This window comes from Martes martes (assembly GCF_963455335.1).
Source record: "Martes martes genome assembly, chromosome: 3".
NCBI lineage: Eukaryota > Metazoa > Chordata > Mammalia > Carnivora > Mustelidae > Martes > Martes martes.
In genome coordinates, this window is record NC_137890.1 from 22,482,825 (window position 1) to 22,554,913 (window position 72,089).

A 72,089-nucleotide genomic window follows, 5' to 3' on the forward strand; every position below is an offset into this window, starting at 1 on the left:
ATTGATATTTTTGTTAGATAGTTCATTGATGATGTTATATATACCTAGGTGGATTCTGATAAAAGGTCAGTGTTTGCCGATTGCTACATTTGTCCTATGAATGAAGACCTCCTGATTCACTGTAGTCTCTTCCCACATTGACTCCAGCATTGCCACTCCTTTGTTCAAGTGGACATTGATGAACATTTTTCAGACAGAGGCTTTGAATGTACAATCGGCTTATTATCTCATTCTACTTATAAGTCTAACATATGAAGAACTACAGGGTAGACTACTGGGGAAAAGTGTGGAGAGAGAAGCTTTTCAACCTGAATCTTCCTTTATTCTCATGTCCAGTTAGAAAATGCCACAAACTGTAACTGCATAAGTTATCTCAGTTAAGATTTTCAGAAGAACCACCCAACTTAGACAAGCCCCAAATTCTGACTCATAGCATCAGGACCGCATTATTAAGTAGTTATTATATTACTAATACTGTGCTAGATGTGCCTTAGGAAACATAAGGCTACATCCTCTGTGAAATACCAAATAACTGTAAGATAACTGTGATTTAAACAAAAATTAAAAACAAAGAACTTACACACACACACACACACACACACGCTAAAGGACTCTGACAACACCAAATGCTACTGAGAATGTGGAGCAACTGAAAGTCTCATTCATTGCTGGTAGAAATGCAAATGGTATAGTGACTTTTGAAGACAGTTTTGCAGTTTCTTACAAAACTAAACATAATCTTATCCCATGACTCAGCAATCACACTCTTTGAGCACTTACCTAATGGAGTTGAAAATTTATGTCTATACAAAACCCTGCATATCAATGTTTATATCATTTTTATTTATAATTGTCAAAACTCAAAACCAACCAAGTTTTCTCTCAGTAGGCAAATGGATAAGTAAACTACTGTATAACTAGACAAGAGAATATTACTAAGCACTAAAAATAAATGAGCTATGGAGCTATGAGTAGATAGGATAGTATATGAATATAAATTACTAAGTAGAAGAAGGCAAAATGAAAAGGCTCCACACAGCAGTCCAACTTTGTCATTCTGTAAAAGTAAAACTACTGAGGCAATAAAAAGATCAGTAGTTGCCAGGGATTAGGAGGAATTAGGGATGAATAGTTGGAGCACAGATTTTTAAGACAGTACATTTATCTGTGTGCGATTATACTGATGGGCATATGTCATTACACATTTGTCAAAACCTACAGAAAGCACAACACCAAAAGTGAACAAGAATGTAGACTGAGGACTTTGGGTAATAATGATATGTCAACCTAGAGTCATCAATTGTAACAAATGTACTACTCTGTTGAGGAATGTTAATAATGGGGGAGGCTATGCACATGTTAGGACACTGGACCCATGATAACTCTCTGTTCTTTCTACTCATTTTACCATGAAATTAAAACCATTTTAAAATATAGCCTATCAATAAGTTTTTTAAAGTTAGAAAAGAGGATTCGACTTGGACTCCTGGGAATATGTAATAGCTCCACATTTCTTGATTTCTCCTCTAGGAATAACTTAAACCCTGAACATTATATATAAAACGAACATGACAAATCTGGAAGACCAGCTAACCATCTCCAGACTCATGCAACAGCACTGCAGCAGGTATCCATTTTGTTTTTCTTTTTGTTTTTTTGTCTCATATATCCAAGACCTGTAGCTGAGGTAGCAAGCAAGAAACACCAACTACATGTGAAGGACCTCTTGGTTTTATTTCCTATAGTGGCATGTGAATCTACAAGTATGTCCAATAAAAAATTTAATTACAGGAAGGAGGACTCAGGAATGAATCTTAGAGTTTTAGTAGTCAATTGAAAAGGAAGAAATTAAGCTAGGAAAAAAAAAAAAGTGAAGACATCTATAAAGTAACTAAGGAAAATAAAATGTGTTTTCAGAAAGAGGGAGTGAATTACATCAAATGCTTTTGTGTTTTCAATTAACATGAAAGCAGAAATTTTAAGACTTTGGTAATAGGAAAATCTTTTGTTGGAGCGCTTGGGTGGCTCAGTGGGTTAAAGCCTCTGCCTTTGGCTCAGGTCATGATCCTGGAGTCCTGGGATCGAGCCCCACATCAGGCTCTCTGCTCAGCAGGGAGCCTGCTTCCCCTTCTCTCTCTCTGCCTGCCTCTACCTACTTGTGATCTCTATCTGTCAAATAAATAAATAAAATCTTTAAAAAAAAAAAGAAAATCTTTTGTTACATTCACAAAAATAATTTTGGCAAAGTGATAGAGACAGAATCCTGATTTTCATTCACAAGCAGATAAAGGTAGAAAATAAACACAATGATGCATGGTGACTTAGTTGAGAACACTTGCTATAAATAAAAGTCAGGAGAACTAAGAACATAATTAGAGAAGCATACAGGTCAAGGCCTATTAGATAGATGATGGATAAATAAGAGAGAGAAAGAGAGTTTTTAACTGATTATATTCCCCTTAAAATTCAAATGTACAAGCCCTAACCCCCAATATGATGATATTTATAGGTGAGGACTTTGGGAGACAACTAGATTTAGGTGAGGTCATGAGGATGATACTCCCAAGATGGTAAGACTTAATATCTTCATAAGATAAAGAGAGATAAGAACTCTCTCTCTCTCCACCATATGAGGACACGGAAAAGAGGTGGTCATCTGCAAGCCAAAAAGAGGGTCTTCACGAGTATCTGCTAGCACCTTGATCTTGGATTTGTAAGCCTCCAAAATGGTAAGAAAATACAGAGAAACTTATTTTCTTGTTTAACCTACCCAATCTATGGTATTTGTTGAAGCAGCCTAACATCCACAGTTAAACATCCCAAATTCATAAAATACTGGCAAATTCAAAATAGTAACAAAATCTATTTATATTCCAAATACACATTTATTATAAGCAACAACAGAGTATAAGTAGTTATATAATAAATTGCACAAAAGCATATCAAAAATCAAGTCCAATATCGTATTTCTCAAGTGGGAAACAAAGTCCAATACAAGACAAAAATATTTAACTGTAATGTTAAGTTTAGAAGACAACCTAATGGACCCTCTTATCAACTGTACAGAGAGAAAAAATGTATTCCTCAGACTCCTGTTCATTAACCTACTTTTGTTATTTGTAAACTTTAACTTTCTTTTTATATTATCTCTGATTATAAATTCAGGGGCTACCATTTTAATGCTACTTAGTTTTAAAATGTATCAGTTTCAGCATAAGAAAAATATGTGATTTTTAGAGAATATAGTTACTAACACTGACAACTGCATCTTGGTAGGAAAATATGATGTGAACTAAATAAAACTGATCAGATAAACTACAAATAATTACTTTTATTTCTGGGCCAAAGGTTTATAACAACTCAGTGCATTAAGAAAAAAAAAAAACTGTTGATAATTTAATATGTGATGAGATGCCAGTTACATAGACATTTAAAAGGAAGGAGCAGCACAAATAGGGCTTAGTCTTCTAAATATTTATGACATCATTTATTGCTTTTCTATAAATAGAGTACTTAATCTTTCACTATGCTTGTAATAAATAAAATGATTTTCTTGTATATAGATGTTATAACTTGACCCATGTACTTTAAACCACAGATCCACACTGAGCTAACAACTTGCTTAAAATTTATGGGGTAGGTAAGACAGGCTTATTCAGGTATCATTTACAAAGAGTGAATCGACCCTTCACAGTGCAGAATTCTGTTTTGAAAAATGTATGTAACCACATAACCATCACCAATATAAAGATATAGAACAGTTCCATCCTTCTCCAAAGTTCCTTCTGCAGGGAAGAAAAGTCTGGGGATAAAGGAGGAATGCTCAGTATTTCTTACAGTGGTAACCACTCTCTCCTGCAAGCCTCACCACCTAGGGAATCATTCTCTGAATTTCTTCTGTGCCCACAATATTGTTTATAAGTACCTAGTGGCAATTCTGGGTGAGGAGACTGTCAAGATGTTTTAACTTCACTTGTGTCTGTGGTTCCAGAGTTTCTATGTTAGCTCACACTCTGCCATTAGCAATTTGCTTAAGTTTACCTGAATTCCTCTCACCTTGCTCCTATGGTGCCCTATATCCCTTCTATGGTGCCCTGTATTCCTTCCCCTTGTGTTCTGCGACTCGATACAGGGCTCCAGTTCTGTATCTCCTTGGCGGCAGTAAATTTTCCCATAGAATTCAGACTACTTGGTTGCCATGTGATCCCAATTTGCTAATGGGTTAAAAACAGTTTTATCTAGTTTTTTTGTTTGGTCTTTTTTGTTTGTGGTTTTTGTTTGTTTGTTTGTTTCTGGTTTTGGTTTGGCTTTTTTTTTTTTTTTTTGGCTGTAATTATGGAACCAATGCTGTCTCCAAATACCTGCTAGGTGAAACACAACTCCCTTCTTGATTTGAATTTAATATACTATATCAATTCTCTGTGAGTTTTAAAGATTATGTATCTTCTTTAAGTAAGTTATAGAATTATCCTATTTTTTGTCTTTCAAACATAGTGTCTGAACATTTTATTAAATGAAAGCTATGTAGTATAACAGCAAATTCATCTACTGCTCATTTATCCTCAAATATACAATTATCCAAATACTACTGGATCACAACATATATGATAACCATAAAGGTAATGTAACCCAAAGTACCAATTTTAACTCAGAAATCTTCTTAGGTAGGCAGTGTAACAAGTGGTTAAGGACATAACCTTTGGTAGAAAGTAATGTTCCTCCCAAAGGCTCTCTTATTTTTCTAGATATGGTACCTTAAAATAGTTTGTTAAACTTTCTAAAGCAAAAAATGATATAATAAACATAAGTTAGAGTAGTGGAAGGATTGGATAAGGTGATCTATGTAAAATATTTTACATATAACCTATACATATAATTCTTACCATATATTTGTTACTATTTTCATTATCTTCTTCATCATCATAATCATCATGAGAGCAGTGATCTGTACCATATATAAAAATAATTGACATAATCATAAATGCTATCTGAAGAAAAACTAAAATGTTACCAGTTTTATTCTTTTTGGACAATGTGGACCATTTTTATCTGCCACTTTTCATAGAAGATATAACACATTTCAAGTCTACTGACTTACAATAAAAATAATACTAGTTATGTAAAATACTATATTATATACATTTTCCAAAATTATTCCAACCAGTTTTTAAAAATAATCGTATTGAATTCTCAAGATTCTTGATTCTCAAGAGAATCCTGTAAAGAAAGACAAAGACAGAAAGATTGATGGATGGAAGTAAGGAAAGAGAGTTAGGGAGGAAGAAATGAAAGGAAAGAGAAGGAAAGCGAAGGGAAAGAAAGGAAGAAGAGAAATGAGAAGAAAAGAGAAAAGAGGAAAGGAATGGAAAGGAAAGGAAAAAGGAGAAGGAGAAGGGAAAGAGAACAGAAAAGGAAAGGAAAAAAAGAAAAGAGGAGGAAAGGGAAGGGAAGGGAATGGAATGGAAGAGAGAAAGGAAAAAAAAAAAGAAAGATATTATGAGTGAAATAACAATGAATAACCAAGGCTAACTTAGTCTTATTTATGCTATAGACTTATGCTTATATTATGCTATAGACTGAATTATGTGCCCTCATCCCCAGCCCCAAATTCACCTAATTCCAAACACAATGACTATATTTAGAAATAGAGTCTGTGTTAAGGTGATAAAGGTTAAATGAAGTCATGGGGGAGCAGAGTTTTAACCAGAAAGGGCTGGTGCCCTGGTACCTTTATATTATAAAGAAGACAAGGCAACAACAGAGATCCCTCTCTTCATCATGTGAGGACACACTAAGAAGACAACCCATCAAGCCTGGAAGAGAGTTCTCATCAGAATCTGACCATAATGACATCTTGAATTTTAACTTCCAAGGTTTAAGAACGGTGGGAAATACATTTTTGTTGTTTAAGCCACCCAGTCTATGGCATTTGTAGGTATTTTGGAGAAAAAGCAAACATTTTATTATTTAACTTTCCTCTTCAGAAGATACCCCACCATCACTCTTTAATACAACTCACAGATATATAGCTATAAGTAGGATTATTTTGGCATTTTCACATACCTCCATTTAAAATGTTAACTCACGAGAGCTATATATGTATTAAAATTAGAATCTATAGGCTCACCTTTCTCTATCAATAATATACCTGAAATCACAATAGACATTAACACAATTACTTTAAAAAGGTGAAATTTCAATTAAATACATATCTATATAAAATATTAATTAACTGGGAGTATATTCAAAGATTATATTAGTGTAAAAAAAAGATACTGCAGTCAACCAGCATCAGTTAATTATTAATAAACTTATATTCATTTCTATATGTAACTAATAAACTCATATTTATTCCTATATGTAACTCATGAACTCCTTCATTCTACAAAAGTAATGTTAAAAATGATCACAGGAAGAAAATGTAACTTAACCAATTATCATAAATAATTTATACATTATACTTTCGTTAATCATTAAAATGTTCTCTGTTTTAGACATTTTCCCCAGAGCATGAAAACAAAGAGGACTTCCTAATTGGTGTTTAAATAATCAGAATATAAACGAAATGTTCATATTATTCCTTGAAAATTCTAATTAATTAGGTCCTGCCCTCTAAGGGATTATTCCTATAATACACAGGGGAAAAAGGCAAATAAAAATAAAATTATGAAAGTTCACTAAATGCAGGATAAATGAAGAGAATTCAATCATCCATTTAAAAATTACATTGGGATTCTAATTGAATCAAGGCTTAAACAACACTCTAGAGTCTAATCATGGTTAAAATTCTTTTAAGTTTTCTGTGGAGATATTCTGTAAGGGATTCTCTTATTATAATGTGCAAACAGGTTTCATCTGGAAATTACAATAGGAAGTTATTTATTTTGAAACCTATCATATAAAGAATAAAAATGTAAAAGTTCATTAAAATATACGATTTAATTATTTTGGTCAGGGGCACCTAGATGGAATAGTCAGTTGACTTCGTGACTCTTGGTTTTGGCTCAGGTCTGACCTCAGGGTTGTGAGATCAAGCCCCACGTGGAGCTCTCTGCTCAGGGCAGAGTTTGCTTAGGTTTCTCTTTCCCTCTCCTTCTGACCCTCCCCTCCACTCTCTAAACAAACAAACAAACAAACAAATACATTATTTTCAAAATTAATTATTTTGGTCAGTTAGCAAGTACAAATTGAAAAAATAATCCAATGCAATTTTATTTTTTTAAGTTTTTTGGTTTTTTTTTAAGATTTTATTTATTTATTTTCAGAGAGAGAGTACAAGCAGGGGGAGTGGCAGGGAGAGGGAAAAGCAGGCTCCTGCTGAGCAGAGAGCCCAGCCTGGGGCTTGATCCTAGGGTCCTAGGATCAAGACCTGAGCCAAAGGGAGATGCTTAACTGACTGAGCCTCCCAGGCATCTCTAAGGCAATTTTAATTACACATTTTTGCATGATTAGAAAAATCCAGTGAGAAGATCATATAACTATGATTGTTTTAAGAATTTTTTCCTCCAGCTCTTTTAGTTTGACTGTAATGATTATATTTACCTTGATAAACAAAACAAACAAAAAATAATAGCTGAAGTCAAGGACCTATTATGCATGAAGGAAGCAATGAATCAATGAAATGGAATGCCATTTTAAAAATCAAATTTCATTATTTTGCTCTCTAAGTGTAGCATCCCCAGGTAGAGGAAACATGATAAAAGATTACTGAGGGGGTGTCTGGATGACTCTATCTTTAAAAAAAAGATTATTGAGGGGCGCCTGGGTGGCTCAGTCGTTAAGCGTCTGCCTTCGGCTCAGGTCATGATCCCAGGGTCCTGGGATCGAGCCCCACATCCGGCTCACTGCTCCGCAGGAGCCTGCTTCTCCGTCTCCCACTCCCTCTGCTGTGTCTCTCTCTGTCAAATAAATAAAATAAAATCTTTAAAAAAATAAAAAATAAATAAAAAAAAGATTATTGAGATATGTTATGTATAAGTTTATATTTGACTGTGATTGTCGACATTAAACTGTAAAAGTGCCTTTCCTATTACTACAATAATACAGGTTAAAGATTTAATTCAAACTAAAATTATTAATAAGAAATCATGAGGAATATTAGAAAATAATTAGATGAATGAAAACCATAAAACCAATAAACCAAAACTTGTTAGATGAGGCAAAATCAGTGCTCAGAGGGAAATTTATAGCTGCAAATTCCAACTTTAAAGAAGGAGAAAGGGGGACACCTGTGGCTCAATCTGTTAAGAGTCTGACTAGCTCAGGTCATGATCTCAGGGTCCTGGGATCCAGCTGCATATGAGGCTCCCTGCTCAGTGGGGAGTCTGCTTCTCTTTCTTCCTCTACCCTCCCCTGGCTCACGCTCTCTCTCTCTTAAATAAATAAAATCCTTATTTTATTTATTTATTTTATTATTATATTCAGTTAGCCAGCATATAGTACCTCATATATTTTTTAAAGATTTTATTGATTTATTTATGACAGAGAGAGAGAGTGAGAGAGGGAGCACAAGCACAGGGGAGCTGGAGAGGGTCTAGGGGGGCTAGATCCCAGGACTGGGATCATGACCTGAGCCTAAGGCAGAGACTTAACCACTGAGCCACCCAGGGGCCACAAGTACATCATAAGTTTTGAAAGGTTTTAAATGAGTGATGAAGCTTTCTAGCTTAGGAAACTGGAAAAAGAGGAAGAACCTAAATCCAAAGCAAAACAGAAATTAATATAGTTAAAATAATCTGAATAGATGAAAAATCTGAGTAGTAATATTCTTAGAAATTAAATGAAATCTAGAATTGATTGCCTAATGGAAATCTTAGTTTGAATCTTACACTCATTAATATTCATTCTGTGACTCTAGGTTTCAGACGTAGGCAAAATTAAACTTACACACAGTGTTTCATGACTGACTTGTTAGAACATTCCCCGGTCTCCAACACAAAGTATCAGGAAGTATCATCCTTTGGTCACTGAATGCTGTCACCAAAACAGACCAGACACTGAGCTGGCAGATTCTAAACATTTAGAAATGTTATCTATTAGGAACTATGAAGTTCAAAATAAAAACTTCAATCAGTATGTAGTCAACATCCAAGACTAAACAATTTGATGGAGTTTCACTGAAGTCAGATCCTATATCTTTTGCCTATGAGGAGTTGAGAAGGTGATCCTAAATTACTAGCAATATATAATTAATATCTTCCTTAGTTGGTATTGAGAAGAAGAGCTTTGAATATGTAAAGCTCCACGTCTCAGTCAAAATTTTGACAGTAAAATATCCAATAACAGAAGATTTGAAAGGTTTAAAGATATGGAAGTTTTTAAAATAATAAAAAATATAATAAAACACAATAAATACATATAATATATAATAAAATTATATATCATATATAAGCATATATAATTATATATACTATAGTATATTATATATATTATAATCATATAGTATAGTATAATAAAAGTAAAAATAATATTTTTAGTTGAAAAGCACTTATTTTTTATATTTGATGTATTTATAATGTATAAATGAAATAGGTTTATTTGGAATAAAAACATTATGAGTAATTTGAAATTTGTAACAGAATAATTGATGTAGAATCATTTTAAGTTGAAATCTTACAGTGTTTATCATCAATACATTGAAATATTTGAAGAGACTAAATGTTTTCCTTACTTGTAAGATTATTTTATCAAATTTATTAGCAGTATTTAGTACCAGGAGGTTTTGTTATTTAAGTCAGAAACCTAAAATATTTAAAATGGAGTTGAGTTAATGAATGTATGTTTAAATGTTTTTAAGATATTTAATTAACTCCATATTTAAATGAGACTAAATATTTAAAGACCTTTTAAACATAATAATTAAATCATTTTAGGTTTATAAAATGGGAAATAATTTTGCAAATTTAAATTTGAAAGGAAACTTTAGTTTTCCACTGCCTTATGGTGTCTCTAGCTTAGGACAGGTAGAAACATCTTGTGCCATCCCCAAAAACATCATGATTTCCCTTTTTATTATAGCACTGAAAGTCACAGGATCACTCTTGCTCTGCTTACCACAAAAGGAGTTCAAGAGGCTGATGACCAAGTAAAATATTGACAAGTGTCAAATTCTTATTCTAGCCAATGGGATTTCAATTGTTTTTTCTCTAATTTGAGGAGTGCCTTCCCGTGCCCCCACCCCCGGTCCCACAGTGTTCCAAGATTCATTGTTTATGCACCACACCCAGTGCTCCACGCAATAGGAGCCCTCCTAAATACCCACCACCAGGCTCACCCATCTCCCCTCCAAAACCCTCAGTTTGTTTCTGAGTCCGCAGTCTCTCATGCTTCATCTCCCCTTCCGATTTACCCCAGTTCACTTTTAACTTTCCTTCTCCTAATGTCCTCCATGTTTTTCCTTATGCTCCACAAGTAAGTGAAACCATATGATTGAAGAGTGTTTTAAAAGTTTTGCCATTTGGGGTGCCTGGGTGGCTCAGTGGGTTAAGCCTCTGCCTTTGGCTCAGGTTATGATCTCAGGGTCCTGGAATCGAGCCCCACATGGGGCTCTCTGCTTGGCAGGGAGCCTGCTTCCCCCTCTCTCTCTGCTTGCCTCTTTGCCCACTTGTGATCTCCGTCTGTCAAATAAATAAATAAAATCATAAAAAGAAAAAAAAAAGTTTTGCGATATCACAGCACCTGAGTGGCTCAGTTGTTGAGCATCTGACTCTTGATTTGGGCTCAAGTAATCATTTCAGGAGGGTGGGACTGAGGTCCGCATCAGGTTCTGCATTCAGCACAGAATTTGCTTGGGATTCTCTCTTCCTTTCCCTCTGCCCATCCCATCATGCTCGCTCTCTCTCTCTGTCTCAAATAAGCAAATAAATAAAATCTCTAAAAAAATTTTTTTTGCCATATCTAGAAAACAGAATTCTTGATTAAGCCTAAAAAAATAATTAAATGCTGTGAAAAATGCCCTATCAAAATAGAAGAGAGAATCAAAATTAACAGCCTTTCAAATTCAGGATTCTGGCTCAAAAATTAACAAGAGCATGGTGCCCCTAAAGATAAAGGAGACATTATTCAACAAAGAGGCAAAACAAATCAAGCTGATAAAAGGATAACCAATTTTCAGGTCATTCCAAAATATGTCATTGATTTCAGCAAGGACAACTCTGGAAATTTTAGCACTTCAGAACCCTAATACAGGATTTTTTACAAAATCCATCAATGATCTTGTTGGAAACATACCAGGAGAGCTTAAGGGAATCAAATTTATCTTTAGTTGCTTGTATCTCTAAATCCAAATGATTCATTTTTTTTTTTCTAGTGCAGGTCTTAAAATTGAGCTTTTGATACTTAATGGGTCAAGCAAATCTATACCAAATAGATTTCCTTTTAACTTTCTTTTCCCTTCTGAATTTGCCAAGGATGTGGGTATTCTGAACAATAATACAACACTCAATTTTTAAAAACTATCTGCTTCTACACTCTGCTTCTGACCAAAAGTTTTTTAAAGCCATTTTCTCAATAAATATTCTCAGTTATAATATCCTGAGGTTTTGGACTTTGTCATCTTTTGACACCCTGATGTACTCAAGTAGCAACCCCCTCTCCTTTGAAATACCACCTCACAATTTTTAAAATTGTGATTATTCCTCCTATCAAAGTTAAGTCTGCATATTTTACTAAGAAATATGTAAAGACATACTGGTCTTCCAGACTGAAATCATTTATACTATTTCCATATTTATCAGAATAATGGAATAAAAGAAAATAGAAATGAGTTATTTCTAAACACCATTTGTCCAAAATAGGTGTCAAGGCAAATCATAAGTGGCTTTAAAAAACTGTCTTTACTCTATTAATTCTATAATGACTCCAAACAGAAATAAATCAATAAATCAATAAAGAAAAAATCCTAGAATATATATAAATTTATGATAGGAAGCAGCATCAGATTAATCTATCAAGCTAAACAGCAACACACGTTCCTTACGGCAATGTTTCATGCTATTGCAAAGTCCATATAACTTGTACCCTTGTGATTTAAGCCCCTCTGAATCAAGCTCTTATAACTCTGTTATAACTCAGTCTATAAACCATTCCCAGACACAACCAACAACCTCTACCATGAGCTATTCAAAGTAACTTTGTCCAGATTACAGAATAACATAAGTACCCTTCACCAGATCTGGATATTTCTCTTGAATGCTATTTTAAGTACACTACCAGTTTCTCACAGTAGAATGTCTAGACCTTAGAGTCTGAGAAAATCCATCATACTATGTAAAGTTACCTGAACCAATAGCAACTCAGAGGAGTAGTCTTTGTTTTTTCTAGTCAGAATGCCACCATATAAATATAAACGTGGTCAAAGAAACAGTGTGAGTTTGAAAACTTTGGACAAAACCACTATCAGAAGTCATTGTGAAGGGAGGTGACTCATTTTGGAGATGGTCCAGCTATTTTTTGGTCATTTGAAGGTGATCTTTAGTACTAGTGAGTGACTAAATGTTTTTCAACTACTTTTTAAATTCAAAAAAATATACAATAAAATCACTCCCCAAATTATATGGAGATGCAAACCAATTTTAAACTTAACACCTTTGCAACGGTGTAGGCAGAATGAACAAAAAAAGAAACAGATTAGAAATAAAATGATATACAAACAAATGGTAATTTTATAATTGCTTCTATTTAAGAATGTCTTGTAGACACTGGAAATGCTAGAATGAATTATTTTAATTAGATGAAATGATAAACTGCTGAATTATATATGCACATATACATATAAATACAAAAACATGAATACACAGATATGTACTTCTACATGTAAATATAGAATATGTATACATAACTTTATATGTATTTAAGTATACAAAGATATGTGTGTATATACGTGTGTGTGTATATATATATATCTTTTTAACTTGCCCATAGGACCATATTTTCTTCTCATTCTTATTGTTTAGATTGTTCTCTTTCTTGATGTCGAAGCCCCTGCACAAACACTAATGTCCTAATTTCAAACAGTTTCTTGTCCAAATATTGTTTGAGACTTCTAATTGACCAAAAAGAATGTTGCCTCCTACAAATAGCCAATATTTTCTTATACAAGTGTGTAAGAGCTCATTGTGTCCTGTTAACCTCATTCTGCTTTATTCCTCTTTATTTTGAGGCAAACCCCCAAATACCATTAAGTATAATTTTAGAAAGCTTGCAATTCTGAGGACCTTTTCAAATTTGGAAAAGAATCTGCTGTTCTAAACTGATTACGTACAATACGACTTAGTACGCTTAATCGATGAGTTTTGCTTTGAAATAAATGACCTGTACCTAAATACAGTATAGTGTCATCAGTAACAAATCGAAAGTTAATGCTGGAGGTGAAGTCCCATCCTGGACATGGAATCATTGTGCATGTTACTTCAGTTCCTTGGAAAGGTACCCCCGCTGTATTTTATCTTACATCAACTGATATATATGACCACGGCATATGCATGGGACAAACCTCTTCTAAATTCCTCACCCTATAAATTGGCTAATTACAGTTAGAATTTCTTCTTACCAACAATGGTATATCTATTCTGCAAAGCTCTAAGTGCAGTAATTATTCCGATAATAATGGTACAGAGTGCCAGGAAAATCAATAACCATCGGGATATACGGAGCCAAATATGCATTTAATATGTGTAACTACTCCAATCCCAGATTTGCTTTTCCAACCATATAACTATAATAACTGGCTTTAGGACCAGAACCAACCCGGATCTGTGACAAAAGCTTGCTGGAATTGCAGAAGCACTAGCTGTGTCAGATCTATCCTGGGAGATACCAGCATGACTCCATGTGGACTGCATGTGTCCTAGAGAAACGTTTTTCTAAAAAAAAAAAAAAAAAAAAAAAAAAAAAAAAAGGTACTTACTGGTGTTGAAATAAATTTCTAGGCCCAAGCTGGAGCCGCTCTTGCGAGAGGTGTGACATCAGCAAACTAAACTTTCAACTTTCTGGACAGGATGCGCTTGCCCAGAAACTGTATTGAGTGAGACAAATTCGCCAACGCCAAGTCGACTCTGAGGTCCAACACTTATTTCCTTATTTCTTCTCACCCCAAACAAGGTTGGCTGTTTTGACCCCTGCAAGTCAGGCATTATTTTTTTTTACTTTTCTTTTTCCTTATTCTTCCTTCTTTACCTTATAAAAGCTTCCTGCCTTTGCCTCATTTTGCAGTTCTCGTCATGAAGCGTTAGTCTGTTTGTATCACATAAATTTTCTTCTTTAATCGGTTCTTCAGTTTTTGGTGACGAGGAACGGGGTCCCAGTCAGACCTATAGGGCCCAGGGCTAACTAAGGCTTCCGCTCCAGCAGAGCTCCCCGCTTCCCGCCCCTTGGATTTCAAGCGGCTTCTCTGCATTACGGAAGCCTGAGTAGGTCAGAATTTGTGCTTTGCTCCCTTGCGTGCTGCAATCTGATCCAACTTTTATTTAGGGAACAAAGGAACAACCAAAAATGTTCTCAGAAAAGTTCTGCAGCCATGGAAAGGTTCTGGGTTATCTTAACGTTAGCAAAAACCTTCTAAGGCCCCAGAAAGCTCCCGGAGTTTCTTAAAGTCCTCAGAAAGGTTCTGTTGTTTCAGAGAGGTGCCCGTAGTGATACTGGGGTCTGCACGGGTGGCAGCCCTTAGTCAGGGGGCTGGAAGAAATTCCAGTGTCTGTGACAGATGGCAGCCACTGGGGGACTCACAAAGCCTGGAGGCCTAAGCCTCCAATTTATGCTGGGGACCTGGGGAAATAAACGAGGACAAAATTTCAGACTGTTTTGAACATCAAGATTAAAATCTAATCAAACATGTTAGACTATTAAAAGCCATATCACTATAAAGAAATCTTGTGAAAGGAACTGTAGATCTGTTGGGAATGGGAATATCAGAAGCCAAAGCAAAAAAAAAAAAAAAAAGAGAAGAAAGAAAGAAAAGAAGTTGGTGGATTTAATTAAAGTGTTTACAACCTAACTGGGACTCCTGAGATGAATTAAGTTGGTTGTAGAAGAGGTTAGATAGATACTAGGTCACCTACCAACCTCAAGACAATTTCCATGCAATGAGGTACACTGTTAAACACCAATAAATCCCCAATCCATTGGTACATTCCTCTTGAGTATTAATTTGGCTCCAATATATACAAGGCTTAACTAAACAAACAGGATCTTGAGGTTACAAAGATTTGAACACTCCACCCTTTGGCACACCTGCTTATTTTATGTCTAAAATTTGTGGTCCCAGAAGCTAGAGATATCTACAAAAACTGCAAGATTTACAATAATCTAGGATTATAATGACCATTATGGGGAATGTTCCATTTAGACAAGATTGTTCATTTAAGAAGTGCACTTGAAAGCAAGGGCTCCCGAGTCACACAAACAGAATGGTATACCTATTTTAGTTGGCATGCAGAAGCTTCCAGACTTCCAGACATCAAGACTCCAAAATGACTCCATTGAAAGATTCGTTGCAAAAGGTTGGAAAAGTTAAAGACACAGGGGCGCATAAAAGAAAAGACTATAAGACTAATATCACTCTTACTTCTCCCCTCTTGTCCAGCTCTACTGGAAGACTTATTCTAGTAGTAATTCTCTATCCAAAGAGACCACAAGACCATAAACAAGAGTCCACCAAGGTAGTGACCTTAAAACTGCTAAGAGTTCCAAAACCAGAAACCTTAAACACTTGGGCCTCCACCACTGAACCCTACAGGGGTCCATCATCAAAACACTGGCCCAAAAATCTGTGTCTCATTTAAAAAAAAAAAAAAAAGAAAGAAAGAAAAAGGAAAAAAAAAAAGTCAGACAGTGGAAAAAAACTGTCCTTAAAGTTTGTATGCAAATCCTGCCACACCAATTCGAATGTCCCCATATCAGCCCTCAAAGAAGGTCCCCTGCCAGAATTGACAGAATTTGAAGGGACTCTCTAGTATACTGTTTTCAGTTACTCCCTTAAATAGCCAAGAGGAATCTAAAATTTTCAATGAATGGAATGCCCTGCCAAATTTGATTAGATACCAGGGCTACAAACTCTAAACCAGACACGTTCAGGAGCCTGTATATGGGATCCTGGGAGCAGCAGATGACAAAAGCTGAGAGTTCTTATCAGAATCAGCTCTCCCGAGTATGTCTGACTGGTTGGGAGAGGAAGGCAAAATTTTATGTTGTCTCTCATTGGCTATTCATCTTTTTTCCTCTCCCAGGAACAGCTATTGCCGTCTTGCTTTTTTTTTTTTTTTTTTTAAATTTTGTGTCCTGAGAACTTGACTTACATTTCTGCCTACCTGGGGCTTGCAGGTTATTGGTTCTTAAATATGCAGGCAGCTCAACCATAACATTGAGGAACCAAAAATATTTGCATTTTCCTGATGATTAATAATGTTAAGCACCTTCTCATATTACCTGTTGACCACCTGTATGTCTTGTTTGGAAAAAAGCCTATTCAAATCCTCTGCCCATTTTTTAAAAATTAGATTGCTTTTTGCTATTGAGTTGTATGAGTTCAGTAAATATTTCAAATAATAACTCTTTAGAATTTATAGACAAGCCGACATGCTCTTAGGTTTAAATCATTATAATGAAACACATTATTTTTTATAACCCTTTGAAGTTTCCTAAATTAGGATTTAATGGTTGGACTTGTTTTTCAAGTGTGTTTTGTTAACTTTTATGACTCTCCATTAATGTAATTAGGCATTTCCTATAAGGGAAACTTTTTCAATGTGAAAGTCTCAGATATGACTTCATAACTCCTTAGGTAATTGTGGAAATTTTAAAAAGCACATGATATATATTTAAATATTAATAATTAATACTAATTTGAGAAAATACTAGCCAGAAAATTCTGAAACATATGGAAAATTTTTAAATCTAGATATGTGTATCATGATGAAGTCTTTCTTTTTCCCACTCCCATAAGGTATCAATTAGTGAAAATCTCAAATAATTTAACAGATACCAATCCATAATCATAGTACATATCATTTCTCACACTAGGAGCCCATTCATTACCCTTCCTCCATATAGCACTCAGTTCTTATTTTCTCTGTGATATTTTTGTGACTTAAATAACAACAACAAAAAATTCTCCTCCAAGATCCAATAGTCTTTATTGTGCTAACAAATCATTTGTCACTTACTTTACACATACTTATTGATGAAAGCTCCTTAATTCTGTCTGCTGGGATTTACTACCTAGTCTTACAGACCTCAATGACTTTTCTCCCTTTCCCAATAATCCCATCTTCTAAACAAAACTTTTCTTCCTCATCTGCATTCCTGGTCAGTTTTACAAAAGTTAAGAGACTTGCTGACACTTTTTTTTTTTTTTAACACAGTTTCCACTTATCCACATATTATTTTAATTTTTCCATTTCTCTAAAAATAGGGAATATGTCAGAAAATCCATGAGTAAAGATCAAAAAAGAGCTGGAAAATCCCAAAGGCTAAAGTATATCTCAGATGTCTCCTCCTCCTCCTTAAAGAAAGACAAAGAACATCAAAATTAAAATCTAATCAAACATGTTAGACTATTAAAAGCCATTAGGGTCTCTGTCACTATAAGCTATAGATCTATTGGGAATGGGAATATCAGAAGCCAAAGCAAAAGAAAAAAAAAAAAAAAGGTGGGTTTGGTTAAAGCATTTACATTTATTTATACAAGCAGTTTCCCTTATGGGGAAAAGGAGGAATCTAAACAAGAGAAAAAAAATATTTTTATCTTAGATATATAAATGCAAATATTTTAAATTATAATTTTTTTTTCAGTAGGGGCAAGGAAAGATTTTGAATGAGCATTCATAATGGGAATGAAGAAAGGGTAATCAAGAAAGGATGATGTAATAAAAAAATGGCCTTTTCTTTTGTATTATTCCTAGAACCAGTGGGAATGACAGAACTGGCAACATATTTCTCCACCAGACATTGAACATTTAACCATCTGACTTGTCAGTTTAATGCCTTTTTTATCTCTAGACTCCTTTTCTAGTCTATTCTTTGGCCTCATAATAGAATATTTAACTTGACAATTTTATACCTTTCACAAGATAAGTTTTACAAGATAAGACTTGTTAAATTTCACAAAATAAGTTGTAACTTTCACAAGATAAGACTTGTCGTCTGTAAGGACAGCCTCCTGTTGATTCAGATTACTTGGTCATTACTCCCATCGCAACTGTCATGAGTCTCACTGGAGCTAATGCTCTTCCTTCTTTACTTTTTGTGTCTCGATAAGAACCCCTCTGTCTTTACTTCCTTGTAATTGATTAAGCTCATGTACTCTATTTACTTCAACTACCTTTATGCATATATTTTAAATTTCCTTGCAAGATTATTTTTTAGTATATTTGCCTGGCAATGTCTCATTTTGTGGTTAAAACCAAGTCGATAGGTATTACCAAAGAAAGTTTTGCAACAAGTGCCAGTACAAGAGTACAAGGTCATGTTTACAACACCATCTGGCCTTTAACAATACACGGCAGATCTTTTTTATATTTGTGTTACATTGCTCTCTCACTGTCCCCAGTGGATAGTTCATACTGCTTCCCCTTCCAACATTTGTTTGAGTTTTCTTTTTCCCTATCACCTAACTGATAACAAACTTGTTCGTACTACATGTAATGCAACCACCTACAGCTGCTCTAACAGTATTAGCTCTGTCATGTCATTACTCCATTCTCCACTTTGCAGTGAGGATAATATTCATGAAACTTATATATTCCCTCCACCATGATACATAACCCTGAAGATGAAATGCATTAAAAAATAAAGGACTTAAAGGACAATCACAATCTGAATTTTTCCTGCATTTGGAAATTTATCCCATGTATCTTACTTTCATTACTAATATCCTACTGAAATGTAACTCCTAAAGGAATGTCTTAGTTGCTTTATCTCTCATTTTATCCAGTTTCTACTTCATTGCTCTCATTTTAGCTGTGAACACATTTTAAATATTTGCATTCTTCTCTGGCCTTCAAGTTCCATGAAAACATGGACCACTGCACTCTGTTCTTGATGACATGCCGAGTGTTTCTTACAGTGGGTAGGGCAGGCAGCATGATGACTCTACAGAGATATCCACATCATCATCAAGATTTTTAGTATATTACCTTACATGGCAAAATAACTATACAGATTTAATTAAATTTGGGATCTTGAGATGGAGTGACTAAGTATTCTGGAATATGTTGATAGACCAAATGTAATCACAAGGGTCCTTCTCTGAGGCAGATGGTTATCAGAGTCAGAAAAGGAGATTTGAAAATGAAAGCAGGGGTCATTTCCTATTGCTGGAAGGGGACCACCCTCTAGAAGCAAAGGCAAGGCATGGATTCTCTCCAGGAGACTCCAGGAACATAACCCTGCCCACTCTGATTTAAGCCTAATGAAGTCCATTTTTCAGGCACCCGACTTCCCAAATTTTAGATAATATATCTATGTTGTTTTAAGATACTATATTTCTAGTAATTTGTTGAAGAAACAATGCAAAATCAATATAGTAGGTGCCCAATAAATTCTTGTTAGGTGATGTGTTAATTCTATAGATACATTTTAGCATGTCTGGGGACAAACAACTTTGAGTTATGAAACTAAGAAATTCCAAAGAGGAAAATCACTGACTATACAAGATAATTTCACTTTAAATTCAAATTTCAGTTTCTTTTAAGGACATTTTCCTTCATTTTAAGCAATTACTCTTGAGGCTACATAAACAACACTGTTTTAGAGAAGCCATGATACTATATATATGATCAAGTACTTATAATATTAAGTAAAAATTGATACCATATGTACATTGTAAGTATTTACCTCACATATCCCTTAATGATTCATTAGATACTTAGATTACTCCAATTTTATTTATAATAAAAGCAAAATTATAACAATATTAGACTCACTTCAAAATACAAATGTATTACATATTTGCTATAATGATTACAAATAATTAAAATTATAAAGTATTGAGCCATTTATCCTAAGTAATATTGGCAAAATTGCTAAAAGTTAAACATTTCAGTCATAAAGGAAGCAGGAAACATCAGACAGAAAAAAGAAAAATAAATCAATACTGATATTTATAAATTTGAACTAATTTGGGTTACTGGTTGGAAAGTGAATATTAACATACTTTAACTTGAACTGAACAAATATTTCCTTAACTTTGCTTGTATATCTTATAAATACTTATTTTTATTTTGGCTTTATTTTTCTAGCTAATATAGTAAGTGTTGCAACAAAGAAAATTCTCCCATTATTAGAGAGAAGCCCACATTATCACTATTGATTTCAAGCTAGTAAAACAGTGTAAATAATTTTAGTCTTGGTAATAGGATGGCTTGTTTTAATTTTGAATGAATTTTGAGTTCCTCTAATATCTTGCAGTTCCTTCCTAATATCAATTTTCAAACGGGAGAGAGAGGGATATGCATTTTCATTTAGTTAGTCACATGCTTATCTAAAGACTAGCTATACTCAATCTGTTTCTAAATCTATTTGGGACATATTTCTGTAAGAACTATATAGCAGATGTCAGTGCAGTTCAGATCCTGTATTTCAACTACATGCTTGCCGGTTCTCACTGGTGTATACAGGATATTGATTATGATGGAAAGGAAACTAAAAAATGTAAACTATATAATTTTGCATGTCAAATCTATAGGTAGTACGTTTGCAATAATGAATGGTACCTAACTAGGTCTTCTATTACTATTGGCTGAAAGCAAAGAAAATAATGAACCCTGCCATCATTCAAAAACAATAATCTGCTTAAGTGAGAAGATGAATTATGACCATCGATATTCACTGTTTTCATATAAAGCCAATTATTTATGGGAATTATAAAAATGAAATTATAAATATACAATGGTGTTAACTTGAGTTATATATATCAGTCTTCACATGGAGCTATTACAATTCCCTTGTGATAAACACAAATAATAATAAGTGCTCCAAAATTATAAAAGTGTTCCTAATCTAAATGTGAAATATGTATGTAATTATTTATGATAGTGCTTGAGAGCAGTGACAGATTTTGAAGAATGTTATTAACATCATTTCAAAATCAAAATCCTTGCTTATATCCTTTGATATAAATGAAAATGACACACTATCTGGGAAAAGCAAACTATCATATTTAGACATTATACTCTCTAAGGTAAGCTCTCAGTGTATTTAGTTCTATGTTCTCAAAAAAGAGAAAACCAAAATACCTCATTCAAATGTTGATTGTTATTTCAGAGATCTTTTTTTTTTTTTTTTTTTTTTTTTTTAGATTCTATAATTTCTCACTTTAAAATCAGGCTGGGGTGCCTGGGTGGCTCAGTGGGTTAAAGCCTCTGTCTTCAGCTCAGGTCATGATCCCAGGGTCCTGAGATAGACCCCCGCATTGGGCTCTCTGCTCAGCAGGGAGCCTGCTTCCCCCTCTCTCTCTGCCTGCCTCTCTGCCTGCTTGTGATCTCTGTCTCTCTGTCAAATAAATTAAAAAATAAATAAATAAAAAATAAAATAAAATAAAATCAGGCTAAAAATCCCTCTCATCAACATTTCTAAACTCTATACCATCAGAAGTACTGAAAAAGAGTAAGGAATATCTAGCTTATGATTAATTTGGCTCTTATCTTTTATCAAAGAAGTCATTTAAGCATAAAAAATTATGGCAGAAACCATTGTCATGTTTTTGTAAGTTATGAAAACTGCTATTTGTGGAGAATGGATGGCAGAGTATATAATTGCCTATCCACTGATTATTATTGTAACAAATATAGAAATAAAATAGAAGTAGCTATCTTAAACTCCATATTTAAATCCAAGAAGGTTAAAAGTGAAATAATGAATCATGCTAAGATCCCTGAGAATTTTCTGAATCATTCAATTACATGGGAGGTACAGAAACATTTAACTGATGATTCATTAATTTGTGACACAGTTACTGTGCATTTGAAAGGCCAAAATACTGGATGAAAAGTAAATTTCCCTACCCTTCTGCCCCAGCCATATTGTTTCTCTGCTTTAAGAATACTGCTATACATTAGTAAAAAGTTTATTGATTTGTATTATTCACCTGAATAATTAAAGGTTTTAAAAATAAAGACTCTGTGATTGCCATAAAAATAATGTTGCATAAATTAGTGTCTTTTTTTTTTTTACTTACATTCTCTTCAGGTTAGAATGAAAAATCAAGCCTAATGTCTCCTTAAACTGGTTAGTAGGCAGCATCACAAAACTAATGGAAGAGTATACATAGCACCATTATTATATGCATATATTTTATTGAGATTTTTCAACTTCAATAGTATTAACAAGAAAAAAAAATCTACTTATGTTTCAAAAACTGTCCCTCAATCATGTTTACTTCACCACGGGATAGTGGTTCTGTTAACTACCTCTTATCCAGATTATATATATATATTTTTTTTCAGTTTCTTTGTGCCGTTTGTATGTATTTATTTGCCTCTTTAAAAATTTTTATTTCAGGGACGCCTGGGTGGCTCAGTTGGTTAAGCGGCTGCCTTCAGCTCAGGTCATGATCCCAGCATCCTGGGTTCGAGTCCCACATCAAGCTCCTTGCTCAGCGGGGAGCCTGCTTGTCCCTCTGCCTCTGCCTACCACTCTTTGTCTGCCTGTGCTCTCTCTCTCTCTCTCTCTCTCTCTAACAAGTAAAAAAAAATCTTAATTTTTTTTTATTTCATATCTAATTCAAAATTCATTTTCCCCTGGCCTAGTAAACATACGAGTTGTAACTAGGAGGCATAGAGAAAGATGGGGCTATGATTTGGATCTCAGAAAATTGACTTTTCTTAAAATGGTAGTACTAAGAGAAGAGATGGAAAAATATATAAGGTCCCAAATGACTAGAAGATGTTGCTAAGTCTAATAATCTGTTGTCTGGTAGTTGTGGCTATGTCTCTAATGACTACAATGACCTGAATCTTGGGAAACATGGGGCACACAGAGATATATTTAGTACCCCTGTGACCAACACACTGCTCATTTTTATAGCATATTCCTACTCCACCTTTTCTAGGTCCAATCACCTCCTAAACAGATCATCTCTCCTCCACCCTTTCTGAGCAGGGAGATTTCCTGAGGAGGGAAGTGAATATAGCAAAGTTTCTCAAACTTTACTGCATTCCAAGACATCCATTTTCTATATATGGCATGAGAAGACTTGAGAAGGAAGCCTCAGATCTCTCAATTGTCTTTTTCCTCCCCATCTCAGCAGCATTATGTTTTCTGAGGGTTTCTGTGACTCTTAATTTCTCTAGCAAAATGCGACCAGCCCCTAGGTGGAAAACACCCATTCCCTCAGAAACCTAACCTTACAAGTTGTTTGGTGTGGCCACTCGGCACCTTACTCCCTTAGTCAGGTTATCTATTGGTTGATCTTTCCCTTATTGAATGGTGGGGGACAAAGGTAGTTGCTGGAAAATAACTGTTATAATAAACCTGACAGGAATTAGACTGACTTGGAAGCTGACATCCACATGGACATAGAAGGCAGTGTATTTATTTAGAGATTCTGGTCCTCTGATTTGATTTTTAACAAGTTTCAACTCAAAAGGAGAAATGTCATTTGATTCTTTATAATTAAAAATAAAAAGAAGGGCTACAGATGGAATAATATGGATTGGATGAGTTATTGCTTTAATTTTCCTGGAAAAAAATTCTTTCTATAGTCCAGAAATATTACTTTTCCACCTAGAGCTGTATTTCTGGAGAAGCATGGTGATGCCCACCCCCATAGAAGATTTCCTTCTGTTATGCCAACTTTACACATTATCTTTACTCTAAAAATCTTAAATGCATGTGTTCTTTCTTATTGAAGATTTTGGTTCTAGATTATTGGATCTGCTACGTGAAATTTTGAAATATTTAATAATGTGAATGCTTTGACATTTCTAAAAGTATTAGTTTATAGATAACTAAATTCTGCCTCTACCATTTCCCCCTTGAGTTTTTATCCTAGGATATATTTTTCTGGAAATTTTTACTTAGAACACTTGATCATTTTCTGCTTTTTTAAATTTTAAATAAACTCCAGTAAGGAAATTTAGTAGCCACTTCGATTCTTTTTTGATACTAACTGTATCGTGGATGATTTGAAAATATCAGCAGCCCATGCCCACCTGCTGGGAGCAGATTATAATTAAGGACCTTTCTTCCCTCAAGTTTATCAGTTCTGCTCCACTTGTTAACACTTCAGCTTCAGGGTGTTAAAATAATAATAATAATAACTACTAGTGTGATGATTCATCATTATTAATTTACATCTTCACTGTATCGGTGTAAAAGCCTCTTTTTTGATGTAGGCTATTTGTTAATTTCACAGCAGAGATAAATTTGCCTGAGAAGTAAAGGCAATAAAAAGCTGTAGTTGGTTTCAAAAGATTAATAAATCTGTTAAAGCATATTTCAAATGCAACTGAGTATGGAAGCAATTAAAAGCATTAATTTGTATATGATCAGATTTGAGAGTGATAAATTTAAAAGTGGCAGATTTAGAGTATTTTTCATTATTGTCCCATGCATGATTTCACTTAGGGACTTAATATTATAAATAATTTTTATCAAAGCTAAGAATTTTCTTTCAAGGCACTGATTATTTTCTACAGCCACACAAATTCACTACAGTATTTGCTTTCAAATAATACATTTTAGACATATAGTAGGCACTAAATTGATGTCACTTTCCTTTCTTTTTGTTATACATTTTAATAATATACAAGACAGGTTTTATTTATTAGCTTTTTTTTCTGTTATAAGCAAAAATTCAAACTATCTTTGCTGATCAGCCAGCATCAATTTCTGAAGGGACCATTAATAGGAAGTCATGTCCTTAAATCTACACAGTTCACTCCATTCCTGTTAGTAAATTTCAGCATCAATTTTGTTTTCATTTCAATTTAACATTGATTTTTATATTTCACTTATATTTATTTATGTTTTATATTTATTTCTGTTGTCTTCTCATTCAGCACTATAGTTCTTCTATAAACCCTTCAATCTGATGAAATTATTCATTTTACCCTCTCATTTAAGTTCACAACACATCTACATTTATATAATTTCACTGAATTAAAATTTCATGTTATTTGTTATGTGGGAGACAGAGTAGGATCTGAACATAGGGTCACTGTTAGAAATTACAATTAATAAAATTTGTTACAGAATGTGAATGTTTATGCAAATCAGTCATTACATTTCAACCAGTGAAGTTTAAAGACAGATTCTTTGAGAAGGGCATTTTCTTTAGATGAAATACTTACTGTAAAAAATGTAATTCATGGGGCACATGGCTAACTCTGTTGGTTAAGCATCCAACTCTTGATTTCAACTCAGGTTGACCACAGGGTCCTACACTCAAGCCCCAAGTTGGGCTCTGCACTCAACAGGGAGTCTGAGATCTTCTCTCCCTTTTCCTTTGCATCTCCCCCGACTTGGGCTCTCTCTAAAAAATAAATAAAACAAATATTAAACAAATGTAATTCATCCACTTACATGTTCATCATTTCCTTCTGAGGATTTATATACAATTTGAGTCTATAAATTATATATTTTTAATATATATTATATATTGTACATTATAGGTGAAATCTCAAAATTGGTATCTTATTCATTCTTTCAACTTTGAGTCCCTTTATTATGCTAGTTTATTAGTCTAGTTGAAAAAGATTTCCTATAAAGACTAATAAAAAATTGATATATTATATGTAATTTGTATATATTACTTATTTGTGAAAATGTTAATTCATTTAAATTATATTAAATATAACAAATTATATATAATTAATTATGTTATGTAGATCTATATATTAATAATAGAATTAATTCTGTTTATACAGATATATAAAACAGGGCCACATATATATTGTATTTCATTTGATCCTTATAAGCACACAAATATCTCAACTAAGAGAAATTTGATGAAATCATCCAAAGCAGATATGTAGAAGACTATAATCCTTCATTCATGTATTCATTCAATTCATATCCACTTAGGATTTATATATATCACATGCTAAATGTGCATGCATGTAACAATAAACTTGCGACTTCTTGAAAGCAAAGGGCATGCTTTTTATCTTTCTTTGTTCCTGCAACATTATCCTTATAATTTGATAAAATTATGACAGAGAATGAAAGAATTATGAGTAAATACATACATAGGTAGAAATTAAGCAAATTGAATTAGTTAGCAGGATAGACATGGATGTACGCAACTGCAAATGCGCTGCTTGGCAGATATGCTGGTATGTGTATATATAAAACCTAAAGTTAGTTGCACTCACATTGGAGGAGGATTTAATTTGGAGAAGTGCTCAAAACACAGATAAGAGGCGAAGCATTTGAGGATTAGCAGAGGTTTAATGAAGGTAAGTGACTCTTCCAGCAGAATGTGTAGCCTGTGCAAGCACTAGTAAAGCAGGAAAGCACTCAGGGAGTCAGTGCGGCGAGAAGTGAGATGTGAGTGGGAGAGGGACAGACAGTGAAATAAAAAATCATTCAGGAATCTAGAGATGGATGGCAACCTGGAATTCAGACATAAATTTGAAGTTTTAGAGAGTGAATCTATTTATGAAGAATTTAAAATAGAATGGCTATGTGTTTGGATTTGCTTTTTTGTACCTATTGATAGGAATATCTGAAGAGTAGCCAAGCTGTCCTCACAGGAAAGAGCAAGAGACCTGTTATAAATATTCAAATGAAAGGTGACTAGGGACCTAGACTATTGAGAGGAAGGGAAGGTTATGAATTCCTATGGAAGATAACGATTTAAAGGTCAGACAAAGGGACACCTGGGTGACTCAGTTAGCTAAACATCTGCCTTTAGCTCAGGTCATGATGTCAGGGTCCTGGGATGGAGTCCCAGTCCCAGTCCTGGCTTACCTGGGAACCTGCATCCTCCCTCTGCCTGCCGCCTGCTTCCCTGCTTGTGCTCTTTCTCTGACAAATAAAATCTTGAAAGAAAGAAAAAAGTTCAGACAAAAATAAAATGGATTTGAAATTGATTATTTTACTCATTTCAAATGAGCTTGCAGTTTCACAACAAAGTAAATGTACTTGATGGTACTGTACTGGATACTTAAAAATATATGCTAATTTTTTTACATTACTGTTCAAATATAATTTTAAAATTATTTTGGGGTGCCTGGGTGGCTCAGTCAGTTAAGCGTCTGCCTTCAGCTCAGGTCATGATCCCAGGGTCTTGGAGTCAAGCCTGGCATCCCATTCTCTGCTCAGCGGGAAGCCTGCTTCTTCCTCTCCCTCTGTCTACTGCTCTGCCTACTTGTGTTCTCTCTCTGTCAAATAAATAAATAAAATCTTTTAAAAATTTTAAAAAATTGCTTGCGAAGGGCAGCTTGTCAGTAAGGCTTTTCATGCATGTGTAAGTCAGAGTATGGGGAAAAAAAAGGAAAAACCTAGCAAACTACCTGTATTTATTATTTATTTGATTACCAAGGTGATGAAAAATACAATGTCATCCATGGGGTTGTTTAGGAACATTGAAGTTTCTAAAACAAGCTTACATAATTTAGAATCACATCATTGTTTTAATTCTATTTTAAGCAAATAAGATTAGGAAGGAAAACATATAGTATAACTTCCACTTAACTGATAGGAGGGGCTCAATGTTATGCGGGGGAATAAAAGTAACTCCTAGGGTATAGGATTTCAGTGTTAAGTACGATGGGCACACCTGGATCAAATATTTGAATCCTGTAGAAGCTATAAAAATATCGAGAAATGCATGAGGCCAGAGTTTTTTCATCCTGAAATGGAAAACATAATGGTTTTAGAAAGGGGAGGGAACGTGATTATGATTATTGTCTAATTGTCTTACAAGGTCTTCTTTTATTGTGAAATGAGGTGACAGACTTTTAATCTTTCTCAATATAGTCTAGAAGATGATGCTTCGTTTATCTGACTTTATCTTTTGAATAAGTCAACAGTATACTAAAATTTCTAGAGAAAGTCTGTTCTTAGCTGAAAATAGCACAACAGAAAGCCACCAGGCAGGTTGTGTCATTATGAGTTACAGCCACACATCTATACTACTGCTGTTTCCCTACAATCACTGCAATGAATTACAGTAATACGTCCAATCCTGATAAATGATCTACTCAGCGTCTGCTAAAATTAAACTGACTGCAATCCAGATGAGTGCAGCCACATATTAACACTGGGTCCAGCATTTCTTGTCTCTATCCTGGTGAATTATGGAACGGTAGTCCTACCTTTATGCATTGATTAACATTGTTGCTACAGCTTTTTCACAGATGCATGTTCAAGTGGAATGGAAAGTAGGCTCAAACATTCTGCTGCCACATTTAATGCTGTCACCATAAAATAAAAACGTAGTGTTTAAAATCAAATCTTATAAATAACTCTAGATGTAAACATACTACAAAATATTAATCACTAATTTCTCCTATCACTACCTTTTCCCTAACCCTATGAAGATAATATTCACAAATGTCAGCATAGATACACTAAGAAGTGATGACTTTTTTAAAATTCTTCGGCTTTCTCAGAAAAGTCTTAGAAATACTCTTAAATTTGATGGTTTTTCATATTCTCTAATACCTATTTTGAAAACTCAATCTATAGTATCTGATTGTTTTGGAATGTGTGGAGCACACACACACGCACACACACACACACACACACACAATTCTTAGTCAAACAGTGTTATCTCTTAAAAAAATAGTGTTGCTAATTTTCAGAAAATGAGATGCATTCAGTCTCTATATTTCATCTTGTCCTTGGCTTATAGGAAGCTCAGACTTGAATGAGGTACTTAAACATTTTATAACAAAAGCCAACATTAGTTGTATAATCATTTTCCTCTACTCTGTATTTTAATGGTGCAACTTTAAATATTCACTCCAAAGTCACATCAAATTCTTTGCAAAGTACATGGACCTAAAGACATTGTAATTATGTAAATCATAAAGATAAATAACTTTTATGAGAAATGAATGATTTCTAAACAGAAAAATGGTTATTTGTGATTAAAAGTACATTACTATAATACTAAAATAATAACATACCTTGACATTAGATATTTCTATCTTATAATTTAGTACATTTACTTCAAACTTTTTTCCTCAGAGCTTTCACAGTAACTGAAGACCAAACTTATGTGCTACAAAAAGACTTGGATGGTATTGTAAAAGTAACTGATCCAAAGATCCACATACTTTAGGGTGATATACTCTTTGAAATAAGAAACAAAACAGCTCAACCAAAGACACAAAGTTTCAGTATAAGTTTGATTCAGAACCTTCTAAACAGCCATTTTCTGCTTCACTCCTATTAAGACAAAATAAGGTGTTCCCAGTACTCACCATGGTCCAATCACTGGTTTTTGATCAATCAAATTAATATCCCTCTCTTTACTGAGAATATAGCACTACAAGAGTAGTCAGAGTTAAATCACTTGTGCAGAAAGAAGCTTAAAATTTCCATCTACTGTAGTAATACTCTTGTTGTTTGTATATATTCATATAATTGTCTAGCTGACCATGTTGGCATGGCATATTAAAACCTTAAATATTTTCATTTTACTTGACTTGAAGAACAAGGAAATTGAAGGAGAGGTAGTTATCACTGATTTTTTTTCAGGTGTTCAACTGCATGAACCTGCTTTTACCTCATCTCTAAATGTTAACATAGTATTATGATAATAAATGCTTACATTATATTTTAACAGAGGAGCAATTAAAATTTACAGATACAGGAACTCTATGAACTTCCAATTACCTCTGCAATTCACTGACTTTTTTGTTTTGCCTTTTTATTTTCATTTACTGTTTTCTATTAATGTTATTGTGATGATCATTTTCATTCATTTATTAGAAGCCTAAGCTAGAATGTGGGTTTTCAAAATATTTGTTATGGAAATCTTGAAGTAGTCTGAAATATTATTATTCTTACTTTATCCTTTTATACAGGTATATTTTTTAAGATATATTTATTAAAGCATGTTTTTAATGTTTTCCTATTTTAGTTCCTGATTTATACATTTATTTCATGCAAAGTTAAAGACAATTGGCTTTATGTCGTATGAAAATCATTCTAAATTATCAAATTAGAAGAGAAGAATTCAGTATAACTTAGGGGAACTTAGTAATGATCATGTATAATTTAGCTAATTTCACTGTGAACAATGTTTATTAGTCAGAATAATATTCTTGCTTATGAAGTGGCATGAAACAAAAATAACTCAATTCAATGAGATTTCTTCACTTGCCACCATAAAATACATTTTCTATCTTGTAATTTTTTTTCCTGTTTTATGTAATTTCTTGTATCTCTAATTTTTTTCAGGTGATTTGATAGTCATTCTTTCTCTTCTGTGCTTGACACACCTTCTAAAATGAACAAATTTGGCTGCAAATAAAAAGAAATCCAACTAACAGTTTCTTAAATATTACAATAATTTTGGAGTTACCTCTACATTGGTTACATAGTCTGACAATGTGTCTAAATTTTCCTCCTGCTTCCTACTTCACTTTCATAAAATGTCTAATAGTAGATCTCTTAGTGTTCCACTTGGCAAATAGAAGAAACATACACCTTGTCTAGTGAAGATTTTCCTTGTTATTTGTAAGAGAAGTGAGCTCACCATGGGAATTCCACTAGCATGTCTTTAACTGTAGCAGTATCAGAACTCTCTTTGTTTTTTGAGTTTTTTTTAATAGTCTTTATATTTTAGAGCAGTTACAGATTCACAGCAAAACTGAACAGAAGGTACAGATATTTCCCATATACTCTCTCCCTCGTTAACTCACCCCACCAGAGTGCTCCATGTATTACAATCAATGAAGCTATGCTGATACATCATTATCACCCAAAGTACATAATTTCCATTAAGGTTCACTCTGGTATTGTACATTCTATGGATTTGACAAATGTGTAGTTAACTCAGCCCTCAACTTCACTGCCCACAAATATTTTAGAGTCATTCAAAATTTTCAGATTTATACTAATTCTACTTGAAATACTGAAATTTCTCCAGGATTCCTGGTTATAATTTTTAGTTCTTATATTTTGTACCTATGTCATATCAAATTCAAGCTTGATCATTTGCTTTTTGTTATGTCTTTTGTATTCCTTTCTTTCTTACATCCAACACTCTGTTCATAGCTTTTATCAATAACTACTTGTAGTGTTGCAAGAGACTTTTTGTTGTTGTTATATATGTTGTTCAAAAAAAGATACACCAGTATTAACTAAATTCCAAAATTTATCCAGATTTCACTAGTTTTCTTATTAATGCCCTTTCTCTGTTCCAGGATCTAGTCTCATATACTACACTGTATTTAGTCATGATGCCTTCTTAGTCTACTCTGGTCTGTAATATTTTTGCATCACCTTCATTACCTTGAAAGCTTTGAGAATTGCCTCTCAGATATTTGTAGGCTGTCTCAAACTTGAGTTTTGTTGATGCTGTTCTCATGTTTATATAAAGGTATGGAATTCGGGAAAAATACTGAAAAAAGGTAAATTTCTCTTTATATCAATTCAGGGGATACATACTATCATCATGACTTATCACCTCAATCGATCAGCTCATCAAGCTAGAATCTGTCAGGTTTATCCACTATAGAGATTCTTCATTCCCCTTTCCACACACTACTCCTTCAGACCTAGTTAGTAAACCCAGTCCATACTCAAGGGAATGGATGGGGGAATATTTGTGTACAATAAATAAGTTGGAATTTTCTATACAAAATAATTGTTCCTTCTTTGGCATTTATTTATTATTCAATCTCTTATATCACTATGAACTCATAGATATTATTTTGTTCTTTATCTCTTACAATCCATACTAAGAGATTAATTTTATTTACAAAATTGTTCCAGATTTTCACATAGGAAACTGTTCTAGGTTGGCTCTTATTATTTTTCTTGTTTGTTTTATTAACTCCCAATTTTTCTGGGGAAAGGGAGGCACTTTATTTCTGGCAATAAAGAGGCTCCAGGCTCATTTTGTATTTATTCAGCCCTAATGTTAGAATAAGTCACTTTGCAGGAATCCCTGAAGATCACAGGATAGTATTTTTATTAAATATTGGTATTAGAAAACAAGTAAAAAATATATATATATATACACACCAGACTACATGTGCAAATATATCTAAACATGAGTTCATAATCATATATCCAACTTTGATTCAATGTCATGTGGTTTATTCCTAGGTGATTTTTATGGTTCTATGTTTTTTTTTAACACTATTTTTGCTACAGCATTTTTTTTAATTGAATAGACATATAGTGCCTCATAGAAAATACATACCTGCTTTTCCTTCCATAGCACTTTTATTTTCACTATACTTACTTTCACAAAGAATTACTGATTCTTATCTCTCAGACAATTTATTCTTTTCAAATTATTTAGTGTATATTTTTAAATATAAGAAATTCTCAAGCATTAATTTTTTTGAAGTTTCACAACCAAATTTTGTTGTAATACTAGAAGCACACGCTGGGAGAGCATTAATATGCCAATGCTGGAATCATGTAATGTTAAATACAATGTCTTATTTTTGAAATTTAGACTAGTAACATCACAGGACAGGGAAAAGATCCACATGAGACTGATTCTGTCCAGCAGAGTGTGTCACTTCATAAGGGTTTTCTGGAAAATTGGTTATCTGCTAATTCATCAAGGTAAAACATACTATTTAACCTCAGATGTATTTGAAGAGTAAACAGGAAAAATAAACAGTTCACCAAATGCACTTTATAAACAAAATGCGTGTCAGTGTGCTCATTGTTTAAAACATTTCCACAGCAGTTCACTAAACATTGCTTCAGTTGATGACACTTCTACAAGTTATTTAAAAAGTAGTCCATTAGCACTAATAGCAGAATGCTTAAGTTTTTAAAAGTAGGTTATAGTCCTTTGTATATAAAATGCAATCCCAGCTGTTGATTCATCTGACAGCTCTAGAGATAGAAGCAAAAGTCTAGTAGAGACCTTGGGGCAATTAATTAGTATACAGGACCATAACTACACGAGGATGCAGTTACATCTGGATAGGGAGAATTAAGCAAAATTATCCTTTTGGGGAAAAAAAAAAACATCCTTGAGTGTCTCAATTATTATTAGCTTATTTTAAAATTATTATTCCTATGTAATCTTATTTTATATTCTATTTTTTGGTGCAAGATACTTTATAGCTCAAAGAAATTTTAATGCAAAAATGATTATACCTTCTGCTACAAATTGTCATTAAAAACTGGATTTAATAAAATGTTTGCAAGTATTAAATTTTTCACATTTAATTTAAGTCAAACCATTTAAAATAATAAAGTTCACTTTTATACCACAGAGTTCATGAAAAATAGAAATGCAGAGTATTTCACAGTGATTTTAGTTCATTAGGACTTATTTAAATCACTTAGTGACATATACTGAGAATTACTCTTGTCATGTCTTAAGCAACTTTATATAATACTGACATTTTAAGTGAATTATAAGTAATGTTAATGTGCATTATAGAATTATGGATTTTACTTAACAAATTCATTAAGAATTTTAATTTTAATTTTAATTAAGCAAGACATAATCTTATTTTATGCATGACAATATTTTCTGCATATATTGCTTCCTTTAAAATGAATTTAGTTGCATAATGTATATGTGAATCTCCTAAAGATATATTAGTAAGACTGAAAAATTAATTTCTGGTAGAAGGAGGAAACAGATAGAGGAAGAAGAGGAAATGTGTTTGGAGTGTAAGCCAAAATATACATGTTTAACAGGCTAATTTATGCATTTTTCTCCCCAGAACTTTCTGTCTGTATTTGACTATGCCATTTATTTATTTAAAGCCTGGACATGGTTAAGTTACAAGTTAACCTGTAAACATACTTGCCAAAAAAAAAAAAACAAAACATAATCTTAAAGTCAGTGACTCTGTTTGTTTTATATCCTTTTAGGATATTAACAGGATTCAAAAGTCTTATCCAAATAAACTCTTTTTAAAAGAGAAACTTTTCTGATGAACAATATAATACTCTCAAATGTTCTTGGAACAAATTTACCACATTGCTATTTTCATTCTTAATTAACAAATTAAATACAATCTTTCACAGGTGTTCATTGGAAATGTATGTGAACGCAAGAAGAATTTCAGGAATGGCAATATAAGGAAGCCTAGAAATCTGTTCCACTACAGAAGTGATGAGAATATTAACCAAAATTATCAAAGTCAACTTTTTCACATCTCTGGAAATTGGCAAAGGCTTGCAACTATCTAAGGGGTGTAAGAGCAGGAGGTTTTTGACATTTTCACTTGTCTGATTGCCATCTCAGTCCTCAAATTCAAAGTAATTTTGAAAACCAACATCCCTACAACTACAGTAGCTATAAAATAAGGAACTTTGAAGCCACTTGAAGGGGAAAGAATCAACATGGAGCTCCCCCAAAGCTTCCTTTCCACATACCTGCCATCAGTTGACAGGTCTGGAATCTCTTTAAAATACCCATTTTCAGAGTTTGTCTTTATTTGAACTGACTCAGAGCTATTATGTGCCAAGAACCCTAGAGTTAGGGCATTTGTGGGAGAAAAAAAATGCCATCAACTGTTTAATAATGCAGCTACCTGAGGCAGTGAAGCTTTATCATTGGGGGTAACAAAAGCTGAGTAAATAAAAAGGAAAAGGAAAAATTAAGGAATAAAATGTCCATAGTGATCTTTGAAAAACTCCAAAAGACCATGTAAACATGCAGGATTGTGTGTATGCCCAGAAAAGACCTAAGAAGTCCCTCAGTTTCATTATTATCTAATTCAGAGTTTGTGATGATTTCTTGAACATAACTGCTGTGAACAAGAACCCACTTTATAATACATATGTTCACAATAGCTAAGATACAGAAACAACCTAAGTATCTCTCAGCAGATGAATACATAACAAAGATGTGAGATTTATATACACACACACACACACACACGTATATGTATATACGTGTGTGTGTATATATATGTGTATGTATATAAATTATATTATTTGGCCATAAGAAAAAAGAAAAAGAGAAATTCTACCTTTTGTGACAACATGGATGGATCTTGAGGGCATCATATAAGTGAAAAAAAAAAAAAGAGAGAAGGACAAATACTGCATAATACCACTTACATGTGGAATCTAAAATAAAAATCAAGCTCATAGAAATAGAGTAGAAAAGTAGTTACCAGGGGTTGGGGTTAGGCAGTGGAGGAAATAAGGTGAAGTTAATAAAAGGGCTACAAACTGTCAAAGATAAGATGAATAAAGTCTAAGCATCTAATGTGAAACATGGTTACCATAGTTTGTTGAGATGTTATCCATCAAGCTCAATGGCTAAGAAAGAATTCTTGAGAGGGTTTATGGTGCAACTTAGTAAGTGCATTTAAGTCACACAGGGACAGGACCTATAAACATATTTGATCCTTATCAAAACTGTGTAGGCTGTGGGTTAGTCTTCTGGCCTAAAGGTGAAAATTTTCTGCCTCTATCCCTCATCATAGCTGATAAGACTATATTGTGTAATTTAAATTTGCTAAGGAAATGGAGCTTAAATGTTCTCACCAAATGTGTGTGTGTGTGTGTGTGTGTGTGTGCGCGCACGTGTGTGTGAAAATACATATCTAGAGTATTTAAATACATTAACCAGGTGCTTAATTAAAATATGTGATGATATATTTAAACAAGATTTTAACGTAAGAAATCTTTGAGGGTAAGGCATTTTAAAAATGACTATAATCTGAATAACAAGCCAAAATAAAAGTAGAAGGAGCATTGTTCACAGAAAAAAGAATTGCTTGCACAGTCCCTGAGGTAGGAAAGAGCAGCATATGATTGACCTATGTAAGGTCTGAAGACACAGTCACTGAAGAATGATGTGTCATGGTATAGAGTAGGAATTATAAAATGTATTATTATATACATTATCTAGTCACTAGATAATGTATGTATCAATTTCTCTCATAACTTGAGACAAGTATTCTATAGTAGAATTCTTCTAGATCTCAGGCTTCTATCATCAAGCTGGACAAATGTCCACCTAAGATTGATGGACTTTCTTTTGTGGGAATACTTAAAATATGGGTCTCTTCTTGTGTTTAAGCATTTAAGCATAGCCACATCCTTTAGATATTGGTCAGCACCCAGACAGAACTCTATCTCCCATGGGATAACCTACTTCTAATATTCATGTAATATTTTCCATGACATGACTAATACAGGTCTGCTATGTTCAACTAAATAAAGAAGATCATTTCACTTTTCATCTAAGAACATTATTATTTTGCAGTGATAATAATTTATTCATTTTTCTTTTAAATATTTTTAAAAATTTTCTTAAACCCTAAGGAGGAACATAATATTACAATAAAATTTAAAGAAAATATTTATTTTGAAAACTCTAATTGTTGTAAGCATCTATTGAAGACGTAATGTCTATTGTCAGTATTTGGTCTGGTTTTCTGAACCAAGATTCAAAACTGTGTTTTATTTCTTTGAAGTGCTTTGCTGCATTAATATAATGTGTCTAGTACTTGCTGAAAAGTATGGTATCTTATAGATTTCTCCATATAATCTTATATATTTTATAGGTGTGGCTTACTGGAAGATAAAAAAATCTCACAAAAAATCTTAAAATTAGAAAGCCTATAGCTATTTCATTAACCTATATTAGTAATGCTAAGTTAATCCATTCCAGTCTTTCATTTAAAAATGTGTACAATGTATATTTTTGCAAATATGTATACATTTATGACTACCTTTTATTCAATTATTATTTAGTAGTAGTAGTAGTAGTAGTAGTAATAGTAGTAGTAGTAGTTTATCCATTTCTGGATGAAGATGTCCAAGTATCCTAAAGAGATGTATTCATTTAGTCATAAAGCAAAGGATTATTGAGCTCCTACTGTGCAGCAGAGGACTTTACCAAATGCTACTGTCCTTATGCTTCTTGAATCCAGGGTGAAGGAAAAATAGTCATCTCTAAGTGTCAAAAATTCACTGAATTTTAAAAGCAAGTGTATTATACCCTTATAAGAAATTATCTTTCTTTTTATTTTAGGCAACAGTAAATGCTAAGATCTTTTTGTAAAACTAAATTAATATTAAATGCAGCCTTTTTAACTATACAAAATATTTATGTAGTTCATAATATATGCTATAATTTTAATACTTTGGATCTGATTGTATTTATGTTTTCAAGGTAGGAATTTATGCTGTAGTCACTCTTTATAGCCCTTTTAACTTAAGAGGATGACATTTATAGAGTAGGTGATTAATAAATATGTGTTTCAATAAAAATCAAATTACTTGTCTATCATTCATATATTGTATTGTAAATTAGAGCAAATAAATTTGGAAAATAATAGCTTCTAGGATACATTACATTAAAATTATTCTTCTTTCTTAATTAAAAAAAATTAAGTTATCTCTAAAACCAGTGTGGGTTTCAAACTCATGACTCTGAGATCAAGAGTCACATGCTCTACTGATTAAGCCAGTCAGGCACCCCTTTCTTTTTTCTTTTCTTTCCTTTCCTTTCCTTTTCTTTCCTTTCCCTTTCTTTTCAAGATTTATTTATTCATTTTAGAGAGAGAGACAGACAGACAGACAGACAGAGAATGTGTGAGCTAGGGGAGGGGCAGAGGGCGAGAAGAAGCAGATTCTCCATTAAGTGGGAAGTTTCCAGGGCTCCATCCCAGTACATTGAGACATGACCTGAGTTGAAAGCAAGAGTGATATTTAACCAACTGGGCACTCAGGTGCCAACCTGCCTCCCATCTCCCCAGTTCTTTTCTAAATAAGCAAATAGGTTAAATATGAATATATTATCAGTTTTGTCTCTTAAGAGGAAGATCTCAAGATACATGTGACTCTCATAAAATCAGAGCAACTTGGAAATTTTTAGTAGATCATTGACTTATTCATAACATCTAAGGGATTCTTACTGATGAGATCTTACCAAAGTGTCAGATCCTCTTTGTTTAAAATATTTCTGGATAAAATCATAGTAATATATCTACTTAAATACCAACTATTTGGATATTCTTACTATCATAAATAACAATAATCAAGGGATATGTAAATGATAATAATAGAGTGATGGTCTCAAATACAGTTTCTCTTTTGGCCTAGAATATATTAAAATCTTGATATCTTCTAAGTACATTTAGAACAAATTATATTATATTTATAATCTTGTAATAAATTTTAAAAAGATTGGGTTTATGTGACCTGTAAATATGTTCTTTAAAAATTTTATCTCAAGCAGGATAGGAATGTATAAGTGATTTTAACAACATGTCTTCATTGTGTAAGTGTGTAAATGTGTTTGTGGGTTTATTTACCTATAACCCCCACCCCTTCACAAACCAATCTCTTTGGAACGTTTAACAAATCTTAGTAAATTTTTCTGTATGTATTATGTGGTTGGAAATTTAAATGATATATGTATAATCTGTAAGGAGGTATATTGCACTGAAATTGTTCTATTAAACACAATAAAATTAAAATTAACTATCTTGGAAAATATAAAGTTACTTTTATAATTGGAGGTATTCAAAGAAATACAAGGAAGGAAATTTCTTGGACATGTGGTAGAATAAAGTCAGAGAAAATGGTCTTTTGAATCAGATTGACTTCCAAATCTCAAACTAAGTACATAATATATATTTTTATATAATTTGTCATGGCTATGATATTTGTACATATTTCTTTATACGTCTTTCTCCATCTAAAGACATTTCTTTTAGGAATCCATGTAATAATTCATTAAATTCTTTATTTTGGTAATGACTTTCTTGTAATTGTTTTTTCTGTGTATTTGTTATAATCCTTTCAGATTGACTACTCATGTACTACAAAAGCCATCATTTTCTCCCTAAATCTTTATTCAAGGTTTTACATAGCATATGCTTTCAATAAATATTATTTATGGCAATATGTACACTTAATGAAGTATCTAGCAAAAAGTAGACATTTTGATGATTTAGAAAAGTCAAATAAATATCAATCTATACCAAACCTAGTTTATATTATAATAACTGTATGAGTATTTTATGTCATTTATATTCTGCTTCAATTTATTTCCATGCCAATTCTCAAATTTTCTATTTTTGTAATAACTTGGGAATTCATAATAACACTAGCCATACATCCAATTAAAATACAGTTTTTTCCCAAATATGTTTTTGAATTTATGGGTAGAACCATGTGAGGGTTTTTGCTAATAAGGAAAGTAGAATTTAATTCCAGATATAATATCAGATTTGTTCCAAAGTAATCTTAGAGACTATTAGAACAAATCAGGGCAGAGTGACATGTGATCACTGAATAGTATTGGAAAACCTGAGAGTTCAATGACAAAATGAAGATAATTCATAAAATAGTTCTGAGTGAACCACTGTTACTAGACTAAATCAGGATAAAGTGTTATCAAATTGGTGGAAAGATTTGGAAAACCTGAATTAAATAAGATAAAGATAATTTAAACTGGTTGAGAGAGAAATGAAAGTCTACGCTAAATCAATGTAGTGTCTTTCCTCAGCTAATTGATTAAATTACAGGGGGAATAATTCTTGAATTTTTAATCTATATCTTTCACTATTTTCCCAGCTGGAAGAAAAATAAAACAATTTCCTACTTATATACGATATTTTTTATGAAATAGTGGAAGAATTACATTAAATATATTTCTCTTTCTTCTGTACATGTGAACTTGAATTGCTTAACTTGATGTATGAGATGCTGGCATTTGACACACACGACTGAGCTTTGAAGAATAAGGATGGATCATCTCTGCAATAGTAAAAACAAATATAAAACTTCTGTGGAGTGATCTTTTTAGAATATCTAAAGAAGTTATGTAAAACTTGCCAGAGATTTAAAATAAAATCACAAATTTCTAAATCATTGTGTCATAAATGAGGTTTGTATTTTGCTTTTTTAAATTTAATATCATAAGGTATAAGTGGTCGTAAGTCAAAATAAGTAAAATCATGTTAATGACAAGTAATTTTTAAGTACAAATTTTAATGCAGCAATAAAATATACTGAATATTTAAAGTTTATTAAGAGTCATTGTAGACTAAATATCATTGACATCCTAACATTTATTGAACTGTAATATTCTCAATAAGCTATGATATTTATTTGGGAATTTGATAATTTGAAAGTTAAAAGCCAGAAAAAATCAACATTATATAATTGTGATTTATGTAGGAATAATCATATTTGGGCAATTTCTGACAAGGATAGTCTTAAACTTGATTTATATAAAATTATGTTCAATTTCATATACTACTGATTTCTAATGAATGGAATATATCTGTGACTAGACAGGATGTTAGAATGTGATAGTTGACAGTTCAAATTGCACTATAGTATTAGAAATTACCACATTATTTTGTATTAGCAAGATATTTAATTATTACAATCATAAATTAAGTAAAAGAAATTATGACTTGATTTATACTACACTTTGTAGCAATGTACTTCATTTAAAAACAAAATAATTTTGTTGATATCAAAATAATTCCTAAACATAGTTTTAAAAACCCAGAGGTACTAAAGGACTTATAATAAAAATGATTATCTCACAAGTCTACAACTCAAGTATTTCCTGCTTTTTATACTTCACTATTTACCAAAATAATTTCACTTATATTCAATACAGATGTAACTTAATAAACATTTTTCTGGATTGTTTTCAATCTTATGCATTACTCTCATCCTTTTCCTGGTTAGTAAAGGTGAACGTCCTCATATCTTCCCCATTTCACGCTTTTCCTCCTTGATTATCATCATATTTAGATATAACCAGAAGGCATTGTTTACATTTTATTGTTTATAAAAATATTGTTCAAGTGGTTACTGGAACCTAAAAATCAGAGTCACTTTGAGGGACACTGTAACTACTGTAAAGCCTGATCTGCAGAAACTTGAGCCACAAGATATAGGAGCTAGTTGGTAAGAATTAGAACATGGAAGAAACTCAGCCAAAGATGGAAAAGCCAATGGTAGCAGTGTGTGTGGAGAGGTGAAGGTAGGGCGGGTACATACATACTGACTTCTCCTTCCCCCTAGTCTCCATCGCCTTCCATTATCTTCCATTGACCAACCTAACTGGAATGCATTTAACAAAGAAGCCTGAAACATTTAGTCAACAGGAGTCAGGCTCTTGTGGTACAGAGAAGTGATGGGGCCCAAATTATAGAGTTATAGACAAAGGATGAGCAGAGTAAATATCATGTATTTTATACCACACACCCTGACATCCTTGTCACAGATATATTAGTAATGTCCTCATGAAATTGGTTCCTAATTTTTTTTTCCTTCTGAAAAATAGGCAGCCATATTTCTTTTCTAATATGTACATTTTTTTCCCTCACACTGAAACGGAGCTCTCATCCTGTCATTTCTCAAAACCATTCCTTCTATTAGATACCTGTTTTCCAGATACCAGGGCTTTCTTCTCTGTTTATTCTCTCATTTGCTAAAAAATAACCTTTAACTGTTTCTTAAGAAAATGTAGTTGGCATGTCTGGATATGTCTTATTATATCCTTATATTTGGTGGTTTAACTGGATATTAAGTTGTAGGTTGGAAAAAGATTTCCCACAGAAATTTTAAGGCAAGTTTCATCACATTGCAGTAGTCAATGTTGCTGTACAGAAGGGAGGTACTATTATGACTTCTTTATGCACCAAAGACATTTTCTTCTCACTCCCTAGAAGATTCTTATAAGCATTTTTATTTTCTGATGTTTTACAAAATTTATTTTACATTAGTGGGGAGCAGGAAGATGCCGATGTGGAATAAGTAGACCCTAGGCTCGCCTTGTCGCACAAACACAACTTGGTAACTATCAAATCATCCTAAATACCTCAGGAATCAACCTGAAGATGGACAGAACAAACTCCACAACTAAAGGGAGAGAAGACATCATATTGAAGAAGGTAGGAAGTGTGGGTACATGGTTTAAGAGAAAAAGGGATTAAGGCTGCTGCAGAGGGGAAGGGGCTGTGACTGCAGAGAAAGGCAAGACAGAGAGAGGAACACACGGAAACTCACAAGGAGAACATTTCCCCAAAACCATTGGCTTGGAAAACAAGAAGGGCTCAATTTTGTGAGTTCTTGCAACCTGTGGGTAGATTGGGAGTATTAAAGGTCAGTGGACTTGGCCCAGAGAACCCAGATGGTACTGCACTGCTCCTGGAGAGAAGGCAAGAAAACAACCCAGAGGCAGATGCTATGGAAACAGCAATCTGAAGAGCATCTGACCCACACAGTGGGGAGATATTTTTGCACTTCTTGGAGCATGTCCCTGAGAGACAGCATTCACAGAGATACTTGTCTAGGAACTAAGAAGCTGGCCGGTCCAATTTCTCTCCCTCTCCCCTCAGCATAAGCCCAGAGCCACCCGCAGTAAGCATTACAATACCAACCCTGGCTGCCTAACTTGCCTAAACCAGGCAACCATCCCCTGCACTCTGGTGGAACAGCCCTTCTCAGTCATGCACGTCTTGTCCCAGCATGGGAGTCCCCTTCCCCAAAGACCAGCACAAAGCCCTGCTCATACCACATCTGCTTACCAGAGAGTTTTGTGGGCCTCTGTTCCAGTGGAACTGCAATGTAAGCTTGAATTTTCTAGCTCTGTCCTGAGGAGGGAAAAGTGGGCTTAGGGAGCTGCTGACCAATTTCTAGCATATCTTAGCACAGACCTGAGTGCACGGAGAGAATACACCTCATATCCACCCATAAGACAAATAACTGCAAATGAAGGATGAGGTGGCCAGAGCAGATGACACAGAAGAACCAGCATCTAGCTAATGAAGAAATGTGGTAGAATTTGCCATTTTTCCCCCAAATGTGATGATTATGTGAGTAATTGAGTAGTAGAATGATATGATCTGATGATATGTTTTAAAGGGATTGCTGTAATCTGTTTTGAGAAGAATTTTCTGTGAAAGAGAAAAAGCAGAAATAAGGAGAAGATCTAATGACAATTAATATAATCCAAGAAGAAAGTTTATCCAGAAGTTTTTCTAGAAGTTCCTCAGCCCTTTTAAGAATTAAATACCTTGTTTACCTCATCTAAGAAATGATAAGATTGATCATCCTCCCGGGGCTGTTATTCTCTGATGTTAAAACAGAAATAAATTAAGAAACAGAGACAATAAAAAGTGTTGCATCGAGACATTAATTCTAAGAAATTATTTCAAGAACAAGAAAATTATGCATTGCTTGAAAATATTTGTTACTGAGGAGACACAAATTCTGGACTATCATACTACTTAATCAATATGATTTATATACTCCAAATTTCTTTTAAATCCTTGTCAACAAATGAAACTCTTCCTTGTTTTTAGGATATAGCTGGATAATGATGGCCTTGGAGGCAGATGTCAATTATGACATTTCTTAGAACATCAGCATGCTGGGGAGACCACTTTGTGGGTGACAATTCTCTGTAGAATCATCCTGTCCTAGAGGAAAAATCACTTCCAAAATCATTTTAAGTTCTGCCAAAATCCAAATTTGTTTCTGCCTTCCCAAGTTTGGATAGCATAAAGGTATTTCAATGCTAGTCATCCGCTAGAGTAGTGAGGCAGATTTTTATCTCCTGTACTACACAGTCAAATTGCTAAGGATGACACATAGCATTCCTTTTTGCATTCACCAGAAATATTACAAATTGTATTTACCTCCTACCCCAATTTTTTTTTTAGAACTACCATCAATGGATATTGATACATAACAAAAGATAAGAACTAACACCTTTAAATCCATAAAAACAATAGGTAAATTATGTAGGTCCTTTGGGCATAAATAATCTCATTTGCTCTCATAGACTTTGTAAATAACACCATGATTTGCTCTGAATATAGATACTGATTTCACAAGGTTACTCAAGAGTCCTTAATAACTAAAAGATAAGGTCATTTGCAATTTGAAGCATTGTATGCATATATTCATTGTGGATAAAATAAATCCAGATCCTATTTTTAGTTTTCAGGGAGTTATACTTTTGGAGAAAGATTCAATATCTCTCGCTCTTCTGTGTGTGTATTTGTGTGTGTGTGTGTGTGTATTTGTGAGTTTTGTCTGGTTTCTATTAACTCATATCTCTGAAGGTTAAAACCCTAATGATGAAAAAATCGTTTTATATTTTAAGGTATAGGGCCATGTACTTGAATATTTGGAGCTCTTTGCATAGTTGATCTGAATAGAGTTCAAATGATTTATAAGTAAAACATTGCTGGAAATTGTATTTTTATAAATCAAAACTATATTTTAGAAAAACATTGTTATAACAAATATGCATATTGTTTAACGACTTTAAAATAAAAGACCTGGTAACATACTTGTATACATAATGTACATATATACATACTCATGTTATATATGTGAAGTTTTGATTTTTTTATGTGAGTCTTGATTAACAAGGCAATTATATTTGTCAAGTGAACAATAGATGACAAAGTGGTCATCCATACAAATTTTTAGTTTTGTGTATTGTCCTCATGAAGCAGGACCATCAAAAAGAGCTTTGAAGTAAGTAGATATATTTTACTGTTAACATATTAGGCTTAAATTTTTCATGGCTAAATGATGATTTCTGGAATTAGTTGCATATATTTTGACAAAAAGAAAAGCTTTCTGGAGCTGACTCACAAAGATGTATTTGTTTAAAATGAGTGAACCACAAATGCCAGCAGAATGAATAAAAAGGAAATTGGTTTTATGCATGTAAAAAATTCTCCTAAATCCATGCTTAAAATATACCTGAAAGAATCAATATTTTTCTTATTTTTTTCCTAATCCAATTACTCATACCTTTAAATCATGATGACTACACTACAATATTCTGATTAAGGGTAGTAAATTCATTTTGTTAAAGAAAAAACTCTATCTAGATAAAAGAGGTTTGTTTTTATAGGAATTTAAAGGAATAAACTGCAAATTACATTATCCAGTTAGTTTTATATTTCCACTGAAATAAATCTTGCTCTCAATTTCCCATATAGCAGATAATTTCAATGTTGTGTTAAATATGTAGCAGCTGGAGGTTGCCAAATGAATTTGTTGAATGAGTGTATTTTAGTGAAGTGTGTACTATCTTTTTTGACATGCATGTAATGATAACACATTCTCTGGCAGCTGGATTCCCTAGGGCACAATGAAACTGTAATAGAAGATAAAACAGCCTGCTTATGTAATGACCATAAAGTAGTATGTATATATTTCATGAAAATGTCTCAATTGGATGAGTGACTTTAGCTGAGGTCATATTTTACAATTCGTATCAGTCAAACATTCTCAATAACCTGAGTAGAATTTTAAATTCTAAAATGAATGCTTTTAACTAAATTCAGCTCTTATAAACAAAATCTCAAATCTTAGTTAACATATCATCAAACTGCCTTAGCAAAGTATTTTTTAATGAAATGATAAAATGATATTGGTAACTTTAATTTTTCCAAACACAAAGACCTAAAGTCATATTGAGTTTGGTGGGATTTTTTTCTTTTATTTATAATCTGATCTTGAATACATGAGGAATTTTTTTTTAAAGATTTTATTTCTTTATTTGACAGAGCGATCACAAGTAGGCAGAGAGGCAGGCAGAGAGAGAGGGGGAAGCATGCTCCTGCTGAGTAGAGATCCCGATGCGGGGCTCGATCCCAAGACCCTGAGATCATGACCTAGGCTGAAGGCAGAGGCTTAACCCACTGAGCCACCCAGGCACCCCTATACATACATTCTTAAGTATATGTGTATCTATCATCTGGCTTTCCATTCTTACCCAGCATGACTCCCTTTAATCTGTATTGGTGTAATCTGTACTTTAGTTAATATTTGGGGATGTTTAGTTATACTGTAGAAGAATAAAAGTAAAATAACAGATACATGAAATTCATAAGATATGCTGTAATACACAATGAATATTTCATTAGATTTAAAAATAACAGTAGAGTTTATAAAATGCTTTAAGCACAGATCCTAACATCTGAGATGTTATAGAAATATGTAAAATGCACTGAATAGATAATAAAAGATTTAAGAAAAATATGCTTAATCCTAAGAGCAGTAATAATAATAGCAAAGAGGAAGATTAACATTTGTATAGATTGTAACGTAAAATAAGAAAATAAGAAAGCCAAAGGCAAATGAAATTTCCATGGAAGTATTAACTTTCAGCCATAGAACTTGTATTGGAGGACAGATAAATAATAAAAAGAGGGTGATGTTTCGAGAAATGATAACTTGAGATTTGAATCTCTCTGGCATGCTATAAAGATATGCTATGTATTAACATATTGTTATACACAGTATTTTACTAAATAATTGAATATACTTTATATTTGTGACTATATTAATTTTCCATTTCTAACCATGGTAGTTTCATCATTTCTCTGATTTCATGTTCAACCTTATTGGAATTATCTTTCCATTAAAATATTTTTAAAAAATAATTTCTTAGAGGTGTGCCTGGGTGGCTCAGTTGGTTAAGCATCTGCCTTAGGCCCAGGTCATGATCCCAAGGTACTGGGATTCATGGAGCCCCAAGTCCAAGCTCCCTGCTCAGCGGAGATCCTGACTTCATCTGAAATCAGGTTTCCTTTATTTATTTTTATAATATTAAGCTCTTGACTGATGCAGGAGTTACTTAGGGAATTACCTATATACAAAGGGGATGATTATATATTTTATTAAATATTAAAAATTATTAAAATATTTTATATATATTTTAGGGAGATGATTTAATATTTTATTTATAAGTAAATTGCATTGCACTGTGATCAGATGATATGGTTATATTTCTATCTGTTGAACCAAATACAAAATTAATTTTAAATGTCAAGAGCCATATATATATATAATTTGTATTCAAATTTTATCATGTCCTCTCTTTAGTAATTGACTTAGTAAAGACTGTTTTGTTTGTTCCTAGAATTTATTTTTTAATATATTTTGAACCATCTGTTCAAATTTATAAAACCTGGAATTTTAAAATTCATTGTAAAATATACCCTTTATTGTAACCTTTATGATTCCATTTAAATCTGCTTCCTTGAATTATCTTTTTATTTATTGAAATTACTACTCTTTTATTATTTTTCCATAAAGAAAAATGTATAGCATATTTTTATTTTATTTTCACCATTTAAAAAATATTTGTCAAATTTGGTGGCTTATTATTCAATCCTGCTATTTATACATATTATTAACTATTATGTTTGATCTTAGGTATTTGTATCGGTTCTCATTTAGTGCTATATTCTTCAGTATATTGAATCACATATAAATTGATTTGAGTATGATTTATATCAATTATAAAATGGACTTATGTTTTACATATCATCTGCTAGTTTTAAGGAATTGATGTTTAAGGTATTATTTAAAAATTAAAAGAATGAACAAAATGTTATATTTTTTAGTTGATTCTACTATTTTTGAAAAAACATTCTAATATTTTTTAAAAGTTATTCTTTTAACATCAGTAAATTAATACATTGTATATTATACAGAAAAAGTGCCACTGTTACAGTTGTTATATGTTCTAATTTCTGCTTGGACATAATTTGATACATATTTGGATATCTGCAGCATCAACTTTTTTTTTAAGTTGGTTTTTTTTTTAAGATTTTATTTATTTATTGCCAGACAGAGATCACAAGTAAGCAGAGAGGCAGGCAGAGAGAGAGGGGGAAGCAGGCTCCCCATTGAGCAGGGAGCCCTATGCAGGGCTCGATCCCAGGACCTTGAGATCATGACCCAAGCTGAAGGCAGAGGCTTTAACCCCCTGAGTCACCCAGGTGCCCCAGCATCAACTTTTTTATAGGTCATTTTTTTCTGTTTCCTTGTTAGTTCATGTCTTAGTTTTAATTTTAATTAGGGAGAATTTTTCTGTCTTTTTAGCCACCTTCAAGAAGTTTTAAATAACTATAATAACTATTTTAGTTATATACCAATGTCAACATATTGATACATTTTAAATTATTGTATTAATAAAATATTACATAATGAAAATAATGGAACAAAACCAACAATATTTTGTTAGTATATTTGGACAAAATTAAAACTATCTCAATGAATGATAATAGAGTAAGAATTATAGGGGGCGCCTTGGTGGCTCAGTTGTTAAGCATTTGCCTGTGGTTCAGATCATGACCCCAGGGTCCTGGGATGCAAGTTCTGCAGGAAGCCTGCTTCTCCCTCTCCCACTCCCACTGCCTGTGTTCCCTCTCTCGCTGTGTCTCTCTCTGTCAAATGAATACAATATTTTAAAAAGTTATACATATATGATTTATAAACATGTTTTTTCTGAATATTTAATTTTATGAGAAATTAGGGATATGTTGCCTAATTAATCATAGCATTTTCTCTGCATTAGTACAATCAAAAGGTGTGATGATGATTATTGAACTGAAAAGGCAGAAAAAAATAGACCAGTGTTAAACTTGATCTGGGCTTATTAAATATTTTAATCATGGGCTTAATTTTAGCAAACATATCAATAACATATTAGATACTGTCTTTTTTTCACACCCATGACATAAATGCTATTATCACCATTTGACAGACGAGAACACTGAGGTTTATAGAGCTGAATCAAATTGCTTAATGCTGCATAGCTAGAAAGAAATGAGGCTGGCATTGGAGCTCAGGTAATCTGATCTCAGAACTAGAATTCTCAAATTTCCATATGTGCCCTAACCCATCCTACTCCTTTCTTTGATTGTATCTTCTTTTAAAAATTTCTTTCCTTTCTTTTTAGATTTCAACCCCAGTTTGTGATTTGACATGTATGAATGACAATCTTCGTGTCTTTATTTGCTGTTTGGTGATAAGAATAGTGAGTGCATGGGAATCAGTAAGCTTAGTTTTAAAGTTTGACCCTTTTTGACCCTTTTAAGTTTTCCTTGTTTTTTTGAAATTTTATAGGTTCTAATTGCAGTACAATACCACAAAATCAATAGGGTATAGATTGCCAAGAAACTCAGAAAAAACCATATGCAAGAACTGGTACACCCAGGCAATATACTAGAAGTCAGAAAACCAATTTTGTCTGTTTGTTTGTTTGTTTTTGGTGTTAACATGAAATGTTGGAAAGCAAAGTTGTAATACCCAAAAAAATGTTTTTTAGAAGTCATCTGGGTGGCTCAGTTGGTTAAGTGTCTGCCTTCAGCTCAGGTCATGATCTGGGAGTCCCAGAATGGAGTCCAAGGATGGAGTCCTCCAGCAGAGTCCTTGCTCAGCAAGGAATCGGCTTCTCTCTCTGACCCTCCCCCTTCTTGTGTTTTCTCTCTCTCACTTTCTCTCTCTCAAATAAATAAAATCTTTTAAAAAATGTTTTTTACAGATTAGTACAATAGAACACATCTGATAAGTGACATCTAATAACTGCAAACAAAATCCATGAATTTACTTTCAAGCTACCGATGTCCATAACGACAGATTGTATTAAAAATTCTCAGAGGGGACACCTGAGTGGCTCAATTGGTTAAGTGGCCAGCTTTTGGCTTCGTCTCGGGTCATGATCTCGGGGTCCTGGGATGGAGCCCTGTCTCAGGTTCTGTACTCAGTAGGGTGTCCACTTGAGATTCTCTCCCTTCCTCTCCTTCTGCCCCTCCCCCCGCTTGTGTTCTTGCTCTCTCTCTCTCTCTCTCTCTCTTTCTCTCTCTCTTAAATAAATAAATAAATCTTTAAAAAATGATCAAGAACTTCAGTTGACACACTTCAATGAGTTAATATTTTGATGTGAACACCAAAATTCTTCATGCGATCTTGTGAAGTATTTTGTGATCACAAATCTTCATATGATCTTCATGTGAAATTATTAGAAACACGGTGATTGGCATAAAATACATGGTAGATTTACCACTTTTTTTCCTCTTCTACATAATGTATTGAACTTGTTGTACATATTTATCGTATCTTCTCCCAGTTTCCTAATCTCAGTTAACAGCTCCACATTTTTCCAGATGCCCAGCTCACTAAATGGAATCTCTAGGTTTTAATTCTATTGCTTTTTTCTTTCTGCTACCCAAAAGCACACAGAAATTCTACTCAAAAGTAAAGTCAGTTCATTGTATCTCAAAACGTTTCTCACTTTTAACCACGTCTTACTTCAACTTTTATGATCCTAAATATCATGCTTTCTCTTTTTTTGGTAATTATAGTATAACTGGTATTGGCAAATTCAACTTGTGGCCACTTCTGCCCTTTGCTAGTCTAATTTTTGCTCTGCAATCACATGGATCTGTCTACTACATAATTAAGACAAATTCACTCTCATTGTTTTCCTCCTAATTATTGTAATAAAATTTGTATGCCTAGGCATAGCCCAAATGGGTCTAAATTATATGGCCACTTCTTACCTCCCCAGTGTCACCTCAAAGAACTCTCTTCCACAAACACAGTAGAGTCCAGGTACACAATCATTCTTTCTTTTATCTTTTCTTTTCTTTTTTTAAAAATTTTTCTTTTTTCTTAAAAGAAGAAAAGAAGTTAATTTTTTTCTCATCTTTAGGGCCTTTCCAATTGTTCATTATTTTTTTTAAACAGGCATATTCTTTATTCAGTTATTTGGGGAACATTCTGGTCTTGGCTAAACTGTTATCTCCTTCTTGGCTAAACTGTTATCTCCTGTGACTACAACTTCTAAAATGTTATCTTCCACTTCATTTCAGTTATTTATAACTTTGCTTCCTTTATTTTGTACATAGTAAACAATATTATTTGAAAATATTGTATATTTTTATTTTTTCATTTTTCCTGAATAAATACACTTTTAAGACTATTTTCAGAGCAATTTTAGGTGTACAACAGAATTGAGAGAAAGGTAGAGTTTTCCCATATACCCCCTACCCCACACATGCATAGCTTTTCCTGTTATTAAACAACATTCATCAGAATGGTACAATTTTTTTTTTTTTTTAACCAAGGGTGAACCTAAATGGGTACATCATAAACACGTAAGTCCATAGTATACATTAAAGTTTACTCTTGGTGTTGTATAGTCTATGGGTTTGGAAAAAAGTATGATGGCATATACATCATTACAATATCATATAAAGTATTTCTACTTCCCTAAAAATCCTGTCCTCTGCTTATTCATCTCTCCCCACTTCATTTTTAGAAACCACTGATCTTTTTACTGTCTCCATAATTGTCTCTTTTTGTGTAGTTGGAATCATACATTATGTAGCTTTCTCAGATTGGCTTCTTCTACTTAGCAATATTCATTTGTTTCCTTCATGGCTTTTTATGGTTTGATAGCTAATTTCTTTTTAGCTCTGAATAATATTGAATCATCTGGGTGTACCACAGTTTATTTATCCATTCACTCACTAAAGGACATCTTGGTTACTTCCAAGTTTTCCCAATTGCAGTAAAGTGACTATAAATATCTGTATGCAGTTTTCATGTGGATATAAGTTTTCATCTCCTTCGAGTAAATACCAAGGAATTGGTTGCTGGATCATATGGTATGAGTTAAATTTTGTAAGAAACTACCCAACCTTTTTACAGAGTGGCCGACACCAAATGCTGGTGAGAATATGGAGTGATGGGAACTCTCACACATTGCGTTAAGAATGCAAAATAATACAGCCAATTGGAATATACTATTTTTTTTCATATTTGGGTATCTTTTCAACCATAGTACAAACACCAGGAAGTTCATAACTTTCTTTTTAAGATCTATGAAGGAGCATATAGAAAACTTCAATATATATTTATTGAGTTAATAGATTAGCTTCAAAAAGAATCTGAAATAAATTTTATGCCCATCCATCAGGTATATAATGGAAATAGTAAATAATTACAGCAAAAGTTATTTTAATATTTGGGCAAATATTTTTTATAATCACGTATAATTCCAACTCATTAAAATTATCTCTTCTTATCCTTTTTAATGGTTTGGTCATTATTAACTCATACAGGAAAAGTAACTCTTAAAGAGTTAAGTAGAGGGTAAAAAAGCCACCTAAAAATAACTGAAGCAGAATTTCTCTAAATCTTACTTTTGCTCCTCATTGTCTTCATAGAATATGAGGGAAAAGTAATGATAACATTGGTAGAGAGAAGGAAATCATCCTGCCTCCTGTCATAAAAAAATTAATTTTTTTAAATCAGTTATTTTATGCAAAGCAAAACAAAGCAAATACAGTTGATACTGGCTCAAAACATCCTTTGAAGGAGCATGTGCAGCCAAATGTTTACAGCAACAATGTCCACAATAGCCAAACTATGCAAAGAACCTAGATGCCCATTAACAGATGAATGGATAAAAAAGGTGTGGTATATATATACAATGGAATACTATGCAGCCATCAAAAAACCCACAAAATCTTGCCATTTGCAGTTGCATGGATAGAACTAGAGGGTATTATGCTAAGTTAAATAAATCAATCAGAGAAGGACAATATCATATAATCTCTCTGATATGAGGAATTTGAGAGGCAAAGCAGGGGAATCCAAGGGGGAAGGGAGGGAAAAAATAAAACAAGATGGGATGGGGGAGGGAGACAAACCGTAAGGGACTCTTATCTCAGGAAACAAACTGAGTGTTGCTAAGAGGGTGGCAGGGAGAGGGATAGGGTGGCTGGGTTATAGATATTGGGGATGGTATGGGCTATGGTGAGTGCTGTGAATTGTGTAAGACTGATGATTCACAGACCTGTACCCCTGAAGCAAATAATGCATTATATGTCAATTAAAAGTATATAGATAAATAAATAAATACATAAACAAAACAAAACAGAAACCTGACTCATTGGTTGTCCTTATCCTTCCAAATCTGTTCCTTTTTCCATGTTCCTCCTTTCTCATCCTGTTAAATGGTATGTTGTGAAGCCATTGTTCAAGCATAATTGAAGTTCAGTCTGTCTCCCTTTTGTCTTTCCATCTGAACTGTTGTCTTGTTATTCCAAGTCACCGCTTTCTAATATTGATATCCTTAAATTGTTCCTGTGATCAACCATCCTCTGAAGAGAAGCTTATGGAGTGGAGTAAAAATAGGGAATATGAGTGATTGAAACAATGTTCAGTAGATGGTAGTAAAGGAAAGTGTTTTCTAGGCAGAGATGAAAAATCCAAGTTATATCACATAGTCTGGAAATCCCAATGTTTGTGGAAAAATGATGAGTAACAACAAGCATATGTAGTGTAATCATGACTAACAAATTAGACCCACATATGCTAGTTTCTGTAATGTTTCAAATTCAAAGTACCTTTCATGTGCTTTAGGAACCTAAAACTTTGGGGAAGCCAAAGTAAGTAAAGACACAGCACATGTGTTCCTTTTGAAAAAAAGAGATTGAATATAATGAGACTAGAATTTACCTGCAACAACCCCGGTGAGATAAAACTATCGATCTAAATTAGAGTTACAATTAAAGCCCTTCAAATGAGAGAAGAGAGTAATGGTATATGTAGATTCTACAGGTCTTGACTGGTACTATTGCTCTGAAAAATGAAGGTGAAGTGAGAAATATGAGGCAAAGACAGCAAACAAAGAGGGAAGAGAAATCCTATCACTTCCAGCATCCTCAGGAAAGCTCGTCCTTCTTACTACAACTAGAAAACAAAATATTTATCAAATTATGTCCCTCATCCCCTTCTTTTCTCTTTCCCTCTTTTTCTTCCTACTTGCACAGGCACACATTGACTCACACATGCACACATACTTACCTACACTTGAACAAATGCCATCAACACCAACATCATCACCCACCATTACCATGATCAACAGCATTATTTTTAGATCCTGCCATCTTGTTTCAGCTTAATAATTAATATGAGTTCTTGCCACATTAACCATTTTCTCATAACGTTTCCTCATCCACTCTCACAATATCTACAATACCTTTACCTCTCAGTTATAGATTTGATAGGTTTTTAATTTCTCTCTCTATGCTAGTTTCTGCCATTAGTTTAATATCTCATCTTTAAATTGAATGAAATTAGGATTATTAACTATCCACTATTAGAATGAAACTATACATGCCTGAGAAGGAAACAAACAAGTGACTCTTCTTTAAGCTTTGTGTATGGAAATGTTTTATAAGTGAATAAAAATCCAGAGGGAAAAGATTCAAAATTCAACTGTATAATTTTAAGAAATAATCATTAAAATGAAATAATAACAGGCAAACAATAAACTGACACACTGAGAACATATTTGCAACATATATCATAAAGAGCTAATAATATCCCTAATATAAGAAGAGCTTTAAAAATTGAGGAAGGAAATCCAAAATAAAAAAGTTGGAAATAAAATAAGTGTCCATCCATATAAAAGTAGTTAAATAAGGTATGGTTTACACAACCAGTGGAGGAAGAAAGAATGAAAATGGACTCTATGAATTGTTATGGAGTGGTTTCTGAGACATATTGTAAGATATATTGTTAGTTGTAAAAAAGAAAATTATCAAAAATTATATACAATAAGTTATACTCTATGTAAAAATGCGGGAAATAGAATAGTAGCTGCCAAGGGAGGAAAATGGTGAGGTTTTAGTAAAAAGGTCCAGTATTCCAGTCATAAAAGTAAAAAAGTCCAGTATTCCATCATAAAAGATGAGTAAGTCCTAGAGATAGGCTATAAAGCATGGTGCCAATAGTTAACATTACTAATTGTATTATTTACTTGAAAATTGGCTAAAAGAATAAATCTTATGTTAAATGTTCCTATTGCAAATAATACTCTTATTATTATAAATAACTGTTATTATATCATCATCACTATTACTTTAAATAAAGATGGAGGAAATTTTTGGAGATAATGAATATGTTTATGGCATAGATTGTGGTGATGGGTCATTGGATGTGTATTTATTTCCAAACTCATCAAATTGTGTACATCAAATATGTACAGTTTTTTGTATATCAATCATAGCTCAATAGAGTGGTTTAAAAAATAAAAAAATAAAATAAGCTCATATTTCTGCTTTTGTTTAAAGAAATATAAGAAGGGGAAATCAGAAGATAATAAAATTGGGTAGTTATAGGCATTGGGTGGAGAAAGGGAGAAATGAATGTGAAAATAAGAACAGGATAGAAGAAATGAGGAACAAGTCATACATCTCTGAACATACCTTTTCTAAACACAAATATTTTATTGTGGTAAAAACAAAGTGAAATCTATCCTTTTAGCAAATTTTAAGTATGCAATATTATTTTGACTATAGATACAATGTTGTATAGCAGAACTCCAGAACTTACTCTCTTGCATAAGTGATACTTTATGCCTATTTGATTAGTAACTTCTTGTTTCTTCCCTCCCCTTCCCCATGGAAATTACCATTCCACTCTTTGATTCTATTAATTTGACTATTTTAGATGCTTCATTTAAGTGGAATCATGCAATATTTGTCTTTCTGTAGAATTAAAATTAAAATCTTAAAAAGATACTTGTTCTTACTTATTACTACTGTGGTATTGAGTATGATCAGAGTTAGATTTTTTATTTCAGGCATATATAACATAACTAAACCCACTGGGGTGTATTTACTGAATTTTCTTAAGTTTAACAAGAAAAATCAAATTGACATAAACATTTTAAACTTAATGAAATATCATGTGGCAGCTTTAAAATCCTACTCAGATAATTCCAATAGCTCAGTCATCCATGAAATGAGAGAGTAGTAGGATGGAAAACCAGCAATCCACACAGCTTTGTTAAAACCATGAGGATAAGAAGGGACTGTTTTTCTACTTTTGTTCGATTGGACTATAGCAGGTATTTAAAAAAATTTTTTTTTCTGTCCTACTGAGCCATTATTTTCCCAGTCCCTTACCTAGAGAGAAGGTCTTTTGATGAAATTTTTATTTGTCATTATTGGTGTTTCTTGTTTGGTAGCCTTGACCATGCCCTGTCCAAGATATATGGCAGACAACAACAAAGATATATGGCAGACAACAACAAAGAATTTCTCTACCCATAGTAGAGAAATTCCTCAAATCCAAGGCCCCTTAGTATTCCTTTGTCTTTCCAATTTTTAAAATTTTTTTATTCTTTTTTAAATTTTTTTTTTTAATATTTTATCTTTCGTTTGCCAGAGAGACAGAGCAAGAGAGTGCAAGCAGGAGATGCTGCAGAAGGAGAGGAAGACACACAGTCCCTGCTGAGCAGGGAGACCTATGTTGAAGGCAGACTATAAAAATACAAGAGGTAGAATAGTAGCTGCCAGGGAGTGAGGGCAGGGGAGGAAAATGGTAAGGTTTTAGTAAAAGGGTCCAACATTTCAGTCATGAAAGATGAGTAAGTCCTAGAATAAGCCCAACTGACTGAGCCACCCAGATGCCCCAAGAGTTTTTTAAACTTTTTTTCCCCTTTATCTGTGATTTTTTTTTTTAAAGAAGTAATTAGAAGAACCTAGTAGGAATTGGACTTCTCCATCGTGGCTAGTTCTTTTCATTATATGTCTATGAGGATCAGACCCTGGCTTAATGGTCTGACATTGCCACTTATCACTTACTAAGGTAATTGCACACACCCAACTCTGTTGCTTCGCAGCCTTGCCATATTTACTGATTGTTTGGAAGCAGTCCAGGATGGGCCTCCTGAACTCCTACACATATTGTTGGATATCTCAAGATTGCAAGGCCCTCACTACTCATGCACTTTATAGTTATCTTGAATTAAATAAAAAAGGAGAGTGTATTGACAAAAAATTAAAAGTTATAGAAAAAGACCAAAATGCAAATGATAACTGAAAAATACAATGACAACAATAACAACAACAATAAAAACTGTGTGGGCTTAACAGTATAGTGGAGATGACAGAGAATAAATTCTGTGAACTCAGTGAACTTGAAGTCATATCAATTGAATTTATTCAATCAATGCAATAGAAGGAAAACAGGTTAAAAAAAGAAAGAAAGATATACAGTCTTAGGGACAAGAGCAACACTAATGAATTCTTATCATCCAGCTCCAAGAGAGCAAAGAGAAAGAAGGTGGGACCAAAAAAGAACTCAAAGAAATAATGACTTAAAAATCTCCATTTTTGGAGAAAGGCATAAATCTACAGATTTAAGAACCTGAACCTCAAATAGAATAAACCTAAAGAAACTCATGCCAAGGTAGATCATAATAAAATGTCTAAAAGCTGATGATAAACATAATCTTGGAAGAAGTCAGAGAGAAAGGACACATTATTTATAGGGGAAAAAAGTTTTTTATCTGAAATTTTGCAGATCAGAAGGAAATAAGCACACTTTAAATGCTAAAAGAAAAGAACCATCAGCTGTGAGATATAACTGACAAAACTATCCTTTGGGAGTAAAGACAAATTAAGATATTCTCAGATAAAATCAAACTAAGAAAATATGTCACTAGCAAACCTATCCTTTCCTTATACAGAAAGGAAATATAATAGAAAAAGGCTTGGTATTCCATAAAGAAAATTAAAACATAGAATCAGTACAAATAAAGATAAATAGACCATTAATCTCATTATTTGCCTAAAATAACATTTGATGCTGAAGTAAAAATCATAACACATAACATGTTGTGTATAATGTATACCAAGGAAATTCTTAAAATAATTATTGATAAATTTGGGAGGATAAAGGGACCTAAACAGAATTAAAATTTCGACATTTACATTAATTGGCAAAAAGCATTAATGCCAGTCGACTGTGATAATATTTTTATGTACATTATAATATCTAGACCAATCACTAAGAAAACTATAGAAAGCAACATACCACAAAACACTATAAACAAATTAAGAAGAAATCTTAAATACTTTTCAAGTGACTCACATATCTTGGATTATTTGGGCTACCGTAGGGAATTACCATAGACTGGGGGCTTAATCAACAAATATTTAGTACTCACAGTTCTGGAGGATGGAAATTTCAAGATAAAGTTGCCCTTGACAGATTCATTTCTCAGTGAGGGTGCTTTTTCTGGCCTGTGGACAGCCATCATCTTACTGTATTTTCATATGGCAGAAAACAGAAAGTGCTCTTTATCTTATTGCTGAATGTCCAACTTTCCAGCAATGGGAACAAATGCTGAGTCCCTGATATGCCACCATTCTTCAAAAAACTCCATACTTGATAATAGTAGACTCTGCAAAATGGAGTCAGTAATTCATTCTTAAAAGGTTGACACATAATGCAGGTGTGGGTTTTCCTTTCCTGCCCAAAGGGCATCAGCTAGTGCAACTATTTAGAACTTTATTGAGTGTTTCCTCTATCAACATGGGATCAATTTTCCATCGTATCTGTCCAGGGTTCTTTCTCACATTATCCCAAATGTTGGGAGTGGCCCCATGACTTGGCATCCAAAATACTATACAGAAGTCGTTGGCCTGATAACTTGTGTACAGAGCAATGTACTAGCTTAAAGGCTTTAGTAAAATGAAGCATCATCCATCAGGACAAGCTCTACACTATTATAACACATTCATACACATACATATGCTGATGCATGTATATATGTCCTTTATATAGTGCCATTTCTTCAACAGGAACATGAAGTCCAAGACGCATGGAGTTAGAAACAGAAGTAGCTCTCCTTATCAACACTCCCAGTGTGCTTTCACTCACCTCAACTTTGGATTCTGAGAATTTAGAGGTTTTGGTTCTGAAAAGGAGAACACTAATGCCAGGGGACAGAGAAAGAGAGTTAGTGAAACATAAGCTGTGATATGGGACATGGGACTGGGACATGACACATTCCTTGTGTTAAGGGAGCAGAGGGCAAGAACAGGAATCACCATCCAGACTGGGGAATTGATCCTGATCATCAAGAGGACATAAGGGTGCAGTCACACAACAGAAGGGATCAGGATGATGTTAGGTACTCAGATGTTTCTCTTGAGCAACTCTTGTATTTCTCTTGCCCAAGTTTGACAGCAAATACAAATGTTTAGCAACTGTATTCTGAGAAAAGAATGTGCTGGGGCTCAAATCCATCCAAGACAAAAGTTTTGATTACATCTATCTATACCATCACACCAACTGTTGTCCTAGCAAGGGATGAGCATGGAGAGATTAGAACATGGGTATAGGAGAAAGGAGACAATGAGTTATACATTTGGTCCTGAGACTAGATGTAGTATTTGGGTTAGTAATTCAACTTAATATGATTGCTTCCTATACTTCTTCTAGAAGTTTATTAGAAACTTAAAGAAGTTGGCATCAAGGGTGATCTGTGTTGAACATTGATGCACTCCTTAGATCTCCCTTCAGTGAAGAACCCGTTAACTTCTGAGGATGCTTAACGTGGATAGTCTTCAGCTGAAAGCCCTTTGGTGATTTTTGTCAGCTGTGTGATACTTTTGCTCACAAAGTCACAACTCTTCCTACAAAATCAACATCCAACAACTGATTTAGTGAGCATAAAGAATGGCCATCTCTGTTCACTAGGGTAACACTAAAGGGTGGTTATTTCTCCAGATCTCCCCATGAGAACTGTCCAAACTGTTTCTGGGTCTACCTCACAGCTCAGCTTCTCCATCTGCTACTCCTGCTTCCTTTCTCTCTCTTTCATGGGTGTTGTTTGTAAGCGTACTTTACACACTAACCAGTAACAATCTGCTCGGTGAACTATATCTTGAAGTCTTCTTTCTATAGAATACTTTACAAGGGGTGACACTTGGAACTAGAACCAGGATGTGAGCTGCCCTGTATGACCTGGAATCATGGAGGGCAGAGATATCTGAAAGCAATTAGATTCCTGAAATGTAAACCCATGTTTCTCCCCCTCCCAGTTTTGCAGTCATCTTTTAGGAACTTAATTACCAGAATGTGGCCAGAAGTAAATTGGCAAGGTAGACTGAGAAATGGTCCTGCCCTAAGATTCAGAGTAGAGCAGAGCAATAAAAAATTACCTGAAAGCAAACAGAAAAATAACCAGTAAAGCCAATAAGTAATATGCCAGATTCTCCACTTAGAGGACATGAAATTTTTGCACTTTTAGGAATAGAATTGACATTTAAAAAAACTTTTAAAATATAAACCTCTATTTCAAAATTGGTTTAAAAGAACTAGCAAATCTTCCAGTGATCAGGTTTATATTTTCTCTGTATTTTCTGTGGGCGGTCAATGTACTCAGTGAAATTAGTTGTTTCCTATATACATATTTTTAAAATTTATCTATCTTTCTATCTGTCTAGCTACATATCTAAGTATAAAATATTTTAAATTTTGGAAAAATAAGCATCATGCAATGGCTGCTAAGATTGTAGGTAGTTCCTGTATGACTAAGTAGAGAGTGGCTTCTAACATCTGATCAATACTGACTTATTACTGGGGATTAATACTAGATATTATAATAAGAAAACTAGGTAAGAATATTAGGTATATGGGGTGCCTGTGTGGCTCAGCCAGTTAAGTGTCCAACGTTTGATTTCAGCTCAGGTCATGATCTCAGAGTCCTGAGATTGAGTCACATGTCAGGCTCTAGTCTCAGCTCTGAGTCTGCTTGAGATTCTTTCTCTCCTTCTCCTTCTCCCTATGCCCTTGCTCCCACTCATGCTCCATCTCTTCTGAAAGTAAATAAATAAAATATTTAAAAAAAAAAAGAAAAAGAATACTAGGTATAGAAAAGGTAAGAATTATCTTCTCCATGCATAAAGAGAAAGCACAACAAAATCACCTAAGCAAAATATGCTAAGATTTAAGAAAATGCTACAACTAGACCTACAATAAATTAAAAAATATTTCTTTCTTCAAGATTCTTTGCAAGGAAAGAGTAGAAGAATAACATAACAAGTACTGTCAGCTAAAATTTCTACTATGATAACACATATGATCAGAGGCAACTTTTTTTGTTTATTTCATGTACATATAATTTATAACTAAGATTATTGAAATATATTTATTGAATTTTCTTAAATCAAATAAGAAAAACATAATTGATATAAATATTTTAAATCTGTCCATGACTTCTCAGTAGCACTCTTATTTCATGTATTAATGAAAGTGATTTAATTTATTAAATGGAGTATCTTGTAACTACTAACATAGTTATTTAAGATTATAGAGTACAATTAAAATATTTATTTCTATAATATTAATTGTAAGTAGTTTAAAATTGAAATCCTTGCCTTTTAAAAAATTATTTAAAATCAATTAACATATGGTATATTGTCAGTTTCAGAAGTAGAGTTTAGTGATTCATCAGTTGCATATAACACCTAGTGCTGATTCCGTCAGTGCCTTCCTTAATGACCTTTACCCATTTACCCCATTCCCCCCAACCCACCACCCCTCCAGCAGCCATTAGTCAGTTTCCTATAGCTAAGAGTCTCATACGGTTTTTCTCCCTCTCTGATATTGTCTTATTTTATTTTTCCCTCCCTTCCCCTATGTTCATCTGTTTTGGGAAATCCATGATTTTATTAAAATTAAGTAATCAAAATGACAGGAAGCAACTAAATAAATATAAATATAAATAAATATAAATAAAAATATAAACATAGTAAAAGTATATACCTTTTGCATGAGTATATTTGAAATAAAAACATATTTGTAAATCATAAAGAACTGTCTTAAAAATTTCTCCTCACTGAATTTTTAAACAATTAGGAAATATTTCCCTTAATAGAGTTGCAATGTAAAATAAGCATACTGAAATATGCTCAATTTTTTTTTTTATTATTTGAAGTACATACTTCTTAAGGCTTTAACTCAATTTTTTTCAGTGAAATACAGCAAATTTTCCAAAATGATTTAAACTTTCAAGGTAAATTGGTTTGGGATATCCAGAGGAAAGTATCTGTATCTTGAGTATATGTGACTAATGGTTACATTTTCATCTCATAAATCTGTAGGTAAAATTTAGTCACTTACTAACACTCTGATTTAAAGCATACATGGATTTTTCTTTGAAGCAAAGAAGTCAGAATCACATTAGGGGCAAGCAGTTACAAATAAAATATGTTGACCTTCACACATGAAGACGACACTTTTGACATTCCTTGAATTGAAAGAAACACTGAGTGATTTTTTCTGAAAATTAGATGGTTGGGCCTTAAGTTATCTAGTTTCTTGTTCTGTACTCTGAGCTAGCTGTGACTTTTTCACTTTATTTCTCTATGGGCTGGTGGCAATATTTGAAATTTTAGTTAGTGAATTTTTATACCTCAAAACATTTCATATATATAAAAAGTGAGGTATTAAAATATTAGTAGGCTTGAGTAAATATAAATGCAACAATATTTAAATGCATTTGGAGAATGATGTATTATAAAAGTATAAATACGTTCAGGTATTCTAATAATTATGAGTAATAACTTTGAATATTAGAAAATAGATGCACTACTTGATGTTCCTAAAGGAATTTGAATATATAATACTTAAATTTAGAACAGAATTGTGTTCCATGGAATTACATTTTTAGATATTCTGACTTATCCAAACTTAGTAAAGGAAAACCTGATCTTAGCCATTCTTTCTAATGAGTTGTGATCCAATTAAAGTTACCAAAATTCTACATAAGATACATTTTTTCCCAACATTAACAAATATATTTCAGATACTGAAAATGTCATTTTAATTTTTTTTCCTTTTTCAAGTTTTTGTTTAAATTCCAGTTAATTAACAAATAATGTAATATTAGCTTCAGGTGTACAATTTAGTGATTCAACACTTCCATACAACATCCAGTGGTCATCACAAGTGCATTCCTTAATCCACATCATCTATTTCATCCATCTCTCAGCCCACCTTCTGATAGCCATTAGTTTGTTTTCTATACTTACGAGTCTGTTTCTTGGCTTGCCTCTCTCTTTTTTTCTCTCTTATGATCATTTGTTTCATTTATTGATTGTCACATAGGAGTGAAATCATATGGTAATTTATTTAATACTTTTCCCAATAACTTCAACAAAATTATGAAAAGAAAGTTATATTCAAAACGTGCTAGTGCTAGGAAGCTATTTTCTTACCAAACCTGTGTCTTAAGCTGCAAATGCCTTAATGTTTGTCATTGTTTTTGGAAAAAATGTGTTTATTGTCTCTTCTCTAATTTTTAGACACTACCCAATGAATAACATGAGAAACCATCAAAAGCACACAATTTCTAAATACAATTGTTTTTGACATTCAGAAAAAAAAATCTATATAATAATTATTTTAATAAGAACACCAAACTATTGATAATAGTTTCATTGAGTGTTAGCTGTGTTTTAATTAAATATCAAGGGTATAATGTTAACTTAGTCACAATCCTCTCAATTCAATAGAGGTTATCAGCAGCAGGCAATGTGAGGCTCTTGTTACATTTTGTTGTTGTTATTGTTAAAGCTCTATTTTCTTTTCCAGTTCTTCTTGTTCTCCCTTCATAAAGCCGTTAGATAAAATTTGTATTTTTCACAGATATTTAATTATATTTTACACAAAGACATTGGGTTATACATTTTATCATTCCTAGCTAGCTGTTTGTAAAAACTATGTAGTTCTCACTATGTCTAACTTGTTGTTTCCAATTGTTGCATACTTTTTCACAGTATTATCAATCACATTTTGTTATTGTGTCCATCCAGTGACAGGTTTCCAGGTTACTCATCTACCTTCAACCAAAAGCAATAATACCCTGAATATCTTTGCAGATATCCTACCAATGAAATGTGTTAAGAATTACACTATGTCCAGGAGTAGGAATACTGAGTTATAAAGCACATGCATTTCTATTTCGACAATGCAATGTTAGAAAGTTATTATTTTAGTTTGCCTTCCCTTCCATGAGTGTTTCTATATCACTACATTTTTGTCAACACTTGGTATTATACAGATTTCTAATATTTTCCACAGTGTTGAATGTTAGTGGATTTAATTGCTATTTTGATTTGCATCTAATTATTTTTCAATATCAGTTTGGATATCTTTGTATATATTTGTCAGGAATTGGCTTTTTTGGTCTATAAACTACTTTATTCTTAGGCAATTTTCCCTACAGGCTCTGGTATTTCTATTGTTATAAGCAAGAATTTGCTGAATATTTCAAATATTAAGTCCTTCTTAGTCTAGGATTATCTGGGTATAATCTCTAACCTTTTCCAAAGTAGTTAATTTTTTCTAAGGTATTTTTTTGTTAATTAGAATTTTTATTTATTTGTTTGTTGCTTGGTTGGTTTGTTAATTGGAACATTTAAACTCACCATAATCAATTCCATCATTCTTTCTCTATTTTTTATGCTTTTTGGGAATTGTGTATGAATTTACTCTTCCATTTTGTGTCATTTTCTCTTTAGATATTTTGTAGAACACATCTCAATTTGAATCATCTAACATTTTGTCATCTTATTCATTATGGCAGGTATACCACAGGAATAATGTTGTGGCCTTCTTAGACCATTATATCAAGAGGCAGATGATGTCATTGCTATTTACTTTAATCTCCTGGTATGAAAACAACTCTCTGGTTTCTTCATTGTAAGGTAATCATTTTCTCCTTTTAAATTAATAATTGCATCATGGGAGGATAGTGAGAGACTGTATAAATGTACTATTTTTTTCTTTATTCATATTGTAGAAAACAAGGAATCATCAGAATTATGAAATTTCTTAAAATTGAAAAGCTAAAAAATATAGTAAAAATGAAATAAAAAAGAAGAGAACAGAACATATTCAGGGATAAAAAGTTCAAAAAAATTTAAAGAATGTATAATTAACTTCCTCAAATGTTGTGCCTATGTGAAATAACAACAGAATTCTACAATAATAATTGATCAGATATTTTCACTCATTAGTTTTATTGATGATCCTTGGCTGAATAATTTGGCAACTGGCAACTTCTTAATTCCATGACTTCTTATACAATTGTTGGCTTTTTTATTGTAAGAGAGTTGTTTTCCTGCTACACCATTAATTTTGGTATTTATGTATTTCTATGTGCATTTCTTTATTTACAGCAGTGTGTTTATTGGTTTCTTATTTTATTCACTAATTTATCCTTTTTCAACTACAGGTCCTTTATACATGACCCCATTGTTGTTTGATAACTACTTTATTTTCTGCCACCACAAAATCTGTCAGGCTCATTTTCTACCTATATCATCCAGACCTGGAGGCAATCATTTCTCCAAGGAACACTGGTTCCTTTTTGTGAAGAATAAAATTTGCATAGAATAATATTTGAGTCCAAAACTGGAATGATAATTGTGCTCATTTCTTCTGTGGTGTCATTGCTTGTCAAACCTCTCAATGGACGAATGGGGAAGGAGATGCATGAATTCCCAGATCATACATACATGTATACACAAGTATGTGTGCACACACATACACATAAATATATATATCTATAAATATAAAGTTATGAGTTAATGATTTCAAACCAGGTCCCCTTTTCCATATTTATATTTCCCCTCCTTGTCAGTGAAAAAACCATTACTTAGAATAGTTTTACCTATTTGTCAGTCCATAATACATAAATAGTATAGTCTGGTTTCAAAATTGCTAGCCCATGGCTGTGTAAAGAAGAAAACAAAGCTCTATGAATTAGAGCTTATATTATATATTTTTTCTTCAGCCTGAAGTTATATAGATTAAATACTGCACATGAATTTCAGTTTTTTACTTTCCTTGGCCTATCTTTCACCATTGTTATGTAATTAGCTTAAAATATGTTTTAGTTCCTTTGTTCCCTTTTGTATTTCATTTTAAGTATTGTTTTCCCAATGTCATTTATTATAATTAGTTTCTTTGGGTATGTGAAACATTATCATGGTTCCAAAAGTCAGACATGTGCAAAATGAAACAGAAAAGTGATTTCATTCCATATTAATGCTACCCTCTCCACCCAGTTCTCATCCATCTTCTCTAGGTAACCCAGCTCTTTGTGCTATGTTGTATCATTTGTGGTTTCCCTTTTGCAAATTTGAAATACACATATATTTTACTGTTCTCCCTCTACCTTTTCTTTTTTTTAAACACAAAATGCACTGACAAGTGGCATTTCTCAGAAAGTATAGAAAGTAGAGAGTGGCTGGTTTAGGAATGACTATGTTATCAAAGCAGAAGAGAATATGATTTTATGTCAAAGTAATATTTTTACTGAGAAATACGATAAAATAAGAAGTCTTGTAAAGTACCAGATTTTCTATCTCTTGAATGTTGATGTTTGTCTTCAGGTTCTAGATATTCAGTTTTTACATGTCTTGTGGATTGTTTTGGCTTCATGATATTATCCTAACCTCACAGATCATAATACATTCTTATATTTATTACTCGATAGTGAATATGAATCCATAAAATAAATCCTAGTCCATAGAAAAGATGGTCTGATTAGATCACTTTTTTGATGTTAAAATCATAGAACTATGTAATGTAAAGTTGACATCTATTTCATATTCACTATCATTATATTATACTCTAGTATATATTATAGTGTTATATGGAATTCAATCTCTTGTTCTGTCTGATAAGTAGAAATGTAAATTTTAGTAATGTTAAACAAAAAGACCTGGTAAGACAGTCATCGAATGTATTATCATTGTTAAGTGATTTTATGTGAATGCTGAATGTTAAGAGAAATGGGAGGAATGTAAACCAAGAAAATGAAATATAATTGAAAATGTGAGAATGAGTTAAAATGACATTTATTTTACCTAGTTTTAAATCTTAATATACATCTATATATCTACCTCTCTCTCTCACTTTATCTCTCTATAAAGCAATACAAGCAAGAGTTCACACTAATTATCTCTAATATATTTAAGATATGTTTAGACATAATATATTTCATTATTTGTTCAATACTAGAATATACATACAACAATTTTAAAATTCTTAAATCTCACTCTAACAAAAAAACTGACTGAAGTACAGTAACTGTTTACTGTTCTTTTTGGCTGTAGCCTTACATTAGATGGTCAAAATGTTACATTCAAAAGTTACCTAAGTTCATTCCTCCTCCTTGCTCCTGCCTGGTATGGTTATGTTATTCCTTTGAAATTGAGGCATTCATTTAGTTCTATTTGTATTCCATTTTGAGTTTTCTTTTCCTCTTTGATTTTATTCTTTAGTATGTGAAACATTAATATAGCTCCAAAAGGTCTATATAAAATGACATATCCAGAAATCATTGTCTACACTCCTTTTGTTTCATTTTATTAATGAGGTAGAATCCACATGCTATAAAATTTATCTTTTTTTTAAAGTATACAGCTCATGGGTTTGAGTACATTTACCATATTTTGTTTTCCCATTTGTTCCACCCTGTCCCTTATCCACACCCAATATTAAACAAAGTTAATATAATATAAACTTTGTTTATAGGTGAGGATACTAAAACTTAGAAAAAACCATGTAACTTTTACAATATCATAATTCTGTGTTTATAAATTGAGTTTAGAACCCAGATCCTTGAGGCCAAGATCCCTGCACTTATTAACTCCAAAATGCTTCCTCTATTGTTAGAATCCTGGTACAGATACCACAACAGCTCATCTGGATTTTTACAAAAGAACCACAACTATCCACTGAAAAACTGAGGTCAGATCATGTCTCTTTTTTGATTGAATTTGTAAAATTTTATCCTTTAAATGAGAGTAAAAGCCAAGTACTTAAATGCCATAAAACTTCAATATGATTTTCCCACCTGCATTTTTATGTTTTCATCTTCTAACACTCTATCTGATGCACCAGCCACGCTAGAGTCCCTGCCAAACAACAAATAGTTTCTCTCCTTTAAATCAATTATTATTACTACTATTATTATTTTTATGCTCACCCTTCTTAATGTCACTGTTGTTCACTCTCTTTAATATATGTTAGCTGATCAAGGAGTCATTTTTTTTTTTAAGATTTTATTTATTTATTTCACAGACAGAGATCATGAGTAGGCAGAGAGGCAGGCAGAGAGAGAGGGAGAAGCAGGCTCCCCGCTGAGCAGAGAGCCCGACGCAGGGCTAGATCCCAGGAGCCTGGGATCATGACCCGAGCCGAAGGCAGAGGCCTCAACCCACTGAGCCACCCAGGAGCCCCAGGGAGTCATTTTCTGACCAAAATCCACTTTTGCCTTGCCCAGAATTTTGTATCACCTCCCTTAGTTATTTTTCTTTGTAGCACTTATTACTGGCGTCGTAGGTTAAAAATCTTATCATCATTCTTCTGTCTCCATTAGGATGACAGCAGGGATTATGATGGTTTTGCTCTCTACATAATTCCCAGCACTCATAACATATACTCCTCCAACAAAATGAGAGATTGAATTTTTATAGACCAAAGATGATGGTGTGCTATAATATGTGGAGTGTATTTAGTTTGATTCTCTACTCCAGAGGTAGCATGGAAAAGAAATAAACTAAATGAAGATATAGTATACTAACATCTGCTACTAATGAATCTTGATATTGCCATTTTCTATCATACAGATAATTATATAGTATCTTATTTGCATTTGAATATATATGGGTGTAAGTTAATGCAATTAAGAAAATGAAAAATCACTTCATGTAAATTATTATGACCAATTAATATATAAGATTTTATTATGAGGAATTTCTAAACTCTGTAAACTTCCTTAAAATTAGTTTATTACTGTAAAAAATAGAAGTTAATACAGCAATCTGTTGCTGGGTGTCTAGTTTTGAATTATAGACATTCATTGTATAAACAGCTTTAGCTGTTGAAATAATGAGGATCTTTTGGAAAACAGAAATTGCTAAATATTCAAAAGTTAATGTTCACTGTTAGTTTTAAGGTAAAGTTGAAAGAAAAGATATTTTTTTTTTTTTGAAAGAAAAGATATTTAATGGACTCTGACAAGTATTTAGAATAAAAACATGTTAAAAATTACATTATATTACAACCATGAGATGCTTATTGCTAATGAAATAAATGTAAATTTTTCTTTATTCCTTTTGACTGATAAAAGAAACAGTGAACACCTTCTATTTAAATCTACCTTGACCCTATATTTGAAACATTTCTCATAAGCTGATAATGATTGATATTTGCTAGTTTGATTGATATTGCTAGTGTCTAGTGACTAAAGAAAGCCTGATATCTTCCTTTCTTTTCTTCCTTTAAAAAAAAATTTATACTTCTCTAATGAAGCATTTTAGAATACATAAGGAAGAAACTCAAGGATACTGATGAGTTTTTATTTTGTTGTCTAATGAGATGGTGTGTTTTCTTAAGGCAACAGACTTGCAGATTGGGGGAAAAAATGCAGTCAAAGGATTGGTAAAAGGAACGTAAGGAAAAAAGTAATCCCATAATTTTGAGCATTTTTAGATTCTATTCCACCTGAAGTTGTGATGTCTGCTATAAAATGTTTTGAAAATGCCATAGCCTAGTTATTTACTCATACAAGAAAATGAAGGATTTTATCAAAACCACCTCAAAAACAGATATGACTATCAAAGGAAGTAAAAACTAAAACCTGGTACAACAGTGCAGTACTATTTTCTACAGATAATAAAATCAATGAGAAGGATGAAATTCATGAGAAAAGTTAAACCTAGAAATATGTAATCTACTTACCCATGATACCTAGATGCACTTATAGGATGCTTTTAATATTCACAGTGAGTTAGTGGTATAAAAGACAGATTCAATTAGTATGTTAAGTGTGCAGTACGTTAAATGTAAGGAACAGCAAAGATAGTAGCAATTAATAATTTGATTTAAAAAAGAGGGCTACTTTTAGATAGAAAGACATAAATAAGTCATGATTATGACATATCTGGGCTAACAGCTATGTCTCCCCTAAGTTGGTCACCTACTGGTGACACTCATATGGTCCTATTCTGCTCATATGGGTTAAGCCCAAGAAAAACCGATAAAACTCATAACTGTTCAGCAGGATAACTGGCAAGCTACAGCTCTTGGTGAGGCATATTTTCACCTATTCTTATGAATAATTCTAATGGAAGATGTGTGTGTATCACTGGCTCAGTCATCTTCCATCTGTTGGGGACATTTTGCTCAACTCTTGACTCTTGTTTGTATAACTAGATTTTGTGGAGAAGCTGATGGTAGAGAGAAGAGAGAAAGACAGACAATGTATAAACATTGTATAACACAAGGGTTCCTGGGTGACTCCGTTGGTGACTACCTTCAGCTCAGGTCTTGACCCTGGAGTCCCAGGATTGAGCCCCACATTGGGTTCCCTGATCAACAGGGAGTCTGCTTTTCCCTCTGCCCCTCATCCTACTTGTGTGTTCTCTCTCTCTCTCAAATAAATAAATAAAATACTTTTAAAAATTGCATAGCTTAGAATTCAAATAGTGGTATCCTTCTACTCATAAATACCTTTTCCTAAGTATATTTGTCTCCCTAGTATCTTTCTCCTTGCTTCTTTCTGTGCATATTTAACTTGATAACTTATCACTATAAATTGGTCTGTGAACATTTCTATTCCATGACATCAGGGGTAGTTACCTGGTATTGTACTTGGAAGCTACTACTTCACCAAGATAATTGACAATAGCATGGTAATGATATGATATGATAAGGCACTACTGCCCTTTCATCCTAGCAAAAGATCAAATGCATCACATTTGTTTTTGAGCCTTACTAGATTCCATTTCTACACAGACCACTCCCCATAGGCCTAGGGAATGTTCCCACCTAGAGCACAGGTCTCTATCTTTGGAGGTTATGCATTGGATACTTGGGACTAAAATTCTGAATTCAAATTATTCTCAGACCAATATCAGAATGTGCATCTGCTTTTACCCCAGGTCTATCCTCAAAGTGACCAAGAGGGGTTGTTTTTAGAGCACATGAACAAAACGTGGTCATGTGGGCAACTAGTCCACCTCCATGTGTTCAAGGCCCATCAGAGAGCAGGATGAAACAATGGATGGTGAGAGTATATATTTAGGCTGGAGAACAGGGCTGGCCCTGTCCACAGTGCTGTATTTCATTTTGGTGGTAGAAGGAGTTTAATATTTCCAAATTCAAACCTCGCTTTCCAGGACTTTATAAAGGTATATTTATCAAAGTGGAAAGATAGAATATACTTTATTTCACAATCTGTTAACTTGATTTTTAACTTTTAAGTATTTGGACATATGGTATGTGGGCTGCCATTTGTGCCCAACCTTCTTGCAAGTACTAAGACTGGGACTGCCTTTAGGCCTTTATTTATCTATTTAAAGAAGGGAAGTGTAATACCATGTGAAAACAGAATGATTTTTGAAGCAATACCAGAACTTCGACTCAAATATTACATAATTCTCAAACAATTTTCTTCTTATAAAAAGTATTTAGCAAATAGGTTGTTTTAAATTTGAGAAGCATCTCAAACAGAATAACTGAAGTTTAAGGAAAGGCAAGTTTAAATAGATAAACGAGGTTATGGAAACTGGGCAAAATAAGGTATGGTGGCACAAATAATGCTTTCTGGAAAATGTTAAATGTTGGAACAGTGTATGGACTAGATTTTATTATGAAAACAATATTTCAGTCAGTTGATCAGATATCAAAATATAATACTTAAGCAAAACAACTCGAGGGCAAAAATCAGTTACACTTTCACCTAATCTGTTATTTGGTAGGAATTTTATTACCTACCAATCCTTTCTTAACAATTTCTATTATGGATATTGTTTGATATATAGAAAGGTAATGATTATACATGCTTTTGAATATTTAATTATGCAACATATAAAAATACTTATTAACTCATGATTTTTCTGACATTTCCTGAAGATGATGGTAAATGTGGTAATGGTTTTGACTGTTGAACAGTCTTTATTAAAATCTTAAGAATTCATTTCCTGCTAATGTATAATCTATCATTTTATCATCTATAGTACACAAAAGTAAATTGAGGACCTGGAAAATTTTAAAAAAATGAAGAAACAAAGATAATTTGAAGCACAATAAAGAACTTTAAAAAATGTGAGCTTTTAAAAGTTATCAGAAATTTTTTGCATGACCAAACATAAAAGTAATTTCTATAAAGTAACAGTAACTAAAGAAAAAAGTGTGATACTGAAAGTTTTTAAGAGGGTATAATCTGTGTTTAAGAATTGTTGAAAAAGAGAAAGAATATATCTAAAGAATCAACTGGTGATTTGTACACAATAAAAAATGTAAAGGATAAAAATGTGAGAAACTATATATTC